Source organism: Suricata suricatta, chromosome 10 (genome assembly GCF_006229205.1).
Source record: "Suricata suricatta isolate VVHF042 chromosome 10, meerkat_22Aug2017_6uvM2_HiC, whole genome shotgun sequence".
In the NCBI taxonomy this organism is placed as follows: domain Eukaryota; kingdom Metazoa; phylum Chordata; class Mammalia; order Carnivora; family Herpestidae; genus Suricata; species Suricata suricatta.
In genome coordinates this window covers 92702630-92773482 of record NC_043709.1, presented here as the reverse complement: position 1 = coordinate 92773482, position 70853 = coordinate 92702630, and the positions used below count along the sequence as shown (strand labels likewise).

Below are 70853 nucleotides of genomic sequence, written 5' to 3'. Positions count from 1 at the left end.
TCCAGTGTTTAATATTTCTACCCAGTTTCAAGGTTAAAGAGAGAAGATGTGAACATATTTTCTCAGTAAGAAAACTCAGTCATAGATATTTAAGGCTGAGAAGAAAAGGAAATCTGTACTTTTAATAATGGGTTGGCATTATGTGAAATGCCTGTTGTCAGAAATCTACCTGACTTAAAGACTCTATTACTGAAGGAGAATGTTTTATGTAAAAAGATAAAAATAAGGGATTTTCACAGGGATGAGAAAGTAGCTTTGTGTACAGTCTCCTGAATAAAAGAATCAAATCTCAGCTCCCAGGGGAGAGGTTAGAATGAAAATATTGTTGGAGATAATAAGAAAATAGCTTCATGTAAATTTCTCTAAGAATCCTACTTGATCATTTGTAAAGCGATGACAAGGCAAACAACAACAAAAAGATCCAAGATCGTTAACTCCAAGGTAAAGGATAGAATGAAGAATAAATAAACTTAATTTCATGCAAGAGTAGTCCAATGCACTATTATCTCTCTAATAAATCCTAATTGGTTTTATTTTTAGGCTCTTCCAAAATTGGAGCAAGTGCCCTATCTCAGCTAGACTGTACTTGGATGCTTTTGATCTCGAGAGAGAAATTTCAGACACCTATGGCCAGAGGCCACCAGAGGATTGCCCACCACCTTTATGACCTTCCTGGCTGTTATCATCTGCCTCAGGGGGTCTTCCTTAAAGCTCTCAGTGGTCCTTGACCCAGATTTCTGTGTCTTTGTCTATCAGGATGTGGAAGAGAGAGGGCAGTTGAACGTCCTACAGACATGACTTGGTGACTTTTTCAGTGAGTAGGATTGTTTTTCACTCCATATATTACTTTGCTCAGAGAAGTTACTATGGGATCATGGAGATAACCCATCATTTCCTCTACTTCCTTTGGGTCAAGTTTATTCCTGTCCTCTTAAAAATATGAAAAGACACAAGCATGGTGTCTCCATAAGGAGTGGCTTTACATGGTGAAGGTGTAAAAAAAGAAATCTACCTTCTTTTCCTTTGTGTCTGATGTACAGTCTGGCTTCTGGGAAGAGGCTTACGAATCTTGTGGTACCTTGATTAAGAACAATAGTCAGGAATAGTGTGCTAATTTCCTGTGCTCCTCATTAGAAAAAGGAATCACTCCGTGGCTGGATCAGGGTTTGGAAATACCATGTCAAGGCATCTGGAGCTCCTGTAATAGGTGTTAAAAGCGGGGCTAGAGAAGAAAGTAGCCTGAGAGAGATTCTCTAGGGTAAGAAGTAGAGGGAATAATATCATTTGGAAAACCTAGTATGAGAGAACAGACACCTATCAGGCAAAGGTATACAAAAGGAATATTTACAATTGTTGAAGCCTTGTGGGCAATAAATTAATACCTATCTTGCCTGCACAGCTCTGACTGACCTGAGGATAGTTCAAAGGGATGGGGAGATGGAGATAAAAATAGACAGCTTCACTATTAAAAGAAAGCTATACTGAATAACATGGCTTAGATCTGGGACCAGAAAGGGCCTGCAGATTCTTTCTTTTAATTAGAGGACCTACCCCACAGGACAACTGCACAGAGTAGACCAAAATAAATGCTCTGGAAATAGGCAGATCACTCCTCCTCTACTCTCCCTTGGTCTCTTCGCTGCATATCAAATGAGTGATTACACCCCCATTGCCAAATACTTTTTCTCTTGGCTTCCGGAACACCAAATTCTCCTGGTTATTCTATGATCTTACTGGCAACTCCTGCTGGCTTCCTCTGCTGGTTCTTGCCCTTCTCCAATCAGAACCAGGAATGTTGAAATGCCACAGGGCTCACTCTACTACCCCTCCCCTGCTTTGCTCTCCTCTACCACACTCAGCTCTTGAAGCTGATCCCCTTCTAATATGGGCTCTATGCTAACAACCCCCCGGTTCACATCTCCACCTCGTACTTCTTCCTGTCTCCATGTTCTGATATCCAACTGCCTAATTGCCTTTCTACTTGCATGTCCAATTGGATGTCCAATTTGGCACACCCCAAGCCAAACCTTGATCTTCTCATTCCATCCTGGTCCTCTCTGTCTCCCTTTCATTTTTTTCCCAGTTGCTTAGGCCAAAAGCCTCAAACTCTTCTTACTTCTTTCTTTCACAGCTCACATTCAATTCACCAGCAAATCCTGTGGGCTCTATCTTCAAAATAAATGAAGAGACTTACCACTTCTCACTCTCTTCTCTGCCACCATTCTTGTCTAAGCCATCATCAATTCTTACTGGGATTATTGCAGTAGCCAAACGTATTCATCACCCCTAGCGTCCCCAGAGTCTGTTCTCAGAACAGCAAAGTGATCCAAAGGAATCTTTTGAAATTAAGTCAGATCAACACTTCCGTGCCCCCAAACTTTCAAAGTCCTACTTAACATAGACTAAATGCCAAAAAGTCTTTACTTGGGTCTACTATAAACCCTGCATAATCTGTTTCTGCTCTGGCCATATCTCATCTCATCTCTTACTAATCTTTCCTTAGAACCATCCCTTCCAGCCACATTTTTGCTCGTCCTTAAATAGACCAGGCTTCTGCCTCCAAGACCTTTCATTTGCTATTCATGCTGCTTCCATAAATCTTTGTTCAAAAGTCACCTTCTTACTGAGATCATCTTTAACCCTCCCCTTTAAAATTGGGCACTCTGCCCCCCTCACTGCCTGCAACTTCCATCCTTTATTTCTCTATCCCTGTTCTCTCTTTTCTACATAACATAGATCACCATATGACAAAGGATATATTTTATTTATCTACCTTTCTCCCTCCCTAGGTCCTCTGCTTCCACAAACACATACACCAGAGGGCAAGGAGTGTTGACTGTTTTGTTTGATCTTATTATATTTCCAGCATCTAGAATAGGGCCTGGAAAGTAGTGGTAACTCGAATATTGGTTGAATGAATAATTTTTTAAAATGAATGAATGTATGAATCCCAAAGAGGAAACAGCTATGCTAAGCATGCCCTCCTTCCTTCTTCTGAACTCACCAATCAGAAAACTCACTTCTGCCATGATGCTGTAGCAGAACTCTGTCTGTAAGGAAATCTGAGCATTGGGGAGTAAGTGTCCCCCCAAAAAGTGATGGAGAAAAATATAACAACGTATTAGAAAAATATCTCCTCAAATAAGACCAGCACTAGTATTTAAGACCAGGGAAGTGGTGAAAAGATTGTTTTTATGCGAAACCTTCCAGGTGAAGAACAAAACTCAAGTTCTAAAGATTCACCCGGAAAAAGAAATAAATGAGACAATCTGTGTTAGGAAGAAGGACACAACTTTATATAAAAACTGCATCTCTAAGCAACCCACCTTTGGTCTTTAAGGCTGGGGTAAGAAATAAAAAGTCATACTCAGATGAAAGAATAAAGTTCCCAGGTCTGGAAGATTAAGATATAAAAGAATAATATTTATGATAAGAAAGAAGAAACATAAATGAATGTGATTTTATGAATTGGGTAAGTAAAAAAGCAGCTTTGTAGAGTTTTGGGATAATTGTCTCAGAGCCTTTAGTTCTTTAAGGATGGATTTGGTTTTTAAATATACTTTTAAAGTTTATTTATTTGTTTATTGAGAGAAAGAGAGAGAAAGAGAGAGAGAGAGAGAGAGAGAGAGAGAATCCCAAGCAAACTCTGCACTGTCAATGCAAAGCCCAATGTGGGGCTTGATCTCACGAACTGTGAGATCATGACCTGAGCTGAAACTAAGAGGCAGAAGCTTAACTAACTGAGCCACTCAGGCGCTCCAAGGATGAACTCTTGAAAAGAAGGCAAAATAAAAAAACAAAAAAGGATGAATGAAAATAACTGTGGTGAAAAAGGTAGGGTGGATGTATTTGTTTCCCAGCCTTCGGATGGTTTGCGGTGACATACGTCCTGTCAACTCCGCCACTGTGATTAGTCCTCTTGAAACCTCAAAGAACATTCTAGAGACAAATGAAGCATCATATCAAGTCCTGTGTTATATTAAACTTCAGGGTGACCAGACAAGTTCTCTGCCAAATGCAGAAAGCCAGCCGGAAGTAAACAGTAATCAGGCTTTTAAAAAATTTTTTTTAAAATTTTTTAAAAACTTTTTTTTAATGTTTTATTTATTTTTGATACAGAGAGACACACAGCATGAGGGGGGAGGGGCAGAGAGAGAAGGAGACACAGGAAGGGAAGCAGGCTCCAGGCTCTGAGCTAGCTGCCAGCACAGAGCCTGATGCGGGGCTCGAACCCACAAACGTGAGATCTGACCTGAGCCGAAGTTGGAGGCTTAACTGACTGAGCCACTCAGGTGCCCCAACAGTAATCAGGTTTCATTATATTATCTTAAAGCAAGATCCTAATGAAAACTAAGAAATAAGTTTTTGATCATAAGATTATAATGAACAATATTTAAGGCATAATTTTTAAGACAAAGATTTCAGCAATAATTTTTAGGTTTAACAATTCACAATGTGCTTCAAATAAGGAAAGCTGAAAGTGTTAGTTGTATAGGAATGAAAATAATGGATAGTATTTTTAAAAATTCTCTTAAATGTTTATTTATTTTTGAGAAAGAGAGGAAGACACAGAATCTAAAGCAGGCCCCAGGTTCTAAGCTGTCAGCACAGAGCCTGATGCAGGGCTTGAACCCATGAACTGCGAGATCATGACCTGAGCTGAAGTCGGACGCTTAACAGACTAACCACCCAAGTGCCTCTATTTTATTACTATTATATTTTTTAGAGAGAGTGGGCATGTGCTTGCAAATGAGGGAGGTGCAAAGACAGAGAGAGAGAGACTCTTCAGCAGGCTCCATGCTCAACTTGGAGCCCAATGCAGGACTTGATCCTTGAGCCAAAATCAAGAGTCAGACACTCAAGTGACTGAGCCACCAAGATGCCTTAAGTAGTATTTAACATAATTGTGTGTCAGAGAAAACATAGTTTTATATGGTATATTTCATATGATGGCCATTTATATTCCCCTCATGGCACATTAATATAGAGGGAAAGAGTTTTATTTCCATGCTTTGCCTGTTGGGCTGTGACCTAAGGCATTGGTTCCACACAGCCCAGTGGCATCACTCAGGGCGTGAGAGAGCCAGGGAGCCTACGCCTGTGTGCCATTTGGTCCAGGACTCCTATGGACACAAGCTGCCTGTGGCTACAGAAAGGCCGGCTGCCGATGGCAGGCATGTGTCAGCCTGGGTGTGGGCAACTGTCCCCTCTATAGTCAGCCTCCCAGGAGAAAACATTTGAGTTCTGTGAGCTTTAACCATTTGTATAATATGAGGAAAGTGGATAAGCTCCATATTTCCTTTCTTTCCAGAACAGGAAAGCAGGTGAGAGATCAGAATCTCTGTGTATACTGCCTGAAAGACAAAGCATGAGAAATCTCATCCACCATCACATCTTTCTTATAACTTCTTCCTCTGTGTCCATTCTTGTCTTCCTCCAATTTGTTCTCCACATAGGAGCCAACTAGATCAGATCACTTTTTGACTGAAGTCCTTCATGTCGCAGCCTTCCAGGCATCTGCCTGATGGGCCTGGCTGCCACCACCTCTCGCTCTCACCACCAGCCCTTTGTAACTGTCCTCCAGGCACAGGAGGACAGTTCTTCCTTCTTACAACCAAATTCCTGTCTGACTCGGGCCTTTGCATGCACCATTCTTCAGCCTTTACTCAGCTAAACTTTACCTGTTATTCAGGTCTCTGTTTCCCAAAAAGCCATCTCCTGCCCCCCTGCTCCCACTCAGTCCCTACATATTGGATGTTCTCTCTGTAATTCTCTCTCAAGGCACTAGGTTCTTTTCTTTCATGGTGTTTAGCACCATTTTTAATGATACATGTTTTATTACTCGCTTAATGTCCATCCCTTCCCATAGACTGCAGGGCCTTGCTGCTTCTGTTCACTATTTTATTTTGTTTATTTTTAAAAGTTTATTTATTTTGAGACCAGGGTGGGTGGTGAGCAGAGAGAGAGAGAGGGAGAGAAAGAATCCCAAGTAGACTCCATGCTGTCAGCTGCAGAGTCCGATTTGGGGTTCAAACTCACACACCATGAGATCATGACCTGAGCTGAGATCAAGAGTTGGAGGCTTAACTGACTGAACCACTCAGGGGCCCCATGTTCACTGTTTTACATTCAGCTCTGCTGAAAGGACTGGCTCCTTGGGAAGGACATAGCCTGTGGATTCCAGGAGCAGGGCACTTGATCTTAGGGCCAACGCTTCTAATTCTGTAGTGTGATGCCTTATGGAGATGCAGAGATGAGAATACTGGAGGTAATTATCAGACAGGCTGACTCCACTTAACCAGAGGGATGGGGTGTGGGGAAGTGACAGCATGAGGCATATGCGGTGTGTGTAAGCACTACTGAGGTGCAGACATGTGAAGGGACGGGGTTTCCCGAAGTCAGGCAGGCTGGGTGCTTGGACCACGGCACTGGTAGCAAGAACTTAAGAACATGAATTAAGGAATGTGAACTTAGGGGGGAAAAGATGTCTTTAATTATAAAAAGTCTCTCATTTTTAAAGAACTTTTTCCTAAATTAATTTCATTCTACTCACACATGAGTCATTTATTTATGAATTCACATTTATCCAATAAACATCTGAGAGCAATGTCTCTGCGTTGTATAGGGCTAAAAAAGATACGAGAATCTCACATCTATTCCTTAAGAACTCAGCATTTAGTATGGCAGTTCTAATGTGGTAGACATATATTCAAATCATTACAATACACAGTTGCCTGTGATAAATACTCTAAGAAGGGCAGAAAAGAGAAGTCAGTTAGACAACAAACCTAGTTTATTTTATTATTGTTTATAGCATTTATTATTTATTATTATTATTTAGAGCATTACTTAGGACTTAACCAATGAGCTAGAAGTGCAGAACTGAAAAGACTCAACCAGAAGTATAGTTTAGATGTTAATAAACCAGTACTGCATAGGTCCTGACCAATCAGAACATTTCTCACTAATCATCTAGGACTCCTGACCAATTAGAGCAATTGTTGGCCAACTATCAGCTACATTTAACACTGAACACCTATCATGAATCAGGTACCATCTTTATAGGGGTTTTTAGTGTGGTTACTATGCCATAAGTGAAGCAAGGGTTACAAACGGTTTTCAGTTTTTAGGCCAGATCAAACTGATAGGTTGTGACTTTCCAGATAGCTAAGTTAACAATTTGGAAGCTGTGTGTTGGCTCAGTGTGAAAGAACATGGTGGTGACTGATGTGTGCCAGGGATAAAGAAAGGCAAACTTCAGTTCACATGCCATGTATCTGATGTCCTTGCCTGTGATTAAAAAAACAGACAGACCTGCATTCAAATCCTCCTTTTGGTGTGAAGGAGCTGCAAGACTTCAGGCCAGTGTCTCTATTCATCTAGCTTATACATCCTCATTGTAAGACTGAGGTAAGACCTCAGGAAGATGACCCTTGTGAGAATTAAGGAGGACAACATGGCACTCATTGTGTCAGAATTCCACTGTATGAAGTGATGCTTCCATGAAAAGATTGTGCCCACTGTAGGATGGAGGTGAGATCCAGCCTATGTCAAGGCTAATGGCAGCAGGAGGCAGAAAAGGGAGGAGAAGAAAGGGCTTCCTGGTGGAGGAAGACACAGTGATGGATCCAGGAGCAAGAACTGGGAGAGCAGAGATTTTTGGTGAGATGCTATGTGTACCCTGTGACTCCACCCCCTGGCTTCCGTAAGTCTTCAGAAAAACTACACAATACACAATATATTTGGTCCACTGAAAGCTGGTGAAGGGTGGAGTTTTGGGTCAAGGTTGGCAGGGGTCCAGAACAATGTCTTCTCCTGTAGGAGGTCAGCACTCAGTACATGGTAACTATCGCATGCCCATTGCTACCACAAGTGCTTTGGTAGACATAGGAACAAGCTATGATGAAGGCCTAGATGAAGGAGAGCCAAGTTGCCCTGGGCAGGCCTGTCCTTAATTATACTGTCATTCTTAAACATATGTTCCAGCTGGAGACTTAAGAAGAAGCGTTTGTTTAAATCTCAGGGCCCAGAAAGCAATTTACAGTCTAGACTCTAGAAAGTTCTAGATGTATGAATCTAACCTGGATGAGCCCTTGTGTTTTATTAAAGGCAGTCTGAGAACATAAACCTACAAAAAGCCACACAACTTCCGGTCATAGAATCAAGTCGCCTGTGATGAGAAGCAAATATGCCGCTTGTGCGGGCCCTTTTAGAACTTCCTGATCCAAATGCAGGGTTGATTTCATAGGATCCTTGACACTGGCATCTAACCCCAAAGTAATCTTTGCTGTGCACCTCTTTGGCTCTTCTCAATTTCCCTGCTCTCATTGTGATTTGCTTTTTGTTTGCTTTTCTAATCTTACTGTTGCTTCCCGATTCTGTGTGTTGGGCACCAGTGAAGCAGAGGGTAGGACTCTGAGCCTGAGATGGGTCTCCCAAAGGGTTCTGTGCCTGGTGAGAGATGTAGAAATGCCCCCTAGAAATCTATCTGTAGTGGGAAATGGGAACCTCCTGGGAAAGCCTTCCTTACCTTACACACATTGGGAAGTCTTAGCTCAGGACAACAAGCTGAGCTCAGGAGCAAGCTTTAGTCTCTAGTGAAGAAGGGTAATTCTAAGTAGAGCCATGCTGAACCCTCTCCCCACTACCAACAACTCAGATCTATATCCTATAAAAATGTAGGGTGTCTCCTATAGCACAGACTGGATAGATGCTCACTGAACTGTTCCTTTCCTTGTTGGGCCCTACCTTCCTGGCATGCATACTCTGCGTGAGTCCTGGCCAAATAAATGTGGGCAGAAGTCACATGTACCACCTTCAGGCCTGGCACAGAAAACTTCCTGCATGATTGGGGATGCAGATAATCCAGTGGAGGAATCCAAGACCCTGAGAATGATGAGCGAAGCCTCAGATGGAATCCCTGAATAAATGAAAGGAATAGAATCCCATTGCTGCCTATCCCCATTCTCACCTTGACAGGGACATGGGCCCGAATGAACTCTTATCCTTGAAAACCACACAAATTGTGAGGTTGTTCATTAACAGCAACAACTTTGTCCTGATTGACTTGCTAAGTAAAAGTGGAAATCTCTGTTCAAAGAAAATACTGCATCTGACCTTGAAGAATAGGCAGCATAGCATGCGTATTTTTCTAATAAAGAGAAAAATAAAAAGAGAAGAGAGACAGTCTTCACTAGTTGCCATTGCATCGGACAGCTTTGCCATGTTAACAGTGTTAAAGCATGAAGTGGCGTTGACTGATGGGAGCCAGAGGACGAAGGAGCAGTTTTAAAAGGAAGTGGAAATGGCCAGGAGGCCTGGAGGTCTCAGTAGTATCAAGAGGGAGGGGTTGTAGCTGCTGGCGGACACAGCAGTACTGCTGCCAAGGGGAAGTTGTGAATGCTGATGGGAGGGTCACAGCCAGCACAAGTAGTGACAGCATCCAGGGAATGTTAAGGATTAGATAACCAGATGTGATCATGAGCCCATGTAGGACCCTTAGAGATTCTGAGCAATCCTCGGGATATCACACTGGTAATAAGAAGCAGGAAGTATGGGTTTCTTCTACCAAGTATTAGAACCTTGGAAAGTTGGGAAGGAACACTCCCAGTGCAGATCAATGTAGGAAGAAGAGAAGGGCTCTTCTGGCTTCATTTATGAATTCCAGAAATTGGATTTCTTCTCCTCATAGCAGGCACAGCACTCAGGCAGGTTAGGCTGTCCACGGCATCCCTCCCTGGCCACCCCTTGTTTCACTTCCTGGGGAGGTAAGCCAAACTAGGAAGTCAGGAAGCCCAGTGTGTTTCCATTTCCCACAGCGACCTCAGTGGGTGTCTGGACAGTGAAGGCACATTCCTGCAGGTAATAAGAGAGGAACTTGCAGGTTTTCTCTATGTAAAAGGCAAGGATCTTGATTCTTCTGGTGGTTGCTCTGAGTTTTTTTCCTTTAATTGGAAGAAAAGTATATTAAAATTGAGAAACAGTGTTCTAATGCGTTAAGATGCGAAAAAAAAAAAAAGTCAAGGATGGAAGAGATTTCTGGAAGGGCCAAGGAAAACAAAGAGGGGGGCTGCTCAGGGAGCTGAGAGGGAGTTTTCAGCCTCTGCCTCCCCCTGAAAAGCATTTGGGCAAAGCTGGGATGATTATTGGGAGAGTGTAAATGCCACACAGATTAGACATGGAAAGCTGAGGGGCTGGGGAGGATACAGCTATGGGATATGTGTGCACTCACACACGTCTATGTGCTCACACATAATTGTGTATGCACATCGGTGCTTTTGGTGACTATGCCATTTGAAGCAAAATTTTAATCAAGCTTTAAACTGTTCAATTTTATTTTACTTCCATCACATAAGAAGCATACACCCTTTCACTATGAAAAGGCGATCGGTGGTATCTTTCCTTTCTGTGTAACCCGGCGGCCCACCTGCTTTCTCCTAGAAACTCAACTTCCTGTTCTTCTGCAGCTAAAACTGACATATCCTGCATCCTGCTCACTAAAAAGTTATTTTCCTCAGTCTCTGTATCTCAAGAATGTGTTCCAATGAGCTAATTGGTATCAGGCACGCCTCTACTGGCTTACTATGACCTGTAGTGCTGCTGGTCCAGGATGACCTACATAGATGTAAAATGTGGTTTTTAATCAGACCTCCAGAAAGATGGCAAAGAGTAAAAATTTGGGGTATTGTTGAATGCTGAAAGAATAAGTGAATAAATTACCAGTCTGTTAAATTGTTATGAAATGTATCGTCTGTTATTAAATTATTAAATTGTCAAAAATTAATCACTTATTAATAAAAAGAAGAGCTAACGCTTATACGACCAGGTATTAGGGGCCAGGCACTCTTCTAAGCACTTTGCATGCATTCATTTAATTCTCAGGACAACTCTGTGGGATTGAAACTATTTCAACCCCATTTTGCAGATGAGGAAATTGAGGCAGAGAGAGATTAAGCAAGAAGCCTTAGATCTGGCAGCTAGGAAATGGTAGAGTCAGGATTTGAAATCAGTGGCCTGTCTCCAGACTCTGTGCCCTGTCAGAGTCCATGTTTTTGTGTGGAAAAGGGTGATGGGATGTGAATTACACCCACAGGATATTCCTACCGACGGTTTCTCATGGGAATGGGGCAGAGTCCAAGAGAGAGGTACCTTAGAGCTATTGTTTGACACTAAGAAGTCCTATCATCTTTCTAGATTTTAGTTTTCTCTTCAGAGAAACAAGGAGGGTTGACTAGGTGACCTCTAAGACCCATCCCAACTGTAAGATAAATAATATCTTCAGCATACCTGAGCTAAAATGCTGATCTCTTGGTGCCCGTGGGTAAGAAGCAGGTCCGTTTCTGCTTCCTAGACCCTTCAAGCTAGAAGCCTCAAGGTAGAGTGTTCACTAGATAACCTGGGAAGAACTGGAAACACGAGACGAGGGTTAGAGCTCAGGAAACCTCACCCTTTATCTAAGAAAGAGAAAGAAACACACTTACCGAGTTCCTACTGTGTGCCCTGTGTCTTAAAACAGATTATCTAATTCTCACAGTAAGCCTGTAAATCAGGTAGTGTCTCCATTTTAGAAATTAAGTTGAAGCTTAGTCATGCCAAGTGACGTGCCCAAGATGGCCCAGCTAGCAAGGTACGCAGGTACGATTCAAATCCTGTCTAACTCCAAAGCCCACGCTCATTTCACCAGTGCCTCCTTGAATACCTGCTATCTCATTCCATTCTCACTGCAAGCCTCCGGGGTAGTTATTATTTCCCCATTTCACTGAGCAGGAAAGTGAGACTCAGCAGTGAAGTGACTTGCCAGGAGAGGGGTCTGGTTCCGAGTGGGCGGGAGGAGAGCCCGCAGAAGCGTGCCCGTGGACTCGGGTGCCGCAGCCCCGCGCCTACTCCCGCCCGGCTCTGCGTCGTGGCTCCCACCTTCCCCGGACTCAGGCCCGCGCACGGCCCACTGCGAACTACACTTCCCGGCAGGAGGCGGGCGCGCGCACGCGCACGCGCACCGGGCCTCCGCCATGGCGACTGTGCTGTCCAGGGCGCTCAAGCTCCCGGGTAAGTAGTCGCAGTCTCGCGACCACCTTACTCCCGCGGGCCCTGGGGAGACTGGGAGGCGAGGCGCTGGGGGCGAAGCCGGTCGGGGCCTGGCCCCAGCCCCAGCCCCAGCGTAGATGCGGGAGCGCGGAGGCGAGCCGGTGCAGCCCCCACGGGCTGGGGGTCCGTCGCCACCAGGGGGCGAGAGGGACGCAAGGCTGGTCGGGGGTCGCGGGCGCGGGGCAAGCTTGGGAGACTCAGGGGAGGGACCGTTGGAGATGCGCGGGGCTGGTGGCCGGGAGCTGGCGGGCGCTGCTTCGAGGGCGGCTGTCAGAGCGTGCGTCGCCGCCATCCCAAAGGGAGGGCTGGTGAGGGGAGCATCCTTTCCTGAGCGCCGCGGACGACATACCGCAAAGTCCCCAGCTCCTTCTGTTTGGCCTGGCCCTGGGGGCAAGGGAGGACAGGGGCGGCCGGACAGCGGGCCACCCTCTGGAGCAGCGTCTCTACTTAATGTCATCACTGACGCAGCCATAAGGTAAGTGAGACAGGTGCTTACCCCTTCTGGTTTACAGAAGACGAAAATGAGAGTTAGTTGGCTAATTGCCTTGTCCAAGGTCGCAAAAACAATATTGGAAAAGCCTGGACTAGAACGTCGGGGGGTCTTTTGATTCTAGATCCTGCACTTTTGCTTCCTTTTTATCAGCCTCTGGCTGTCGAGGGGAAGTATTGAGGAGGGAAATGATTTGGCACCCGAAAGTTGCAGATAAATTGTGGAATGTTCTTTAAGGAGGCACTGGTAGTGATGACAACTTCTAGAGCTAATTCAGTACTTTGGGCAGCAGCTTCAAGTTTTGAAAAATTTTCTTTTAAACCTCCATGATGGGACTGTGCTGCTACAAACTTGCTATTTTAATAAAAGTATTTTTATCCTGCCCATAAAATTTAAACATTAAGCTGTAAATATGTATTTGGTGATATGGTGATAGTGGGAAAAGCAGGGTTAGTAGGAAAAACAATTGCTTTCCCTGGTATCATAAGAAAGGGCTAGTTTGGTGCCTGGTGGGTAATCCAGCATACGACGTCACAGGGTGTATCACGGGGACTTTAAGGTGCTTCCAGCTTGCTACATTGTGTGCCGATGACACTGGCTTGGGTATGAATTTGCATTTTTTGTCCCCAGACTTCATGACCTCAGACATTCCCCCCCCCCCCCCCCATGGGCTCATTAGAACATTGGAAGGAAAACTGATAATATCTGTCTTGGAATGAGGTAGGGGATGGATGTGTACCTTTACCTGCAGGATTAATTTTTGTTTTTTTTTTAAGAGAATGCAGAGTAGGAGCCAGGGAGAGGGGCAGAGAGAGAATCTTAAGCCAACTCCACACCGAGCTGGTTATGGGGCTCCATCCCACCACCCTGGGATCGTGACCTGAGCCAAAATCAAGAGTTAGGCACTCAACTGACTGAGCCACCAGGTGCCCCAGGATTAATTAACTTTAAAGAGAGTACTTTCGTATATCCTTAGTGTAGGATGGTATCCTCCCCAAGGATAATGAGATATTAGACATATTTAGATTCATTTCTTTTAAATTCCTTTTTTTTCCCAGCATAGGTAATGCTAGAAAATGCTTTTGAAACTCTTGAGCTCTTTTGCATTCTCACATTCTAAAGCTTTGGCATTATCACTCCCCAGAGTATTCAGTTGCAGTAACGCGGTCACCTGACAGGGTAGAGAAAGTACAGTCTGGTCCTCGGGCCTGTGTTTGGACAGCACCTTGGGCCTGAACAGACAGGTATGTTTGATACATTTTAAGACCCAGGTGCAATAGCCATGTGTTTTCTTTGGTGATGTGGGTTGTAGAGTTTTTTTGTTTATTTTTGTCTGTTTCTCCCAACTGCCCCAAATGCAATTTTTGGCTTTTTTATTAGGTAGAAGTTGCTTTCTTAATAGTTTCTTTTTGGATTTCCTGTGATTGGGACTGGAAGCTGCTATCCTATTTGGGTAACTGTGTTCTGTTACCTTGGTTAACGTCTCTCTTTTTTCTTTTTTAAGTTGAAGTCTAATTGACATATCCTTTTAGTTTTCGGTGTACAATGTAATGATTCGCTATTTGTATGTATGGCAAAATGATCACCACATGACATCCTCACTATTTCTATGTGTAAGGAAGCAGACTAGAAAAGTAACTAAGAGCATGAGACAGCCTTGGGTTCAAGTCCAGTGTTTACCAGATTAGTTATTTAATCTCTTTAAGCTTTAGTTTGTTCCTGTGTTGTAATACTATTATTAGGGAACATTCACCATGTACTGCCCACTCTATTACATATTTACCTCATGGGGTTTTTTGGCTTTAAAAAATTTTTTTTTTTCAAACTTTATTTTTGAGAGAGAGAGAGAGTGAGAGCAGGGGAAGGCCAGAGAGAGAGGGAGACACAGAATCTGAAGCAGGCTCTAGGCTCTGAGCGCTCAGCACAGAGCCCTATATGGGGGCCGAACCCACAAACTGTGAGATCATGACCTGAGCTGAAGTCGCACACTTAACAGACTGAGTCACGTACTAAGAGATTTGTTAACCTTTGACACATGTTAATTATTCGGTGTTAGTTCTTACTATCATCTTCCGTAGCACCAGGCTCATTTACAAATGTGCTACCTGAAGGAAGGCCGAATGTAATAGTGAGTTAATGACAGATGTCATCAACCTTGTGAAGAAGGAGCAGTTGCTTGGACTCGATTTCAGTCTCATGCCCTTCCAAAAGCCCAAGATGGAAAGCTGTTTGGCTCACATGCATATGATATAGGGTTAATTAGTAACAGAAGGACAGTGTGACTGACATTCATAAAGCAGCCTGTGGAACAACTTATCTTAAGTATATATTTTTTTAGTCCATTTTACAGTTTGAAGGTCAAACCCTAAGGGTACATCAGAGTGCAGTGTTACTTTAATGATTTGTTTTATTATGTGTAATTTAGAATCATGATGTGCCCTTGGATAATCTAATTCATGATGTGATTTACCTTTAGTTGCACTAGAGCGTATAGTATAGTCTATGTAAAGTATAGTACATGTCATAGAATGGCGTGTATTACAGCATATTTTCCTGAACATATCTGGGTAAGATACAGTTGCATCTCCTTCCTGTTTTCCCCTGTACCATCTTGGGAATGCTTTTTAACTGGCATCCTCAGTCTTCCTAAGAGGAAAAGTGAAAGCTGGGGAAAGCTCATTTATATTGATGTATTATGAAATCAGTATCCTCTCCTTTATCCTTTGAAAACCTTTCATTGATTAAAAATGTGGGTGGTGGCTGTAATCAGTAGAGAAAAGAGTGCTAAAGTATTCTGCCTTTTGAAGTGTGGATTGGATCATGATTATAACGTTAGGCAAGCTGGTGTACTTTATTGCTTCACAGTCCCTTGTCTTTCTGTAAATAGATAGCAGGAATGTTTACGTAGGAGTTCTCTGATCAAGCTTATAGTCTGTAATAATTAAACTGAGGTTTGTCTGTGTAATGTCTGGAAAAATATATTGTCTTTTAATAAGATAGGTTACTGCAGAGAAGTTAGCCTGATTTTTGTTCCCATCTTTGGTGACAGGATTCTCTTTCCCTTGGCTTGGCTGCTCATATATGATTCTTTTTTTGTCCTTGAAGTTTAGCACCTTTATTGTGATACATTTTAGTATTGATTATTCTGTATCAGTTTTCCTTGGGACTCAGTGTACCCTTTACCATTTGGGGTCTTGCTATATTACGGGAGCTTGTTTGGTAAATTTTTAATTATTGTGTTTGGTTCCATTTTCTTTTCTGGTTCTCGAATTCAGTTATGCTTCTATTGGGTCACCTTTGCTGTCTATATCCATGCCTGTTTAGTCTTCTTAAAAGCCTTGATGTTTTCCATGGGAGACCTCAAAGCCAGACTGCCTGGATTCGAATCCTTGCGTTATTGCTTGCTTGCTGTTTAACTGTGGGCCCAGTTACTTAAACTAGCAACCCTCAGTTTCCTCATCTTGAAAATGGAGATAATCCTGTGTCTGCCTCCAAGAGTGCATATGAAGATTTGCAGAGATAAGGCAGTAAAAAGGTGTGGAGGAGTGCGTACTCCTGTGCTCAGCACTATCAGCCATTCTTGTTGTTTCCATTTCTTTTTGCTTGATTTTCCACCAGTCTGCCCTTTATATCTTGGACTCTCTTCAGCCATGTCTACTTCTTTTGCTCATTCCAATAAAGGTATCTTTTCTAAACTTGTTTTATTATTTTCTTCCATAGTTTCTCTGAGCCCTGCTTGTTTACCTCTCATCTTCTCTATTGAGTTGTCATTTATTCTTAGAAATACTATGTGTTTTCTGTGAACTCCTATTTCAGAGAAGACTGTTTTCTTTCATTTCTTGGATTCCCTGGGGAACTATATGTTCATTATTTCTTCCATTTTGTGGCATAATTTGGCCAGCATTGGTTCTTTAGCAGATTTTGTTTGCTGTGTTTTGTTGTAACTTCTTTCTTGAATATTTGTAGAACTTTGAAGTGTCTCATAGACCAAGTACTAATGATGGCTCCTTTCTGATTATAAATCATATTTAATGGTCATTTGTTTTATAGCTAGCTCTTGGCTGACATGTAGTCAGAGGCTGGGGGAGTGAGCTAGGGCAGTTAGAAGCTAGCATTTAATCTAATTGGGCCCAGCTTGTAAAAAAGAAAAAGAAAAAAATCCCCTTCTTCAGGATATTTGTCTACAGCTACTTTTCTTAGCTGCCAGGCTGAGAGCCTGCTTCTTGTAAACATAGAAGGCTTTTTCATTTAATTTTACCTCGCTTTGACTCTGTGGTGTTGAATGGGGCCCATTGATGCCTTTGGGAAGCAAGACTTGGTCTTTCTAAATAAGAGATACCTAGTTTGGCTATATATCTGAGGAGCAAGGGAGGCAGTGTAATTGATTGGTTAGGGTTGTGGACTTTGTAGTCAAATTGCCTGAATTTGAATCCTGGCTCCCTTTCTTTCTCGTCTTGTGATCTTATGCAACTTACGTCTCTATATTTTCATTTCTTGTTGGTGAAATGGGGATATTAACAACAACAACAACAACAACAGTAGCAATAACAATAATGATACCTGCCTTCCAGGGTTGTCATGAAGAACAAAGGAATTAGCATGTACGTGCTTGGACCAGTGCCCAGAATAGTAGGCACTTCGTACTTTCCAGTTATCATCATTGCCATCATCTTTATCGTTGTTGTCATTAGAACTCTGTGAACCCTGCTCATTGTTGGGGACCTGAGACACATGTGTTTACTCTTACTGTGCTTCCTCAATTGGATACAAGTTTCAGCAACAAGTTTTCATAAATTATAGTTTGGGAATGTGACTGTTTTCTTTTCTCCTATTTTTATTACACCACCACCTGCTTCCCCCTCTCCCCCCAGTTTTTCAGAAGGCTACTGACAGAAATGCTTTCCTTTGCCATCATCAACTGGAAGTATATAGTCTTTTACAGGGACCAATTCAACAGCAGCTGTTTTTCAAAGAATGCTTGCAAATCATTTTTATAGGTTTAGTAAAGATTTTACTAGTTTCTGTAGCATATGCGGCCAAGTTTTCTTCCTGCCTGTGATAGTGTGTGATATCATAAAATGTATTTCTTTTAAACTGTTTTGTTAGCCAGTATTTTAGAAATGGTTTTACTTTAACTCCTTTAGGCTGGTATATTTGTTGCAAGGTGGCAACTGAGTAGCAAGGTTGAATTTTTAGTAAGTATCAATGCTAAATTTTTCACTTGCTGTTAAAAATCCAGTTGTACCATTATATAAGATGGCTTGAGTGTACGTAGAAAGTACCTGGGAGTTTGAGCTGAATCAGTTGTGTAATGTGACTGCCAAGAAAGCTGGCAAGATCTTAGGTTACAGTAATCGAATTGTAGAGTGCTCTCCGGACGAGGGAGGACACGGCTCTGCCCTCCCTGGCCTGGCCAGACTGCACCCGGGGGAGTGTATCCAGTTCCGATAACCTTACTTTAAGAAGCACTGACATACCACACTGTGTCCAGAGCAGAGTGGCCAGGATGTCGAGGACACGTGAAACAGTGCTTCTTCAAGTAATGAGTTCAAAGAGGTAGAGACATTTAACCTGGAGAAGACAAGATTGGGCAGTTGGGAGAAATGATGCCAACAATTATAATAGAAGCTGAAATTTGTTGAGTGGAACTCTAAGCCAGACACTAAGGACTGTGCATATGTTATCTGTTTAATCCTCAAAAATAGTTACGCGAGGAAGGAAAAAAACAATACCCCATTTCAGAAATGGGAAGAATCAGGCTTACTTGAGCTAGGAAATTTAATTGAGGTCACATGATTAATAAGCGATGGAGCCAGGATTTGACTCTGCTTGTAAAGACGTAAACTCCTAAATACTATGTCATACTTTTCTTATGATTGGTATTTTCAGGTTTGAAGGACCTGCATGTGGAAGAGGGGTCCCGGAAATTAGAACTAGGGCCGATAATTGGCAAATCCCCAGAAACAGATTCTTGAATCAGCATATGGAACTGCTTTCTGGATCGGAGGGCAGTGAGTTTCCCTCATATTGCTTATGTTTAGGTGTGTGGTGGGTGTTTGAGTATGTGATCTTCAAAGTCTCCTCCTACCCTGAGATTGGGGGCTGCCCCATGTTTTCCTCTTTGTCAGATATATTCTTTTTATTTTTTAATTAAAAAAATTGAAAATTGCAGTAAAATACACATAAAAATTACCATCTTAGCCATCTTTAAATGTGCCATTTTAAAATGTAACCCACTTTAAATGTAGTATTTAAAAAAAATTTTTTTTAATGTTCTTTATTTGTTTTTGAGAGAGAGAGAGAGAGAGAGACAGTGTGAGCAGGGGAGGGTCAGAGAGAGAGGGAGATACAGAATGTGAAGCAGGCTCCAGGCTCTGAGCTAGCTGTCAACACAGAGCCCAACGCAGGGCTCAAACCCACAAACCGTGAGATCATGACCTGAGCTGAAGTCGGATGCTTAACCAACTGAGTCACCCAGGCGCCCCTAAATGGAGTATTGTTAGGTATATTCACACTGTTGTGCAACCAGTGTCTAAAATTTCCTCTTGCAAAGACGAAACTCTATCAGGCATCCCCCGATTTTTGATAGTTTGCCTTATGTCACTTTGCTTTTATCAAAGACCTACGTCAGTGCCTGTTTTCACTCACCTACAGAAATCTCAAGAGGATTTTTGCTTTTATGAAAAAAGGCAAAAAATGGAAATAGCATTCAGCACTTGTTTTGCAGCAAGTCATTATAGAGGCAGCGCTCACCCCGGCTGCGAGAGGGGCCCCGCCAAGCTCGTTGCCTGGGACCCCCACTCAGCCTCTCAGCCCCAAGCCGCCAGGGCTCCGAACTGTGTCTGTGGGCATCTGTGCTTTATCCCGGTTTATTCTGGGCCACCATTAGCAACATGTGTCCTGAGGTATCAGAGAAGCCTGGAAGAGGATATTGCTTGGGTCTGGGAAAGCTCAAAAATGTTTCCCATATAAATTCATGGTAATTGCTTCTTTGTTTTATGCTATTGTAGCTTATAAGGAGTTTGATAGGAACAGTGCTTTTGGACAGCAAGGGAAACCTGTACGCATTAAATAACAACTCCCCATTTACCCACACTCTCAGGCCCTGGAAACTACATTCTAATTTGTTTCTATAAATTTAATTAATCTAGATAACTACTTCATGTAAGAATCATACAGTCTCTTTGGGATTGGTTTATTTCACTTAGCATAATGTCTTCAAGGTTCATCTGTATGATAGCATATGTTAGAGTTTCTTTACTTTTTAAGGCTGGATAATAATCCACTGGATGTATATATCACATTTTTAGTCCCATCAGGTATATCCTTTTAGTTAAAAAATTTTTTTAAGTTTTCAAGTTAATATTACAACAGCCTATGGTTCTGTTTGCAAATTATTATAACTAAAATTATATGGGACAGTTAGGGAATTCTGTACCCTAATTAATAAAATAATTTAGTTCACAGAGGAGATATATAAATTGTAGAAGATTAGTTTAAATCTGTACTGACTTTATGGGATAATTTGGAAGTACTATTTTGAATTAAATTCCTAATAATTGGTCTATTTTCTTACAACTTGTGCCTTTACAAGTCAAATCCAACTTGTTGATAAAATGAATAGCTTTGAAAGTGAAATACATCGAAGTTTCTAGTTAATAGAATGTCAGTTTGCTCAGTAACTTCCATGCTTTTTTTGTAAAATAGTTAATGTTATTAAGTATTTCTGTGTAATGTTTACATTTTAATCAAATATTTATTCATTTTCTGTGTACCAGGCACTAAGCTTTACATTAAAAATTTTACTTCCCTTATTGGTTTCTTTATAGTGTTTTATTGCTTCATATTATGTCTTGAGTAAATGAGACATAATATATGAAGTGACATCACCAAGATCCCAGTGATGAGAGGCAGAGATCAACATCAAGAATTCTTCTTTCCTTTTAAATTAGCTGGGTTGTATTTTCTTTTTTATATTTCTTTTTTAAACTTTATTTGCTTATTTACTTACTTACTTATAGATGGAGGGGGAAGTTGGGGAGAGGGGCAGAAGGAGAGAGAAAATCTTAAGCAGGCTCCATACTCAGCATGGAGTCTGGCGGGGGCCTGATGTGGGGCTTGATCCCATGACCCTGGGATCATGACCTGAGCCGAAATCAAGAGTCAGGTGCTCACCTGACTGAGCCACCAAGGTGCCCCTTTGTATTTCTTCTTAATAAAAGATTTAACAATGGAGTTTATGTTAGTACAGCTTACCATGTAATTTTCAAAACCAGAAACTTTTTCTTGGTTTTTGCATGGTTATAGCATGAACTAAAAGGGATAAAATAATTTAGTCATTGGCAGTGAAGGTCGAGTGGCTTGGGAGGAAGTATTGCTCAAGCTCTCCTATAATTTTCACCTGTAGGCCACCCCAAATAAATGTAGAGTCTAGGTAAAAATAGGGTGCTTGTTGAGTAAGCCAGCTTTGAGACAAATCCTTTACCTCTGCATTCCTGCTTGATCCCACCCCTCCTACAATACTTGCTCAGAATAGCATTTTTAAAAGTAAACACTGTTTATGAAAACATGTACTGACAGGGCATTAGAATCATAAGCAGTTTATCAGAAGTGAATTTTTAGCAGAACGTCTTCAGGTGACCATGTTCTACTTTCTAAGCTGTTTCCGTGGAGACCATGAGGAAGCCACAAATATCCAACTGTGAGAAGCAGTGCCCAGAGACCAATTCTTCTGAAGTTTAGGCAAGTTCCGGGAAAAATTACAACATCACAGATTTAAGAAAATGAAAGGAAATCTGCACATAAGGCATATGGAAGGTTGATATAAGAGCCATGCCTTTTTCTTTAGTGAGATTCACATAAATTAAGAGTTTTTTTTAAACTGAAAAGGTATTTGAAAATTTTCACTTTCTTTGTTTCTTTTCTAATTTTTTAAACTCATAAAAGCAGTAATTCTAGAACTCTGATTTTTTATCCCCCTCCCCCCCATTCTTTCCTCATTTTGCTGGCATCTGTTTTACAGATAGCCACCAAGATCTAAGTTTGTAAACTTCAGTTTTGTTTTCTGTGTTTTCTTAGGTGTTCACAGTTGCCATGTAGTTGTTGAGGGTTTCTCCTTCCTAGTTCTTCCTGACACTCTGTCTTTCTGTGTTTCAGGGAAGAAAAGTCCAGATCTAGGGGAGTATGACCCCCTCACACAGGCCGACAGTGACGAGAGTGAGGATGACCTGGTGCTCAACTTGCAGCAGAAGAATGGGGGCGTCAAAAACGGGAAGAGCCCTCTGGGAGAAGTGCCAGAGCCTGACTCAGATGCCGAGGCTGTGGGGGCTGCGAAGCCACATCTTTCAGAGGTCACCACAGAGGGGTATCCCTCAGAACCTCTTGGGGGCCTGGAGCAGAAGGCAACCTCTTCCATTGTGTCCTATGTGCGCACATCTGTCTTCCTGCTAACTTTGGTCATCTCCATGATCCTGGTGCTCGTATGTGCTTTCCTGATTCCCTGTCCCCCCAGAGATCTGCACAGCACTTGGAGCCGCCACCTGGGTTCCCAGCGAGGTGAGTTGCAGGATTCCCAGCCCCAGTTCTGTGACACTTCAAGTTTACATGGAATTCTGTATAACTTCTGATGATGCTGAAAAGTCCCTCCCCAGGTCTTTACAAATAAGTGTGTTCTGTATAGCATTCCCTTCCCTGTGTGTGGAGGTGGCTAGGAGGTTAAAATTGGAAATAAAACAGAAAAGACTGATGCAGCTCCAGAAGCTTGCTTTCTATTGGTGTTGGTCTTAATTAGATGCAGATAGGACAGAGCATTGGTTTGCTGGGTCCTTGCAGTGCAGCCAACACTGCCAGAGGCGAGCGGTGCTGAGAGACCGGCTGTTTACAGAGAAAAGTAAGGCTCCAGGCCTGGCCAGACATGAGGCCAGGGCTTTGCAGGACCCTCAGGCATTTGTTATTAGTAGGAGCCTGACCCAATTTGAATTTTAAAATCATTTCAAGTAAAGTAGACTTGCTTTCTTGCAGTAAGTTTTCTTTCTTGTTCCTAACGGTTAGGTGGGTGCCACCCAAGTAACTCTAGCTATTTTGTCTCCTTCTGGAGCAGGTTTCTTTAAAACAGCCTGCTCTGGGTCAAGAATGGGGATTTTCCATATGAGCTGTCAGTGCCGCAGCAGTCCTATCTTTTGTAAACTGCATTGGGGTGCAGGGGTTCAGATTACACCACCCCAAAATATGTCACCGTAAATAAAAGACTGTTTATTTTGAGTTGAAGGCACACGAATAACAGCAGATGTAAGAACGACACACTGATCTTGACCTTGAATTCTTCCCTTGAAGCAGGAGATGAAACTCCTATGTGAAAGATGCTCTCCCAGTACCAGGAGGAAAGAAACATTCTAATCAACAGAGACAGGGGGTCAAGGGAAATCTGTGCAAACAGACCTTGTTAAAGTAACTCGTTTCGGGGAGCCTGGGTGGCTCAGTCGGTTAAGCGTCCAGCTTCAGCTCAGGTCATGATCCCATGGTTCGTGGGTTCGAGCCCCGCATCAGGCTCTGTGCTGACAGCTAGCTCATCTCAAAAAAAAAAAAAAAAAAAAAAAGAATTCTTCTCTTCCTTTAATCACTTCAGAATTGTTAGTTCCCTTCCTGTGGCTACCACTCTTTGTTCAACCCAGTACGTAAGCACTTCTCCAGGTCTTTATTTTCCTGTGGAGGCTCCCATGTTCATGTGAAGTTTCATTCAATGAACTTTGAGTCTTTTTCTCATGTTAGTCTGTCGTCTTAATCAGTTATCTCGTTATGTCTTGTTCCTCAGTCCCAGCTAGAAACCCTAAGAGGGTAGAGGAGAAATTTTCCATCCTCTACAATACTCTCAGATCCCTACATCATTTTTATTTAGAAATATTTTACCTCTGATGCTTCACTAATCCTAGTTGATTTTAGTTTCTGATGAGTTGTGTTCTCACCTTTACTTTCTCTTAAGGCAAGACTAAGTAGATGTGACGTCTGCCATGTTCCCACCACACAGGGTATCTCTATGTGTCTTCCTTCCTTTTTACAAAAATTTTAATTTATTTTAATTTTTTTTAATTTTAGAGAGAGATCGAGCTCAAGTGGGGGTGAGGGCCTGGGCAGGGGGAGTAAGAGAGAAAGAGAACCAGGGGGGGCGGAGAGAGAGAGAGAATCTTAAGCAGGGTCCATCCACACTCATTGCGGAGCCTGGCGCCCGACACAGGGCTCAGTCCCGTGACCCTGGGATCGTGACCTGAGCCATAAATCAAGAGTCGGATGCTCAGCTGCGTGAGCCATCCAGGCGCCCCTCTTCCTTCCTTTTTTCCTAGGAACAAATCAGTGATGTATCCACCACCAACTTTAAGGAATAGGGCATTCATTAGAAAGACATTTGAAATCTCCACATGCTCCTCCTCACCAAAGCTGCCTCTCCCTGCCAGAGTGTTCTACTGCCCTGGATTTTGTGTCATTATTTCTTTACTCTTCTTTAAAGTTTTACCACAGGGTAAAGTAAATTTGCCTGCGTTGAATTATAAATGTAATTAAGCAGTCTTCTGTGACTTGCTTTTTTGTTGTTGTTTAGCATGTTCATAAAACGCTTTTTGAGCTTCACCAATATTGATATACTGTAACTGGGCCTTACTCATTTTCACCACTGATTTCCCATGATGTATTGATCCATTTTACTGTTGATGAATATTTAGGTGGCCTCTATGTTTTTAAAGATAAATAATGCTGTTAAGAAGATTCTTGTGCATGTTCCCTGATGCAGTGTGGGACCATTTCTCTGGGGCATTAACCTATGAGTGATACTGCTGGGTCCTAGAGTGTGCACGTATTCAATTTAGGTTACATTATTTTCCATCGTGGTTGTGCCAATTTACACTTCCACCAGCTGTGCATGAGTTCTCTCCAAATTTGGCAGGAGTCCACTGACCACACTGTTGAAGGGTGGGGTGGCACTATCCACTTGTCACCGCTCAGTGGGAAGCCCAGGCTCCCTGCTAGGCGTCTGCTGACACCATCCTGGCAGGGGTGGCGTGGGCCGCCTCCTCAATGCCGAGTAGGGGTAGAACTGTAGGCTTCCCTTGTGTGTGCAGGGCACTAGGCAGGGTGAAGGTCCTGGCTCCCTGCCTACCTTCTCCGATGTAAGCTTGGTTGGGGCAGGGGAAGGGTACCTTATTGTAGCTGGGCAAAGTGGAACTCCAGGCTCTCACTTGGCCTTTGCTGTGGGGATGCGGGTGGGGGCACAGTTCTGTCTGTGTGGTGTTTGGTTGGAGTAGAACAGTTGTCATCTCAAACGTTCCTGTCTTGCTGTGCTGCTCCTTTCCTGGTCCTCTGGCTAGGGGAGCCAGCCTTTCTTGGCTCTTTTGTGTCTGTACCTGCTGGCGTTTCTGGATTGCCAGCTTCTGCACCACCTTGTCTAGGATGTACCAGGCCGAGGAAAACCCAGGGGAGCCAGCACCTTGTCATTACTTGGGTTTTGCAACCTCTAGCCAGAGTCTTCTTAACATTTGTTTTGTCAGTTATGCCCCAGGATTTTAGCTGTACTTAGAAGAATAGGCAGTACTGTGTGTACTCTGTTATCTAGGAACCCCGAGTCTGCCTATTCTTTAGGGAGGTGCTGGCAGTGCTCTATGTCTGTTCCCGTTGTAACCTGGACTTAACTTGGGATTTTTTGTTTTCATGTGTTTATCAGGTGGGGACCTATCTCCATTGGAATTGGCCGATGTGAATGGAGATGGCCTGCGTGATGTACTTCTCTCCTTTGTAACTTCAAGGAATGGGAGTGCCATTGGTAAGAGACCTGTCTTACAGAGGCGGCTACAGGAGAATCTCGCTCATGGGTTGGAGGGGCTGTGAACTAAGAGGAAACATCAGGGTTGTTTAGGGCAGTATGGAAAAGGATCTGGAGTGAATAGAAAGTCATTATGGGTCTGTCATACGTCACAAACCTTATCGGGAAGCTCCTGTGTGTAAGCAGAACTCATTTTAAGAAATCATGGGGAGTTGTAGCTGGAAGAACTTTTAGTGGGTCACCCAGTCTGGTACAGAAACTGAGATCCAGAGAGGAAGGGACGTGTCTGCACACCAATGAACAGCACTAGTTCTTAGGGTTCTTGAGTTTTCTCCCAGCCAATTTTCCATTGCTTCTTAGATTATAGTAAATGTTAACCCAATCCTACCTTCCTTCCCATCCCCAGCAGAAAGCTTCTGTTCATGTTCTAACATATTTTTACGAACATATATCTTGGCTGGGTGCTTTCTTTATACTCCCTCTGTTTACTCCTCTCTCTCTCTGGTCTCCACCCTGCTCTCTGCATTGGAAGACTGACCAGTAGGCATATGTCAACAGGCTCCCTTGCCTGCCAACTTCCAGTTGGGTTTGGTGAGTAGGGAGCACAGGCAAGAAGTTGGAGGAGAGGAAGAGAGGGTATTTATTCCCTTGACTTCCTCTCTGCCATAGTGACCTCAGGCTGGCTACATCCGCGATCATGGTCACATCTTCTCTTAAGGTGGTCTTCTCATAGCACTTTATTTTTCAAGACTTCAGGAATCACTTCCTCTCCTGTTTCTTTGGGCCTGGGAGTGGTAACAGTTCTGAGGGGTTGTATTATCCCTTGTGGTTTCTCTACACCCTGACCACATCTTTGTAAACAGTCTCTTTAGTAAACCTTATACAACTTAACTTAATCGAGTTTGCTGATACATGTCAACTGCGAAAAAAAAAGTTGCATTTTGAACTTAGGTATATGGGGGCTTCTGGTTTGTCCTACAGCCTCCATTAAAGTGGATTCAAACTGCAGTCTGTAAACTGACACAGGAACTCTGGTTTGAGGCTGAGGATGCCCTAGTAGCTACTTTTTAATCATCCAGGCGCTGGAATAAACATCTAGGTATGTTTTAGGGAATTCTAAGCTGCCCACTTCTCTGATAATATTAGAAAAACCTTTCTGAGTCTTATGTAATATGTAGAAGCAATTTAGGAATAGATCTGTTTACAGAGAGAAACTTCAGCCTATAGGGTTGACTTTTGATTTTAATTGGCTTTTATATGATTGAACTTTAACTACTTTTTTTTTGGTCTGTGACTCATTAGCCTTTGCAGTAAAAATTTTCCCTATCCCCTTTTAGATTTGGAGAATTTTTTAAGTTATTGTTTTACACAGATCGCTCTATATCAGGACTCCTGTGGCAAAGTTTGGACACAACACAGACTAGCCTCATTTGGTTACAGATTATAAAAACACTGGTGCTGACATATGGTACTTCCTGTGTACTATGCACTGGTGTATAACATGTTATGAACAGATTTATCTCTCAACATAATCCTATGGGGCAGACTAATATTATTATCCCACATTTGCATATGGGGAAACTGAGGTATAGGGAATTTAAGGAACTTGCCAAAGTCCCACAGCTGATAAATGGTAGAACTGGGATTTAAACAGTATAGCTGAGAGACTGTCTCTGGAGTTCCCGTCCTTGACCCTTATGTCAAACTGTTGTGCCCATAACCCCAGCCAGTGGGCTCAAGGATCTGTGCCACTGAGCACAAGAAGGATTATGTTATTTATTTCTTTATTCATTTGTGGCTTCATTTATTCAACACCTATGTATTGAATACCTGCTGTGCACCTTCCATAGAGCTGTGCTGGTCATATTAAGTTGAACAAAATGAGTGTGGTCTTGGCCTCAAGGAACCGCAGTCTAGTGGGGAAGGGATAGCCCATTACCACCTGGAAGAAAATAACTCAGAGAATTGATCTGGAGTCTCCGTAGGGTCCTCAAGGAGGAAGGACAGCACAGTACATTAATCACAGCAGCCCTGGGAAGTCCGGAAGCTAACATATGTTACCGCAATTAGTCATGTGTATCAATGCTTCTGGCAACAGGGTCTGGAACAGTGAGCCACAGCTTGTCACTTGTGTTTTTGGTTGTATTATTTAATTAGCAGTGCTGAGGAATAGGTACAGTGAAGCTCTAAAACTTAATTGCTTTGTCCATATTGGTTGCTGCTGGAAGTGGAGAGTGTTGAGATGAGTCAGCTTCCCTATCCTGAAAGTGAATGTAAAACTGGCAAAAGAGAAAGTTGTTATTCTGATTGTTAATTAAGTGACATAAAGGATTATTTACTAAAGAGATGAGCTACTCTAATCCCTTTCCAGCTGTCCTTGGACCTAGGCATTAAGTTTTCCCAAGTATTCTTTCCTGACGGCCTATATCAGCTGATTCCATGGGACTCTAGACCAGGAAGACCTACTGATCATTGCTAAATGTAATCTTCAGATTTATTTTTAAAATGTTTTATTTTTTCTGCTCTCAGCACTTGCTAGTGATGATGAGAACTCAGGTATTTCTTTTTTTTTTCAAGTTTATTTATTTTTGTTTAGAGAGAAAGAGAGAGTGAGCAGAGAGGGGCAGAGAGAGAGGGAGAGAGAGAATCCCAAGCAGGCTCCACACTGTCAGCCTAGAACCTACCATGGGGTTCGATCTCACAAACCATGAGATCATTACCTGAGCTGAAATCAAGAGTCAGAGGCTTTACTGACGGAGCCACCCAGGCATCTCAGAACTCAGGTATTTCTTTGCCCCTTGCTCTGTACATGTTCTAAATCAGTATGACTTTTCTGAGCATGCCTTTCCCTCTTGATTGCTTTTGTTCTCAACAATGATTTCCCATAGTCTGGATTTTGCTCCTGTCTTTTATTTAGCAAACATTTGGTTGTTCTATGTGCTAGGTGCTTTGTGTGGCAGTAAGGACACAGAGATTAATGTGACAGCCTTCATCCTTACGAGTATTGCTATTTAGTGGGGGCCGAGGTAGGTGACAGACATGTAGACAAGCGTGTTGGGAGAGGTGCAGGATGCACACAGGGTGGCCTGGAAGAGGTCCTACAACCTCTTGTCTTACATGAGAAGCGGGTTGAGCAGATAGGAGAAGAACTCTGTTGTTCAGACTTGGAGCCAGAACTATGGGAGGGCGCAGGATACACAGGTGTGAGGTGTTGCCTTAGCCCCTGTGGCTTGTGCTTTTCTGGCCTCCTGCTCACTTGTATTGTTTATCTTCTCCGTCTCTTTTCTTGTGTCTCCTGAGTGCTTTTAGGTGTCTCAAGGCCAGCTGCTATCCTTGTGTGCCTTTCAGGGATGAATGGCAGCACACTCTGGTTGAGTCCCCTCCCTGAGGAGGCCCGAGATATTACATGTTTGGATCTGATGCCAGGAAGCGTGGCTGAAACCATCTGCCTTGTGTCAGGGACACATAAGATGTTAAGTGCATTCAATGCGACGTCAGGTAAAGATCATTTTCCACAGAAGTCTCTGTTCCAGTGAGTCACAATCTCTGATCAGAACAGTCTCATATGGAAGGGGCCTTGTCACTGTTGCATGATGGAAAATCTGATTTTACTACTTGGGAAGGTGTGTATTAAGGTAAATAGAGAAAGGGTTTGAAGAGATTGAATAATAGATCTGCGGTTAAACCTGTTTGGTGTTAGGTTGGGGCTTAACTGAGTTACCCAAACAGAAACTACCCTGAGGCTTTTGGTTTCTAAATCGTCTTCAGAGTACAAAAGAGAGTCAAGCTCTAGCTCTTGTCTGATATATACAGGGTCCCTGTTTAAACTTGGCCATTAACCACTTTAAAAAAGGTCAGGGAAGAAACTAGCGTTTGTTGATGCATGTCGATTTGGCCTTTCGACTTCGTATTATACTCAGACATCCATAACACAAGGAATGAAAAAGAATCAAGTATAACAAAGGCCCCCGACATAAGTGTATATAACCCATAAGTGTGCCGCTTGGTGTGCTTGGACCTGAGCCAGGCTGAATGAAGGCATTGCAACCTTCCCAGTTTTAGAGGTTGGAGCTGGGTAGTGGGGTAATTTTGAGAGAAAAAAATTTAAGTGTGAGCTCTTGAACTGAAGTCATTTTGAAACCCTCCTACAATTTCCCCGCTCATACGAACATGTGGTAGCAGGAGGGAGACTTGGTCGGGTTGGCAGCCCCTGGATGATTCCTTAATAGTTGTAATAATCTCCTGCAGATCAGTCCCTCTGCCCCAGACAAGTGGGCTCCTCTTTCTTGGAGAGACTTCAGTACTTCCATTTTATCCAAAAAATCTAGGCATGAAGTTATGACACAGGTTTATGAGTCAGATACTTGAGGATTTCAGCTTACACTCCCTCCTCCCTTTGTCCCCAGTAAGATAAAAGCTAAAAAAGTAAGGAAGAGCTGCTGTGTGTCATTTGCCCATTGGGTTTCTCTTTTCTGATCTGGGAGCATGGCATCTGCCTTTTCCAGAGTCCCAGAGTTGTAATTGTGATCAGCCTATTTGTCCTCCCCTAGGGAAAGCTATTTGGACATTAAACCCAGGCTACTTATCCAATGGTACCCTGGCTGCCCCAGGGGTGGTGCTGCCAGACTTGGATGAAGATGGCGTTAGAGATCTTGTGGTCCTGGCCATTGGGGGATTGCAGGTATGCCTTACATTAAATGATCTGTATTTCTCATAGGTAATGCTCCAGCTTTAGTCAGCTCCTAGTGTTATTATAAATGCTCCTCAAAACCTTTTTACGAGGACATGTATTTAAGTAAATTCTCTTTGTGAGACTGAGTGAATTACCACCATGAACTCATTTTCCCGGCAGCCTCTTTATGTTGCCGTTAACTGACATGGTGGAACTCTGGAACCAGATGGGTCTGTGTTTCAGTTCTTGCTCTGCGGTAGCTCTGTGGTCTGGGGCAAGCCATGGAACCCAACTGAGCCTTGGCCATGGGAATGTTATGTCTACTCACAGGATTGTTGTGAAAGTTGGAGCTACCGTATTTGAAATACCTAATGTAGTGCCTATTTTGGACCCTGTGTATGTATTGTTAGTTATATACACTTAGTTTTTATTTTACATAAAACAGTAAGAGAGACTGATAGTTCGTACACATAGAGAACATTGTGAATTGAATAAGTAGTAACAACAGTGACCTAAGAAAGGATACTTGTAACACAGTCTGTGATAATACAGACTTGGAGTCTAGTACATTAGTTCTTAAATTATGCTCCTCAGTTATGTTGTACTGGAGCTGCGGGGTACTGGAGCTAGTTATTCTGTGCACAGATAAAATAATAGTAGTTTTCCCTCCTGATTCACAGGAAAGAATGCATTAATGAACAGATTTATCTCAACTTTAAGTTTTTACTCCTAAAGCTTTTCTTCAAGCTTGTGTCGAAGTTCCTCAAAGACTTTTTCTCAGACTTCCTCTGTGAGTTTGCCAGGAACAATTGGCAGCTACTATCTGTGGAAGACTGTGGATGTAGATACTTTTGCTTTATTTGATAGCTTATTTTAATTTTTAGTAGGCCTTGTGTTTGCTGTTGTGATTTTTGTAATGCATATATATGGCATATAAAATCTGCAAGTAAAATTACTTAGAACAGAATGGAATCTGTCCGTGTTTTATGGTTTGCTGCCAGGAGCTCCGGAGACTAACTGAAAGTGCTTCACCAATCACAGGTTTTGAGGAGCACTGCTCTACGACACCTGGTGATACTTTGTAAGATAAGAACAAAGAAGTTAGGTAAATTTCTGAAGGCTCGTCTGTTTGAAGGGTACTTTCTGTTAGTTTTTCTTCAGCTAGTCAGTTGGTCTCAAATAGATTGAACCAAGAACTCAGCTACTGTTTACATAATCTTTTTTATTACCATCATTGTGAATAAAGAGACCAGGGTCTAGGGGGAAATTTCGAAGACTGTGCCCATCAGGGAGTGATTATCTGAAGGTGCCAAAGTGGAAAGTATGGGGAATTTCTTTTCAAGGGAAGTATGGTTAACAGAGGCATAGCAAGAAATCGAAAAAGTTTAAAAATCTCAGTGGTTGTTGATAGGCTAGAGGTTCTGGCTTTTAAGAACCCTCCATAGGGAGGTGGCCTCTATTAGAGGACTTAGCTTCTTGTCTATTCCTACTTTGTGGGGTTTTTTTTTTTTTTTGTCTTAACCAAACAGCAAAAACAGTATATTGCCCAACTTGTGTCACAGAATTTACTTATTTACATAGAGTGTAGAGATGAATAGTCTCCATTCTGCCTGAAAAGTTGATAGATGGTACTAGAAAAATCTTAGTGAAGCGATGGGTTTAGAGCAATAGCCTCATCTTTCGACCGACCTGTCTTGACCATAGTGCCAGGAACAACGAACCTGGGGAACTTAACCTCTGGTTTATTCTGAGCTACAGTAATGGAAGGCTCTCTCTTCTTGAGGGAAGGAACATATTAGGTCTATGACTTAGAGTGATTCCATTCTTAGATCTGGGTTTAGAATAAGGTGGGCTTGGGACAGAGGGACCTGGTTTGGGGCTAGAGGAACTGATCTGGTCTCGAACAGTTTGTGTCTTCTAGGTGGGAAGGGACCTTAAAAGCCATGTGGTTACCCCTCTTCCACTGTGCTATAATCTGATACAGTATTCCAGACACATTGGCCTCCATACGCTTCTTGAGTACTCAAGCTAATGGGGATATCACTGATTTGTAAGGTAGCTCATTTCATTTTTGGTCAGGTCTAGAAAATTCTGTCATATTGGTGAGAATTCTGTTTTCTCATTCTCATAGCTTCCACTCACTGTGGTTCTAGCTTCAGCCCCATAGAGACACTCTGAATGAATCTAATCCTCTTTCTACATGAAAGCCCATTAGCCCTTAGCCTCATCTCACTAAGCATGCCACTCTCAAGGTTAAATACCTCCGATCTCTTATACTGTCCTCCGTGCAACATGAAGTCTAGACCTCTCTCTTCCTTGCTTTCTCTCCCTTTGCACTCCATTTGATATCCATATCTCTTTTAAAATGTGGCACCCATAGCTGAACACAGTATTCTATTTGTGATATAACCAGTTATTCTTGCATAAGGAAATTGTTACTCCTTTAGATATAGGCTTTATATTTCACTGATGCAGCTGTAGATTGTGATAGCCTTTCTAAGATTTAGTTTTTGTTTATAATCAGTTAAAACACCCACACCTTTTAATTAATCAGCTTATTAGTGGCCCCATTTCTTCTTTCAGATTTTTTACCCATCTTCCAAGACTAAGACTATTTTAAATTTTGAGTTTGTCATATAGCTATTGGCTCTCCCTTTCAGCTCTGTGATGAGCTTGAGATAAGCTATTCATTCAAGTCTTTAATGAGAATGATGAGTAGGAATGGGATAATGGCAGAGTGCTGTAAGTCCCGCCAGAAGCCTCCCTTGGGATTGGCATTGACTTTTACTCTAGGTACACTGAAAACAGTACCTTTTTGTCTTGTCCAGAAGAATCCATGCTAAACTTCGTCAAAAGCTTTACTGAAGTCAGGATAGCACTAGTGACTGGTGACTCTATTACTGAAGAAAACCCTTTAGGGCAGGGTTGGCAAACTGTGACCTGCAGGCCAAATTTGGCCCACTGCCCGTTTATATAAAGTTTTATTAGAGCACCGTCATGCCTCTTCATTTATTATTATCCATGGCTCCTCTCACACTAGTTGCTACAGAAGTCATCTGAGTTGCAAAACCTAAAATATCCACCTTTTGATTTTTCACAGGACAGGTTTGCTGACCTCAGCTTGAGGGTTGATAGTGGCAGGCTAGACATGTACTGTTACGGTGGGAGAGACGGCCTGTGTTGATTTTAGTTGGGACCAAATATTCCTGGGGATTTCTGGGTGTGAGAATAGAGACCCAGGAGTGAGCTGTCGTGTAGTTAGCTCTCAGCTAGAATTCTGTGCCTCAGAAGACTTCATCAGTGACAGCCGTGCTTCAGAGGAATTGCCTGAGCTGGCAGGAAGGTGCTTTTTGCATGTATCCAACAAGGAATGGGGACATTGGCTTCATTGTCTTGCTTCCAGGGGATAAACAAAGAAACAGGTTTGGCTTTCTGCTGTGCGAGTTTGGGAAGTGTTTCTGAACCCTCAGCTCATCAGAGTGCGGCAACTTCTGTAGATACTACCTGACTAGGACACGATGTGGCATCGATTAACTCCCTTTTTTCCGCTCCTTCAGGCAGATCTGTGCTTTCTGCTGGTGTCTGGCCGGACAGGGAGTCCGTTGGGCCGACCCGTGAAGTACAACGTCATGGGTGTGGGGGATCTGATTGGTCCTCAAGTTTACGTCACCACAAACGGGGCTGTCTATATCCTCTTTGGCTTTGGTAAGAAGCAAGGCTAGTTTTGCTGCTGTTTCCCATCTGTGTGTGTGTGTTGGGACTCCCTTTTGAGATAGTGAAAGCTCAGGAATTGCTGACACCAGCCATTTTGCCACCTCCTGTCCCATGGGCCTCTCACTCTCCCCCACCCATGGCCCGTTATTAACGCTGCTTTTCCCGGCTGCCTTCTCCAAAGACACTTGGTGTGGCATCTGCTTAATCGCTTCTCCAGTCACTCTATGTTGGATACGTCTGGGTGGGCTATATTAGACCCATCTGATTAGGCTCAGTGTCTCTCGCTCAGATCCTCACCCTGGGAGAGTGCTAGTAAATTCAACTTCTCAGTGTTGGTTCTTCCTGTGGTGCTAGGAAATATCCAAGCTGTCGCCCTGCGAGACATTTTTGTTCAGGCCCAAAATCGAGACAGCTTACCACCTTCTCTGCAGATAGAAGAGCCAGAATGGGAGAAGCGAAGATCCATCAACCTGTCTGAGTTCATTGACATTTACAGGTAGGGCAGATGTCTGACCTTGTCACGGTGAGGTCTGAGACCTCATGTGTAATGGAGTCTCCAAGTTTGGTTGGGCTGGTGAATAAGTGGGCTGAGGTTTGGGGGGAAACAGTGGGGTAGAGTGCTGGCCTTAATATACTGTCTTCCAGTCTAGTGAGATAGAAACTTCCTTTCTTGGTAATGTAATGTGTTGATAGCTATGTGTTGGCGATCATGATTTCTGATCACTCTGCACATAGGTTGCAAAGAAGGATATTTGTTTTGCATTCTGAGAGTGGGACCAGGTGAGACTGGGAACCTCCAGGTCAGGAGACAGATTTATTTAAAATACCAGCTTGTAAAACTGTGCTGAAGCATCTGCCCTACTCTTTTTCTGTGTTTTTCCTCTTAGTCGAAGGATCATTTTGGCGGAAGCAAGGCTAGCATCCATGAAATCTGATTTTTTATTCTTATTTATTTCTTAATCAAAAGCATGTCATTTGCCGCAGGCAGTGGATTTTACCCATCTTAACCCCAGGCCTGCATAGTAATTGGCTTCATTCTTTTCTATCAGAAGTTTCAAATCATTTTCTAGCACTTTCTCAGGCAGTATCACATTGTTTCAGTCAATTTGGCAGTTGTTAAATAGAATGGTCCCAGTTGTCCAGATAAAGAAATAATTTGATACAGTGCTGAGTGAGTTGGTGTCCAAGCTTAGTGACAGTTTCAGGCGTCCTTTCCAGGTTTCCATCCGCCTTCCCTGCCGTTATCCTTGGCTCTGTTATCTTTCCCAGAGCATCTAACTTGAGAGATACGGCTCTGCAGCAGTTCTCCTGGGACTTGCATGAGTTCTCTGGGGATGTTTGGTTTCTAAACTGAGATTACCTGGAATGACAGAGTGCCCCACCTGAAAAGATAACTTCGGAGATGAATACAAGAGCACAGACAAGCACGTGCACCGAGATCAAAAGCCCAAACTGGTGGGTCTGGGAATCTCATCCTGGCCAGAGGCTAACTCTTGGGGTCTTGTCTAATTCAGTGATGGTGTCCAGCTCCTGCAGATGGTGAAGGCACCTGATTCCAACTGCAGCAACCTCCTGATTACAGCCAGACAAGGCCTTATCCTGCTGCATGGGCAGAATCTGACACCTTCCTGGACACTGAGCTTGCAAGGCCTGAACAGGTTTGCAGTGTGTTCCTCCAAGTGTTTGCCATTTCAGTCAACTTTCCCATGTGTCCAAATTCCTCAGAACAATTGCTTTATATCTGGGCAGTGAGGGAGAAGAGAAAGAATTCCTTGTTTTTTTCTTATTATTATTAAAAAAAATTTTCTTCAATGTTTATTTTTGAGAGAGAGAGACGAGCACAAGTGGGGGAGAGGGAGAGAAAGAGGGAGACACAGAATCTGAAGCAAGCTCCAGGCTCTGAGCTGCCAACACAGAGCCCAACATGGGGCTCAAACTCACGAACCGCAAGATCATGGCTCGAGCTGAAGTCAGTTGCTTAACCGACTGAGCCACCCAGGCGCCCCTCCTCTTCTTATTCACCACTGATCCCTTTGTTCCCATTTGCAGCCAGCCTACTCCTGGGTATTTCACCGATGATCAGACGTTAGACTTCCTTCTACAGATACAGGACGGAGTTGGGATGAAAAAGGTAAAACTTTGGAACTCATATCAGTTGAAACATATATAAAGTATATATGTTGTGTCCAGCATATATAAAAAGAACCTAAAATCCAGTCCCTTCCTTCAGAGAACTTGAAGCCTGACTGATGAATAAAATAAAAACTTGCAATTTGGTGCTAAAATCTATAGCTGTGGAAGTCTTTCTAGGTAACTTCCTTCCTGTACATTAGTTCCCACTTCTGGATTCTTAACTCACAGTCAGGCAATAGGTACCTTCTGAAGTCTCTTTGTGGGGAAAGGCAGGCATAAATAAACTTAGTACGTCAGTACAAACTTCCCAAAATTTAAGAGAAGGCAGGATATCTGGGGGTGGCTGGGTTGTTATGGAAGACTTGACAAAGGAGGGAAAGATGAAGAGCCAGGACCCAGAAAGTTGAATCGCATTTATAAGAGGAAGGTGGTGGGGAAGGAATGTCAGGTTAGAAACACTGACACCGGTAGCCCAGAGACAGAATGATCTGGCATGTTCCAAGGACACTGAATAGGTCTTTCTGATTTTATGTGAGGTTGCATATTATGAGGATATAATGATTGGATAGACAGTTTTCATTCTAATTACAGGAAGAATTCAAGTTTAAAAAATTTTTTTTCTAATTGACCTAACTTTTCATTTTATCTTTACTGTAACATATGTGTTTATATATTACACACTGTTTCCTATGAGCAAACCCAGCACTTAATCATCCCCTCTAATATCTGCCAAGTTCCGTGCCAGATGCACAGATGATGTCTGTGGAGGCACAGCAGTAATGAAGACTGGGCCCCGGTCTTGTGTCATTCATTGTCATCGGGGTGCCTGTATGCACACTGATCTACCACATCATGGCGAGGGCTGTGAAGGAGGTCCCCACAATGCCAGGGGGATGTGGAGGGCAGATAGTGTGCGGGGAGTCAAGAGGTGCTTCATGTTGATTACAGGTTCAACGTTCAAATCATGAAAGCAGAGAAATGGTATGCTGCGTCAATACATAAGGGTAGGCCAAGGGCATTTCCTCCAGAGAGATCACAGTGAACTCAGCTGTTGAGGGAGGGCCCTGAAAAGCAAGGGTGCAGAATGTAGGTGATGTATTGGAGGCAGTAGGGTTATTCGGTCGTGAGCGGAGGACGGATCCGACGATAGAAGCCTCACTTCAGGGAGCACTTCCAGCAGTGCCGTACAGGAAGGAAGCAATGTCTGAATGTGTTTCAAAAGGATTTCAGGTAGAGATTGGAATTTTCATTGACATTGCAGCAGGACTAAGGGAGAAGGGTATATATAGCTTGATTCAGAGCTGAGATGCTGCAGGTTTGGACCTGGAATTTAATCCTGGCCCCTCAGCTTATTAGTGACCTTGGGCAAATTACATAATCTCACTCACCCAACTGCAGATTCTACATCGATTTATGAAGTGGAGGTATCACCTATCTTCATAAGGTCATTATGACAGCTAAATAACATGTGTGACTGGATAAAGTTTTTTAGTGTGGTGTCTCAAGACTTTTCTCCTCAGACCACCGGAGGGAGTCTTGAACTGCTGGCTCAGGGGAGTCTGTCTCTTCACGCAGTTCCAGGACCTTCTATGGGGTAGAGCCCGAGCACGGACATAGAAGGGGAGGACCCAGGGGCTGAAGAATAGGGGAGTGATTGTTGACAGAGCTGCAGTCCTTCCATTTATCGAAGAACAGACACTGAGGAGAGGGACCGAGAAGGCAGGGACTAAAGGTGGATGAGAGTGTCTTGTGGATTTTGGCTGAGAAGAGGCTCTAAAACTGTGAGGTATGAGGTACTTGGGGTGAAAAGGAGAGAGAAGTGTGTCAGGGATTATGAGTTCAGGCCCCTTAATTGTCCTTTGAGAGATGCAGCTGAGGAGTGAATTTCTACCATGCTGGGGCTGAGCTACATGTGACACCAAGGAGTCACACCCAGAAAGCTTTTAGCACCACACACAGGACTTGCGTCCACTGAGTCACTATCCCCTAAAGTGGTGGCTGCAGTGGTGGGAGGAGATGCTTTCCTCCCAAAGGCCGCCCTCTGTGGGAGCACTGGCACAGACCTTGAACAGTTGGAGTCCCTTCCTGTCCCTGAGCCTCCACCCTCTCACCTGGAGAATGAGAGGTAGCTCTGATGATTAATGTCTCCTTCCCACTGGAGAATTCTACAGTTTTTTAAACTCTATGAAACAGGCACAATGGCCGCAGAAAACTCGGGCTTGATCCCTAGGGCTTACTTAATATTCTCCGAACACCCAGTTTGTTCACATGTAGTAAGCTCAACCTGTTAATACACGTGTAATTTGGATCTCTGCGGGTTTTCATTGCTCTGTGTGTTTTCTTGGGCTGCTGCCTTCCTGAGGACGGGCTGTACTCACAGGCTCCTCTTCTGCAGATGATGGTGGTGGACGGGGACTCAGGCTCCGTTACCTGGAGCTACCACGCTCCCTGCCTCATGAAGGAAACGCCAACCACTTCAGCCGTTACTTCGGACCAGAAGTCTGTCTTCCTCTTCTGGGCCGAGGGGCTGTCAGCTGTGTCTCCAAGTTCCGTGAGTGAGCCTGGGGGATGGGGAGCCTTTTGTCACTTGGTGAGGCGACAGCTGCTCTGCTGGGCTGATTGGGCCTGTAGAGCCCTGGGCCTGCAGCCATGCTTCTGGCGGGGGGCACGATGGGGGATGGGGCAAACAAGCAGCCCTTGGGCAGGCAGGGCAGAACCCTGCTTCCTCCCGAACCCCTTGCCCCGGCCTTGCTCTTGGCCGGGCGGCGTGAAAGCTGACAGCAGCCCCTGGCTGTGGCTGCCGACAGCGGGAGGCTAGATAAAGCACAGGTCTTCTCAGATTTCCAGCTGATCCATCTGTGCCACAGTTGACGAGAACTGACTGTGACTGGTCTGGATTGGGCAGAGGAGGTCTTATGGCGGGTGAGGCTGGGCTTTGAGGTGAATAAACAGAGTCTGCAGAGATGGTGTGGGGCTGGGATGCAAGCAGTTGGAGAGGATGACAAGGCCGAGGTGGAGAGTTCACCTCGGGGAAGTACGGCAGAGAAGGTCCTGTGCCCAGAAGGCAGTTTGTGGAACAGCAGCATTTCGATGGGGCTGATGAGTGAGGCAGGGCGCCAGTGGTCTTAGGTACCTGGGAGTGTTTGGTGAGACCCACCCTGAGTTAGTTCAATGGAACACATGTTGACCAGCACCTACTCTGTGCCAGATGCCGTGTTCTCTGTAGGGGCCTAAGGATGGACTGGACAGAGTGCTACACCTCTAGAGGAGAAGACAGATGGTCCCCGGATGAGGGGGTACTCGGAAGGACAAGAGTCCTGAGTTCATCAACCGGGCACTCTTGGACAAGCCGCCTCACTTTTCTGAGCCTGGTGTCCTTTATCTGTCAGTGAGGAGGCTAATATATTCCCTCATTCTGAGGATCAGATTTACTCAGAAATCTAGGCTCTTGTCCAAACTCTGTTCTGCCCTAACATGTGCCCAAGGGTGGTTTGCCTAACATTTTAACTTCCTGGTTTATTCATTTAATAAAACCAGGGGATTGGAGCAGGTGACTCTCAGGTGTAAGTGTCTGTAAATAACCACAGAGCAGAGGCATGTCACAAATGCTGTGATCGTAGCACAAAAGGAGAGGATATTAATTTTGTCTGGGGCAGTCAGAGAGCTGTTTGGGAAAGAGATGGCATTTCGGTGTGGGAGCTAAGGCTGAGAATTGTATGAATGCATGGCAAGGGGCTGCAGGGCTTGTTAGTCTGAGGGGGAAATGGGTTGACCGAGGTGAGGCAGGGCACAGGTAATAGAGGTTCCGGAAGCCTGAGTGGGCAGGGACATAACTGTAGGAAGAGGCTGGAAACGGCAGATTTGGATTAAATGGTGTGAGACCTTGGTTTTCAGGCTAGGAACCTGGGCTCCATTCCAGAGGCAGAGAGGAGGGAGTTTGGCTCTTTGTCACGTGGACAGAGCCAGAGGCCTGTTCTGTCAGGCCTGGGCTCCTGAGAGTGGGTGGAAAACGCCCTCTTCCGTGCAGTGGTGGGAGCGCGGCTGCAGGCCTCCTGCCTGTGGTTCTCCTCATTTATGGACTTCTGCTAAGAAGATGGGGTTCCTCCTCCCCAACTCGCAGGGCCCCAGGATGCTCCCAGGGGAGGGGAAGTACTTGGGGAGCTCAGTGGAGCAGTCATTTACTAAGCTGTCCACGGTGTTCTCATGCAGTAACGACCGTGTGGCTGCACACGTGTGCAAGAGCCGGCGGCCATCCCTGCGCTGAAGTCACACCGGTAAAGGAAGGTCCCCTGTGCGTTTCTTCTGCTGTAGGGACTTTGGAGACTGACACTTGGGCCTTGGAATATTTTTTGTTATAATGAATGAGTTGCTTCTTTGTGGTCAATGCTCCGTTTATGTCAGGAACTGAGAAGATTTTTGTGGATTTTAGCTCGACACTTGTAATTGGCTTTAATATCCTGTGGGAGGAGATGTCTTTTCAAACATACATTTTGTCTCCACAAAGCCCCGCCTACTGCCAGAGATGAGGGGGTGTTGTAATATTCCCACGGGCAGAAGACCGGGGCCGCCCCATCAGATTTCTCTCCTGGGGCGTGCATGCTTCCGTTCTTTTTTTCTCATAAGGGAGCGAGCATTTTCCAGCTCTAGCGGTTTGAAGAAATTAGCGGTTAGACTGTTTTGAGCCCTTTGAAATATGTGGAGTTTTGGTATGGGAGCTTTTCTCAAACACATGCTTGTAGTTGGGGTCAGGTCATAGCATCTAGGAGGAATGAGTAGTCACCACTGTCCCCTCTGCCCTTTTCATCTGAGGACCTCACATGTGGGAACATAGAGTGACCTGTGTTCGTTCTTCTTGCTTCTCACTGTTAGGACGCCGTCCCCGGGAGCGAGCCACTGGGCCTTCACCACCTCTACCTCCTGCACCCCGCATTTCCCTCTATTCTCCTCGATCTGGCCAACGCCACGGGCACAGTGACGGCCTCAGAGGGTAAGTCCCAGTGACGGCGGGCACTGCGTGCACAGCGAGGGGAGAAGATGTGCTGGTTGTGTGTGTGAGGGCACCACTGTCCAACCGTGGAGGGATGTGTGCTTTCAAATGACAGCTGAGCCACTCCCATGTTTTCCCTGGCGTCCCTGGTGCCCAGGGCCATGGCCGCTCACAGGCTGAGGACCCAATTCTCTGAATTGGCTGAAAGCCGAGGGCAGGTGCAGCCCCATGTCCCAGAGGTTCTCGGGGGTGTGGTTCCCGCAGCCACGCCTTCAGCAAACATTTACTAAGCATCACCTGTACGTCAGGCACTGTGTCAGGTGCTAGGAATACAAATAAGACTGGTTTCTTGACCCTCCAAGAGCTGAGGATTTAGAATCAGCTGTGAAGGATATGATGGGGGTAGCTGTTGCCTCCAGGACATTGGTTTAGGATCAGTGGGAGGCTTTCTTTTGACTAGGACAAGTAAACACGCCCATTGTGTAGAAATGGCTGTCAAGAAAGAAATCAAAGGAGGAAGAAAAAAAATTGTTCAGAATCTGACCACTCATTATTGCTATTAACATTTTAGAAGTATTCCTCAACTTTATATATGTATGTAAATAATACCATACAGCAAAATTTGGATTCTATATTAGAGTCCCGTAATTCAGGCGGTCAGAACTCTGGAAACTCGGCCACTGCTACCTCCTGGTCTGGAAGGGTCCGACGGTCTCCTCCACAGAGATCCTTTGCCTCACTCTGGCCTAAGAGAGTCTGCAGTCCTTGCTGCGGTTTTTGTGTGGAGGGAGACCGGATTGGCCCCTTTTACTTTACTTATTTCTGTGTTCTCTTCCCATTCACAGACTGGCTCACTATTTGCCACGAATTAAAGCCAGTGCTTGTGACTTTCAGTTTGTTAAGATACATAGGGAAGAATGCCTGATCTGGAACTTGCAGGCATTCCGGCCTGCTGGCTTTGTGTGTGCTGGGGGCCGGGTGGGGGAGAATCCTGTGGTTGGACCTAAATGAGCTGTTTCTCAATATTAGCATCAGATATTCAGTGAGCACTAAATGATGGTAATTAAGAATCCAGAACCCATTTTAAGGATGAGGCTAAGTGAACACTGAGGGGGCACATAGCTTCTGTGACTGCGTACTGAAAATCTGGGAATTCTCAGAAGTTCTCTTTTGTTGTGCTCACTTTTCTACCCAGTTGTCATCAGAGTTGTCATATCCTCATTTCCTGATTTGAGACATTCTTGGAAACAGTTTCAGAGAAGCAAAGGTCCAGAGACTGGGAGGAATGCGCTAATTTGCCAGTCACCGTCCATCCCCACTGTGCACCCACCGCCCAGCTCAGGGCCCTGCATTTATGAGGCGCTTGATAAACTTTGCATATGAATTAATGAGGGAGCAAATGAATGAATGAATCTAACTGCTGAGCCAAGCCACTCTCCTGTTAGCAGAAGTTTTTGGTCATTATGTTAATTGCTCTTGTTTTTGTCCTTCCTCAGTTGGAATTAACGACCTCTGGAAAGATGCCTTTTATGTTACCAGGACAACAGGGCCCAGCTGGGAAGGCCACCCAGCACCCCTGGTGGTCAGCAAGCTCAGTCTGCGGTGGGCACTGATGGAAGGCCAGGTGGTCCAAGTTGAGGATACCGCCCCCAAAATTGGCCGTGGGGAGCTGCGAAGATTCCTCTCTAGGATAAAGTTTGTTGATCTTTCCCACCAGGTGAATCGCCTCTGAAAGAAATATTTGGGTACCGCTGAGGGATTGGGGCAAATACTGCCAACTCCAGCTTTGTTCTCTAGAAGGTAGTGGGAGCCTTCTCGGGTATCAAGAACCAGTTGTTTTAGAGTAGTGCCATTTTCTTAGGGTGCTCTGTGACCATTCAGAAAGAGTCAATTATTTTTTGCTGGGAATGGGACCATGTCCCTTAGGGGACATTTGGAAATGTGGGGTCCTGGTTTTCATCATCTCAGTAACTGAGGTGGGTGGATACTACTTGAATTTTCTGGGCTGGGGCTAGTGATGCTGACATGACGCAGTGATTGTGGCAGTTATCGACTCCAAAGAACGCTAATCCCCACCCCTCAAATACTGTGGTCTAGTTCAGTGTTCAGGAGTTTATCATGGCAAAAGGTAAAGTCTCTGGACCTTTCTGCAAAGACTTGTGAACTACTGGGGCTAGACAAAAAAAGACAGAAAAGTAGAGGAATAGCCTGACCTTTAGGTTTCCTCTAGTTCTCTACCATGAAAAAAATTAAAGTCTCTGATGCTTGCACTCTTTCCCCTAGATCTAGTCTGATGGAATCTTCAGTTTCAGAAGAAGTGAGCAGGGTGGTACTGTCTCTCTCCTGTCAGCGCCGAGTCAGTTCTTTGGAGAGAAGGAAGACTTCAGCCTCATCTTGCCACGTCTGCGTGAGGCAAAGCACTTAGGGAGGTGCATCAGAGTTCTTTGATGATGGCGCCATCCATCCGGCTGGGGTATCTGACCTCCGTTTTCAGTCCCTGCATTATTTCCCTCTGGGCACTCTGTGGATAGTTTGGAAATGTGAATCTTCCGTGTTGTGTTTTGTATGTCTAATTTATGAAGTCTTACTGGGAGATTCCAGTGACGTTCCTCCCCAGAACATTTTGTTTTGCATTATGCCACGAGTGTGTATGTATTAGTATTGTGAGGAAATATTTTTTTTAAGTCTGTTTTAAGCTCCAGGGACCCCGTTTCTTGTCCTTCTGAAATACATCTCGTTTGGTCATCTTGAGACGTCCGGTGCCCTGCCTCTGATGTTCAGGGCCACTTGTCATTTCCCTCTGTGTTCTCTCACCACCTGTACCTTGGCTTCTTCCCTACCTTAACAGCAGGGAGAAGACTGGCAGTGGGAGGCTGAGGCAGCCAGCCAGCACTTATCGTATGTAGCCTCCTTCCTCACACTTTCCACCTCTATACACTTAGTTACCGTAACCACCAGCACATTCCTGTCGGAAGGAGAGCCAGAGTAGTACAGGTGGGGACCCACCTCTAACCATGGTATCATGTGGCCTTGATTGTTCTGCCCTGCCCGTCATGACCTTTCCATGGCAGTAGCCGCGGGAGCGCTCGTGCGTGTGGGCCTTCCGTGCGTGGAGTCAGGAACGACGGAGGCAGGTAGCCTTACCCCTGCCTCGTCTCCACTCTGCTTTCTCGGCATCTCCTCCCGGGCGTCCTCCTTAGCGCCTCTCACTTGCCCTCTTCTATTCAGAGATATTTTTGCTTTGCTTGCATGAGAGCAAAGCCATTTCTGGGTTTTATTCTTGCTTGAGTCCAGTATGCAACCATTTTGCCTGCACATCTTCTTCCTTATAGAGCCCTTTGAAGCACTGTATTTTGGGAAATTCCCTTGTAAATATTATATACTTAAGTTCTTTGGAATTATTTCCAGTGCTTATTTCTTCCTTCTTCTATAAATATGTTACTTCTATTAAATTCTCTCCTAAACTTCTAGGTCATTGTTTATATAGGAGAAAACCCCACGTTAACTGGCGGGGAACTGCTTTTCTTCTTCAATAATTTTGATAGGTCATGCCCGAGTGCAACTCAGGTTCTGTCTTTGCTTGAGCCTGTGTCTTTTTAGCTTGTATTACTAAAGGGAGTCCAGAAACTTTAGAGATTACAGAAATCTAGGGATCCCAGACTTAAAGGGATGTGTATTGCTTGCCCACTGGTTGGCATTATGACAGAACACAGGTTTGATAGCACTAGCAGATAGACCTCCCAGGTCTTTGGACACCCCCTAACCATAGCCTCTGAAAGCAAATCTGGTTTCAGTACTTTGGGAAGCATGTGTGGGACCAGCTGATTATAAACTTGGGGGAACAATTAGAGGATAACCCAAGAGGATGGGGATGATTCTAGATTCACTTCTAGGGTTTGAATCTACTTGGGTAGAATAGCCTAGGATCTTCTTTGGCTTAATAGAGAATTCTAAGGACTAATTTATAGTCAACCAAATACCTAAAACTTGGGGTGTGGTTCTGTGGCCTATGCTGTACCATCTATGCCTAAAGCTTGTTCTCTTCCACGCTGAGGCTCTCTGGGAAGCCAGCCACTTTAGGGAGAGGAATAAAATGCAAGGCCATTTACTGGGGACCTGCTCTGGGGGGGATCCTTTTTGGTAGAAGATTGTGCTTAATGCATGTGCTTGAACTATGTCAGAGGAAGCTAGGAGGAAAGAATATTTCCCTAAATTCTTCATGTTGTGTTTACAGACCAACTTAACATAGGTTGTTTTGACTATAAGTTTGGCTCTCTTTTTGCTAGACACAGGACAAGCTCGCCTCCCTCCTGTAGCCAGTGTAGAGGGTAGAAATGGTGGCTGAGGAATGAAGAAGCTCCCTCTGACCAGCGTGGTGCTGGTCTGTCAGATATGTGCCTACACTTCCTTCTTCTTATAGGCATCCACCCAACCTGACATCTAAGATAGGAAGAGCTCCTCCCTTCCCCGACTCCCAACACGGAACGCCAGCAAGGCCAGTGTGACTGCCGCTTATGGATCTGCAAATGCAAGGGCCTTCCTTCTCCCAAGCTTTCCTCCTTGCTATCCTTACAGCCCCTTACGTCCTTGACAGCATCCATCCATCCTCTAGATGGTCTGTATTCCCCCGTGGCAGTGTGGTTTGCTGATACCAGCCCCCATGAATGTGAATTGCTACTTTTATTGCCCATACTACAGAAGAGCCAGCTGGTATATTGTCAGGAAGTACTATTTAAAATGTGAATTGTTGCAGAACAAATAAATACTATGTCTAGGAAACATGCTTGTGTGTTATCCTTATTCTTCTTAGCCATTGGAATGGTTTGTTTTCCCTTACAGAAAAGAGAAAGGGCAAGTGGGTGGATGAGTTGGGGATCCAGAGAGGAGTAAATGCCTTTGGATGTGTCCCTTACCATAAATCCCATGATGAATAACCTCAGTGGACCAGTTTTGAAGGTGGACCTGTCCCTGCATGCTGTGGGAGCCTTCTTGTGTATACTAGTCTCCTGGTGGCTTCTAGGTTAATACTTAAACTGTCATTGGATACCCTCCTATGTGGATGCAGGACACTGCAGCAGGCAGCATGGAGGACATCTGCCCTACATGTCCAAGCTCCCAGAAGGGCCTTCGTCTTCCATTCTGAGACTTCCAGGAAAATTTAAGTGCACCATGGCAAGTTGAGCCACAATCAACAACTGTTGAGTTGCCCACCTCCATTTCTCCACATCTCAGATAGATGACCAAACTGATAGACCCGTAAAGGGCAGGGACCGTATTGCTTAGCCCAGAACCTGGCACATAACAAGCAATCAGAAAAGGAGAGGAGGTGATTCTGAACCTGGGAGGTAGGAAGATGGTGAAACGAGACATGAGATGGAGCTGGAAAGGAAAAGGGAGCGATGGCATCCCGGCACGCACCTCTTTGGACTTGTACTTTGGGAGACTCCTATTCTTAACCTAAGAAAACCATGCTTAAGAGACAGACTTTGGCTTAAGTACATGTTGATAACGAACATGTAAGGTTGGGTTCAGCCTGCCCTCTAAACTCCACTACTCCTAGCACTGTTCTTCCTCTACAAATGACCCGGCCACCTCTTCCTTAAGCCCCTGGCTGGGTCCTTGCTGAAATCCCTTGTTGCGTAGCTCTGAGTAGAAGTCCACTCCTTCAGAGACCGAGCGGATAGGCTGATTGTGGTACTGCTGGTAGCTGGTCAAAGGACCCCCTGTGTGGGCTGCACACGGCTGCCGAAGGAAACATTGGTGGTGATGTGGCAGGCAGGTCAGGTTTCCTTTGAAGCTCTTACTGTGCTTACACTTGAACTCCAGCACCAGCTTGGTATATGTGTTGAAGGTGGTGACCGCCGATGCCATGCAGCAGGTGAAGGAAACCCAGGCTGTGCTAGGAGTGAACAAAAAAATTGGACAGTAAGACCCTGACCTCCTTACAGGTTTCAGAGAAAATAGCATGATCCCTTCCTATTAGTAAACTAGGCCAATGTCCCTTAGGGTTTAGGGAACCGAGTGTGCTCCCTTCCACCATGTTGTAGGTCAAGAACCATGGGCAAGAGGCCTTAATTTGGTCTTAGTAGGATACGTTCTGAACGTTTTGAAGTCCAAGAGAATGACTCTTGTAGTCAGTAGTGTTAAAAGTCAGAGTAGGAGTTTAAGAGATTTGTTCTCACTGGATTGATTAGTTGTCAGCGCTGAGCTCCTTATTCCCAGTGTGCCTGTTTCATATACATATGTAAACACCCAAGGCACGTGTGTGCACACACAATTTTTCTGGACTACTGCTTCCCAAGCTGCAGATACTCTTGTAATTTCCCAAGATTCCAGAAACTTGTAGCTCAGCTGAATAGAGTGGACATTGCCCAATGAACAACTCCTCCAACCCCACCCTTACAACCTGCCAAAGATTTTCCTTTGTTCAGATCAGATGCTGAGAGTGATCATTCCTCTTCCATCTTCCTTTGTTTTGAGGTTAGCATTCTTAAGGTTCACAAATCGAGCTTCTGAGAGTCCTTCAGGACATACTCACTACAAATCTGGAGGTATAGGTTGTACTAGTGGAATTTGCCTATTATGAAAACCATGTGGTTCTTGGCTTAAGAGAGTTTATAATGAATGGAAGAGAAGCCAGAGATTTAAGAGAAGCTGGTTGGATTTAATATGTTAAAAAAAAAAAAAAACCCACCAGGGAACTGTATCAAACACATTCCTAAAAACTTGGAAAGTCAACCCCTAAATCTCCCCCACGATTCTGGGAAGCCCAGGAAACAGGAAGTTGTGTGAGGTTAGTGAGGAATTTTCATGAGGTCAAGTGATGGTTAAAGCCAGGCCACACGTTGGCACAGCGTGTTCCTATCTGCTGCCTCTGACAGACTCAGTGGACTCAGGCTGGCGATGCTTCTGATGGGAATTTTATAGTGTGAGCTCTGCAGCTGTTAAATGCCAAGAATGGCTTAAAGATGGACACAAGGTGCAAAACCGCATGTCTGGAAAATAAGCTCTGGTGGCTGGTGGATTAGCCCAAAGATGCCTGAAACAAACGGCACACTTTCTATCATGAGAAAAGGGGATAGGGCCTTCTAACAGACACGGACAGGCTTCCATATTGCCTCCTTGAGCCCAGCACAGTGTCTTTTCAGCACTGTGCGAGTTCTTCACACTTGTCCCAGACAGGAGTGCAACTCCAAGCTGGCACCCATGTCCTGGAGAGAGCACATTCCTCAAGGGAGAAAGTGAAGAACTCTGAAAGGGGATATTTACTTTGAATGTGTGTATTTTGTCATGGTAGCTGCCTTTCTTCAAGAGAAATCAAAAACAACTGGCCCCTTAATTCTTTACAGGTTAGGGAATGATCGGCAGGGGAGGTAGGAGGTAGGAGGAAGTAGGAGGAAGTTACTCATGACTTCATTATGGGAGAAGAATCAACCATTCACAGGCGATGGGATTCCAACCAAACCTCAAGGCTAACTCTTCATTGCTCTGTCCTCTAATACCTTGAGTCACAAAATACATAAAACATAGTGCATAACTTCCATGAGCCACACAAAACCAGCCTCACTTCCCAAGGCAACATGTATATCAGGCGAAGAAGCAACAGCTACTACTGTGTGTCATCAGACAAACTGGACAAAACAAGTCAGAAAGAATCCTTTCCGTAGCTCCCCAGGAGGTGGGGAAAGAGTAGGTGGGACCTCATGGGCCAGCCTGCTGGTCCACAGACCCCTGGGATGAGGGATTGATGAAGAGGAGACAGGACGACACCAAGCAAGCATCTAGTTGAGGGCAGAACATCTAATGCAAGTTAGCTGTGGAGGGGCTAAAAAGGCTCAGGAGACCAGTAAGAACTTACTAGAAGGCCCAGCCATAATTCCAAGAGTGTGGCCTCCAGTCTTCTGGACCCACGTTGGCAGTTGCCTGGAAGACTTGTGAATACATCATATGGGCCACCATCCCCAGAAGGCCTACAGAGGGAACAGGAAGGCAGCACCTTTAGAGAGACACTGGCATCACCATCTACAGGGAATAGGAGTTTGGAGCAACCGCCTCATTTTGCATCAGATGCAGCCTTAGTTGAGAAGTTCCATTACCCAGTTGCCTTCATATTTCCGGGGAGACTCCTCTGCAATGGGCGCTTCTCCTCAAATGCATAGCTTTGAAATAGGCTGCCCTAGGCTGAAGGTGTAGGGCTATGGGGAAAGTTTCTGAGTCAATGGTGCACTTGGGGCTTTTACTTCTTCCTGCCCCGGCCCTGTACATGAGCTCTGCATCTCTTTCTCTTACTTGATCCAACAGAGTCTTGAAAAGCTGTGTATGTGTACAACTTAAAAGTAAACCAAACCATATTTCACACACTGAGAAAGCTTGCAAGTAAAAAGAACCTAGAGGTAAATCATTTTGTAAAGTATGTAATTTAATACAAAATTTCATTCCAACATAAACACACCTGTAATGTTTCTCCTATGTCCATTCTTTTTCTTTTAATGTTTATTTTTGAGAGAGAGAGGGAAAGAGACAGGGTGTGAGCAGGGAAGGGGCAGAGAGGAAGACACAGAATCTGAAACAGGCTCCAGGCTCTGAGCCATCAGCCCAGAGTCCGACGCAGGGCTCGAACTCACGAAGTGCGAGATCATGACCTGAGCTGAAGTTGGAAGCTTAACCAACTGAGCCACCCAGGTGCCCCATCCTATGTCCATTCTTTTTACCACCTGTGGGCACCCCCTTCCTGCCCTCCCGACAGACACACACACCCTCCAGGGGTGCCTCAAAGGCGGCCAGGATAGGTACCCCCTCCAGCCCAGGAGGCACACACCTGACAGGACGGAGGAAATTGCGGCGAAGGCGCTCAGCTTGAGCCCGAAGCCCGGGTTCCCAGTGAACAGCAGGTCCATTAGTAGCAGGAGGAAGCTGATGAATTCAAGTCCGATGGAAGAGAACTGGGCTCCCATTGATAACCATAGGATCTCTGTCAGAAACCAGAGGAAGAGCCCTCACCCAGACAGTTAAATACCTGAACGTGGTACAAATGATTGCTGTCAGAAGGGAAAAGCCTCACAGAATCAGAGAAGGGGAGAATGAGACAGAGCTAGCACCTGCTTGGGAACTTCCTCTAATTTGGGTCCTTTGCTGTCAGCTCCTCTGCTTTCTCCCTCTCTGCTTAATATATAATCAAGAATACCTGATTGGCTGGAAACACCATTAGATTCCAGAAGAAATCATCTAATTGTCACCAAATCTTCCAGGGACATGACTGATATGGATCATTTTTGTCTGTTTTCCTTATTGAATTTGGAACCATCAATTTCAATTCTTTCTCCCCCCTTCCCTTTTACACTCCATTCTATTAAAAATATACATAGAGAAAAATATATGTATGTATTGGAGGGAAAAAACCCCTCTAAGCTTTTCAACATGGTTACTAGGCAACAAGAGGAAGTTAGAGCTATTAGTTGGAAGTGGTTTTTCTATTTGTGAACTTTATTTGTTCCTGTGGTTCCTTTTTAGCATTCCTGCATACGACTGAGTGACTGAGCAAGCGTCAGCTCTGGAAGGAATGTGTGTCACCCTGTGGGGCTCAGAAGAAGAGAAAAGGAGATCACAGTAGTTGGGCCAGAGAGGCCCGGTCAATGGCAAACAATTGATCAAACCCACATACTTGCCACATGCCCCAGGGAAGGGTGGGGGAAGAAAGCCTTCTCCATCAACCGCTTCCCTCCAAATCGGAGAGTGGGGTGACGTGGGCCTTGCAACGTGGCAAACTCCAGTAGTCCTTTCTCACCTCTCTCGGTTGGTGGTGTGAGTTCAATGAAACTTCGGCACCTCTCCCCTGAAACACAGATGAGGTCTGACTTCAGGGAGGGAGGAAAACTTTCCCCCATCTCCTCCTCACGCAGCTCCATCCATTTGGACCAGGCCCTGCCCCATGGACAGTAGGCAGGCAATGACATGGGCTGGAATTACTTAGGATTAATTTCTCCCCACGCCTCCGCCCCGATTCCTGACGGCGAAGGAGAGAACCTTGCTGAGAGGGCTTCTGCAGGGAAATGTCCCCATTTCTCATGCCAGGAAGGGTTAACAATCCCAGTGCTGACCAGTACTGTTTGCTGCCACTGCACCACTGGATCGATTTTTTTCCAGGACTGGGGTCGGAGCAGTGCTAAGTGGCACGTTAATACTAAATTTAAATATACACATATTTATGTTTCTCTTCCATCTTCTTTCCCCCTTACACCAAATCGGGAGAAATAGCATGGGGTTAATTGGACACAATTCTGGGCTTTAGAGAAACTTCACCACTAGTGACCTCTGCATACTTTGAGCAAGGAGGAGAGGGGCGTCCTTAGGCCACATGCTCCTCATGGAGAACCCCAGGGAAGGAATGCACAGTGACAGGGCACCGCTCTGCCACTATGGGCTGAGTGGCAGGAGATCTGGGAGGGTCTAGTTACCCTCCCTGGGCTTCAGTTCCCTGACCTTGTAAATTATAACGGTAATACTTAGCAGGAGAAAACTGTTTTGGTAGGATGGGGCAGGAAAGGGCTTTACAGGGAATCTATTCTGATCTTTTACCTCACCTGTGAGAAAATCAAGGTCTGTAGATAGGAAGCTGCTCATATAAGGTCACAGCTAGGCAGAGCCAGGGCTTTTTCTAGAAGAATCATCTCTCCTCCCTTGGTCTCCAAACGGCAATCCTAACTCACCAGAGTGGGAATTCTCATGATGTCACAAGTCTAAATGAAACCCGTTAAGGGCAATGCTATTTTAAACCAGCGGGTCTACTAGACAGTCAGGAGGGGAAAAGCCAGGAAGGCCTTTCGACCCTATTAAAAGGGAGTCCTGGGGCACCTGGGTGGCTCAGTTGGTTAAGCATCAGACTCCTGGTTTCTGCTCAGGTCATGATCTCACGGTTCGTGGGTCTGGGGCTCTGTACTGACAGTGCAGAACCTGCTTGGAATTCTCTCCCTGCTTCTTTCTGTCTCCCTTCTCTCTCTGCCTCTCCCCTCCCTAGCTCACATGGGCTCTCTTTCACTCAAAAATAAATAAAAGTTAAAACAAAAAAAAAAGTTGAAGGGAGATGGGACACACTACAGAGGTGGGAGAGATGCGGGTGTTGGGGGTGGGGGTGGGTATGGCGAGTGCTGCCTCCCACTGGTTCTTCGCCCGTGTGCCGTGCCTGGGGTGAGGAGCCCACCTGGTTCGTCCATGCTTTCCTCACAGGATAGCCACATGCCACTCCAGAAGGTAAGGAAGGAGAAGCGGTCATCCCCAGCCTCCCAGCTGTACTGCACCACCTCCTGGGATGATGTGTTGGTGCTGCTCCCATCCAAGGGCACCGGCATGCCAAAGCATTTGGTTGCCAGACCTTTTCCGCACACGGGCTTGGGCACCTTCTGTGTGCCCACAAACCAGTAGTTGCTGAGCAGGGATGTTGTGGAGAGGCTGAGTGATAGCATGTTGAGGATGGCAGATAAGAATGTTCGTTGGCCATAGAAGCCCTTCGGGAGTTCCATCTGTAACAGACCAACACAAGGGGAGAACCTGATTGCAGAGCCTCCTTGGAGACCCGGACAGAGTGCCCGATCCTGAGGCTCGCTGTGCTCAAGCCACGGCCTTCCACGGTGCCGGGCACAGCCAGCCCTGGGAGCTTTCGGAAGTTCAGCCTCAGGAGTGGCCTGGAGCAGGCACCACGGCAATGCTGTTTGTTTAAGCTGGACCTTATTATACTATAATGTTTATTGAGGATGATCTGAATAAGTATCAGGTAATAACCTCAGCCAGAATGTGATTAAGCCACTGAGCTAGTATATATCAAGCTGAGTAAAAGAAGTGTGGTCACTCTAATGCGCTTGCTGATAATTATTTTTGATCTTGCCTTCATTGAAAGGTCGTAGCACTGGCGGGCTAAGGGATTTGTTATTGTAACAACTGAAGTTTTTGGTGCCCTCTTCTCTGTATTACAGATTAAAGGGGGATTTGTCCTAACAAATACTAAACTGGAAGTCGGAAGGTGAGGAGTAAGGATGAGGGTCTTCAGGATTAAAGAAGGCAGCGGACCAACTGGGATGTGGGGTTGTTGAAACCCTGGGTGAGGAGATGGGGCTATAGGTTCTGAGAGAGTGGTGATCTGGGTCCAGCTTTCACTCACGGCCAAAGAAAAGACAGAATCTCGAATGGGAGGTGTCTGTGTGGTGCCCATGGAGACTGGACACCAAGTGCCATGGCCATGGAACCCCAGGAAGGGTGCCCTTGGCCACTGGAGAGGAACTGGAGGAGCATCTCCACTGCTTGATGCAGCAGTGGTGACCGACTCACAGTGTGGCAGCAGAGAGATCTGTGGCCGCGTGGCTCTGGCTGGAGCCCCTGACCTCCTCCTCATTTTTAGCCTAAGAGGAGACCCAGTTGAAAAATGACCAGTATTAGATATTTCAACCTTGATGAGTGGTGGCTTGGAGCCAGACTGAACTTTACAAAAATAAAGAAATCTGACAGGTCTTGCACTTTGTGTTATGAAGCAGTTTATACTGTTACATTAATACATACTGAGCGGAAAAGAAGCCCATATTCAGTCACTGACAGATGCTTCTTAAAGTAAACCATCTTGAGCTTTCCGGGGGAATCTCACATATCAGAATTAATCAGACCTAAATCTTCTTAGCTTAAGCAACGTAAATAAAACCATAGCTAAATGGGACAGGCTCATAAATCTGCTTCATCATCTCCAGCTTAGCATTTTTACATTTAACAGGGAACTTTATCTTAGAAATACAACAGTTTGTTCTTCAGAATTTCCAGGGACTAAAACAGTGCATACCACAGACGAAGTACAGATGATTTATGGCAATAAGAAATATACAAGGTTCATATGCATATAAAAATCAATACATAAAATACATGATAAAACAACTTCTGGAAAGCAATCTGCTAATAAGATTTTTTTAAAAAGCACTCAACAAATTAAATCCACCAAGAATTGTCGGTCCGTGCAAGACTCTGGGTGACCTTGGTAAAGACTGAAAACCACAGCATCCGGAATCAAGGAAGATCTTGTATTACCAGATATGAGGTCACATATTGCCCCCGTCCCCCATAAGAATGTTTTCATCTTTTTAGTTCTGAAATGCTATTGGTTTAGTCATTGTTCTGTTATTATACATTATTCTTTCTAATTATTTTCACATCCGTTGCTTGAACAGGCAATGGACTTGCAGGTGAAACATCCTCATTAATCATTCTGTATAACTGCAACTAATAATTTAGGCAATTCTATATCTTCAACAACTTAATTTTCAATCTAATATGGCTTGGAAATTTGTCTACTATCACATTATATTTTTTCCCCCTCTACCCTCAACTCATTTCAAGTTACACATATTTGTAAGTTATTCCACAGATTATTGACAGATAAGAATAATGAACCTCACACTGTGGTATAACCACTTTGTGGCACCAAAGTGATAACCAATTTAAGGAAGAAGAGACATTTTAAGGAAGAGGTAACCGATTCAAGGAAGAAGAGATTTGAGAGGCAAAGGATGAAGAGGCTGGAGTAACGCTCAAAGAGGCTGCTTCTAGAAGGAGTGTCCAACCAAGGATGGACACAAGCAGCTTCATTCAAGAATTATTTTCCCTTTCCCATTGAAAGGGAATTCATTCAAGAGCCTTTTCGGGAATTATCTTCAACACTTACAGTACTGTGCCCTTCATCTTGTATTTTATTTCTCCTTCTAAACATGTTCTTTTCTCTCCAGGATTCAGATACCTCTTGCATTGGAAGACCAAGTCTAATTTTGCATTGCCCTCTTTAAGGTCATTGTGAAGAAGGAGTGGCCATAAAAAAATTTTATCTTGGCATATGCTGACAAGTCCTATGCCAAGGTGACTCTTTACTCTTAAGAAAAGGGACAGAGAGTGGCTTCCCTTGATACTCTTCTGGCTCAGTGCATAGGTGCCAAAATGTCACTAATTCTTCCATTGACAGAGGTTAACAGAAAAACTCAGAATTAACACAGACAACAAATCGATGAGACACACACCTCTCTAAATAAGGTGCAAAATAACTATGGAATATATGTTCTGAGCAATAAGAGCAGGAAGCTGGGTTACCTTGGCCATGGTCAGCGTCTTGCTGCTTGTCTGAAGGACCACGGATGCCATCTGTATCCCAAATCCCTTTGGTTTAATGTTGACAGAATCAAACTGCCTTCCCACCCTCCTGCCTCCCTACCCCACCCTTCTCTTCTATCTCCTATTTTTTTGGAGTGCCTCATGATTAAACGCTGCCTTGTAGGGAACTTGGGCATTTAATAATTGACAATGCAATCATGACCCAGCTGTTCTGGAAGATTACACAGGAGAGCTTGCCAACAGGGATCTGGGATTAAGCACAAGGAAGCAAGGACCCACATTCGCAGAGGGAAGTTTCTTTAAAAAGTAAGTGAAGATTCAGTTTCCATCTAGCTGGCATCTCCTAGGTAGCTGGTGGGACTGGACTGGGTTTGATTTTAATGGCAGACACAGAAAATATTACCGGGTTGCCATGACTACAAAAGTTCCCATCCCCCTGCATAGGGTTTTCCATCCTTTTAATAAGCTCTATTATCTGCAATGTCAGGGCCTCATAGAGCCAAGGGTATGAAAGATCTTCCCAGTGTCACAGGTGGCCCCCACCGTCCAGTTAGCACCATTAGTGAGGATTATTAACATTTCACATGGAGCTCTGAGATAGTGCTTTGGATGGGGTTGGGGGTGAAGATGCAGATGGGGAGAGATCTGGAGAGAAATGATTGCCACGGTCAGCCATGCTATGTCTATTTACCATTTCTCTCCCAACCATCAGGCAGAGGAATAAAAATATTTATATTTTTAAAGGAGTTCTAAAACATTAAAAAAGTGATTTGACAAATGATGAAGGGGTGGATTGCCTATCTTCTGGCGGCCAGTCACCTAAGAGCCAGGAATCCTTTCCGTCCTCAAAAATTGTAGCAATTAATTAGGATGACATGAGTGGAACACGTTCTGCAGCTGCTTTTGATTCTCCAAACACCCCACACCATGCACTTTCATTCTGTGTGCCCTTGGAGGTGCTCTTGCTTCTACCTGGAATGTCTTCAGTCTCCTTTTACCTGGCAATCTGCCTCTTATCAAGATCAGTGTTAAAGTCACTCATTCTTGGAACATGTTTCTTTTCTCTCAAAGAACAGTCCCCTCCTCTCTGTCCTTCCATACTGGGCACCTCTTGTGATGCTTTCTATGGTACATGATAGCTGGCTTGATTGTACAGTCCTCAAAGCAGGCTCCAGGCTCTGAGCTGTCAGCACAGAGCCAGATGTGGGGCTTGAACCCACCAATCGTGAGATCACAACCTGAGCCAAAGTCAGCCGCTTAACTGGCTGAGCCACCCAGGCTCTCAAAATCATAAAGGCCACTCCTTTATTGGAGAGCAGCAGTTCTGGGAAGGTACTCGGATTCTGGGGTCCCATCCTGAAATTTCACAGGACTGAGGACCAGGAACCTGCAATTTTAGAAATCTCTTCATATTACCCAGGGATGGGCTTCTGGTTTCTGGTTCCATATGTAAGAGCTTGGAAGTTACCACGTCAACCGTACAATGAGTAAAAGGCCGAACAGACTGGAAAATCGACAGCCAGGGAATGAATGTACCATAAAGTAATACCCATCTGATTCATTTGGGGGCTTAGGTTTAACGAACCCCTTTGCATTCTGCCCTGGTCCTCCCCCACCTCTTCTAGATTTGCCAGCAACCAAGTCGCGGTTTTCCTCTTCTATATTTGTGTAGTCAGTCTGGGGAATCAAAGGCAGGCTCCCCTCAGACTGAATTAGTCCAGATTGTAGCCAGATAAGTCTCTCTGGATCTTGCTTCGACTCTTCTAAGACTGATGTAACAGCACACTTGACACACATGCGCTTATGGCCGGGCGTGATTCCCCAGTTTCACCCAAAGGACCCTTTATTCATTGTGGCAGAACTCCCTCTCATTTGGGAGAAGGGAGGAGGAATTTTGTGGTCACTTTTCACATTTCAACTGGCTACAGCTTTTGTCCTGACGCTGGGTGGCGCTGTCTCCTCACATTTTCCCTCTTCCGGCCCGGAGGTCCTAGCCCTGGGTGCAGGTGATGGCTCCTCCCTGTGGGATGGCTCTTTTTTCTTCCTTTGGCCTCCTCTTCACTTACTAATCTATAGAATGCCAGGTGTCAGCCTTTTGGAATTCAGGGCTCAGAATGAACTCTGGGAGCACACAGCTGCTCCCTCGAGGACATCTTGCAGGATTATTTCCTGTAGCACATTTTTCTGTGACCAGTTCCAGTTTCAGTGACTCAATAGATCCTCAAATACTTCCCAGGGGAAATACAACCCCACGGTATCAGAAAATAGAGTTCGCCAGAGTTTCCTGATGAGTTTTGTACACATTCTTCTTTATTGAATCGTGTCCCCGTTCCCTTTTCCAGCCCAGAACAGTGAACAATTCTTTTCCCTGCTCTGTGCTTCCACCCTTCAAATACTTGCAGACACTTCCCATATCCCGCCTGAGTCACTGTTTGGCACCCTCTGAGGTCTTTGGTTTTTATTGCCTCTGCTCAGAAACCGCACCCCTTCTGCCTTCATAGCCTGAAATGTGCCTTCTCCAAGGAAAAGGTGGCGGGAGTGGCGCAGTCTTGAGGTTATGTGAGGAGGCCTGGAGGTAGATTGAGTGAAGCCAGTGACACTTTGGCACTGGGGGTCTCTTGCTTACTCTGGCCCTTTCCAAGACTGTTACACGCATCATTTTGTATGATTTTTCTTAAAGAGATTACATTATTTTAGGCCTCCCCAAAGCCTGAACATACCCCTTAGGAGGCTGGCTCTTTGCATGGCTGGGCTGGCTACTAGCTCTGAACCATCTCGAGGACACTCTCCCTCCCGAGGACCCTATGTCACAATGTCTAATTTCCCTTTTTGATGAAACATGAGTTTCTCTGTCTGGCAGCCCACTCACTTCCTTTCATTATAATTTAGGCATGTTAATATATTTTTCTTTTTCTCTTTCCTCTCTTAGAACAGAAAAAGTCATTGCTTGTCAATGCAACATGCCTATAATTAGGTTGGACTCAGAAGCTTATGACTCAGGACAGACACCAAGATTCCATATCCCAAAACAGTATTTAACTTCGGTATGTTGGACTGTTACCATGTCAGATCATCCCCATGGGGATGTATATGTGACTCAGCATTTATGACATCACAAAGCCAAGGGTTGAGACTAACCTATCCTTGCTAAGGTCCTCGATTCCCTACACTGTACAAAACCATATTTATTAAGTGTACATAAAGGGAAACAATGGTTTGGGGGACACCCACACAGACTCTGTAAACAGGAATCCAACTTACTGTTTTGTGAATATACTGTCCATTAGAAATGATTAAAACAATGGATAAGACCGCTCAGCCAGAGAAAATTGCACAGCATACCACTTCCCTGAGGCAAAGCCTTGTGGCAAATCCCTTTTTGTCTGTCCCCCCCTACCCCCTATTATCAATAGTGGCATCTTGGCAGTAGTATCTCTGTCCTTTGCCCAGGAGTCAGATATCTGACCCATGCCCCATTAACTACTCCCTTTCGGTTACTCAGCAGACAAAAAGCTAGAGTGGAATGTAAAGTGTTTCTGTGGCCACTGGCTCTGATCTACCTGCCCCCGTTCTTTGTTCCTGCATGTTCTACTGTGTACCTCCTCTTGGGCAGCTCATGACATGCTGGCTTGACTTTAAGTTGCTAGATACAGGAGCAGCTGTGTTTTATTCATCGTTGATCCGCAGACCCCAGTGCTTTCTAACATCCAGGAATGAATGAATTGAGGTTTGTAATGGAAGCCAGGCTCAAAATACAATTAGGAAGCCTATGCGTCAAGAAAAGCTGTGAATAAAGGAAAGTGTCCCAAATAGTCTTCTCTTGTTAAGGGGCATGCGGATCCTCCTGATTCCCATACAGAGGAACTGTGAGAAGGTAGAAGGTCCACAGGTCCACAGACACACCATGTGCCGTTCTACATGAATACACCCATAGTTTCATCCAACAGATCCTCTGCCAATATACTTCCTCCCACCTGTGGAAACATTCCCGCCTTTCGATGAGCAAAGCTCAGAAAACAGCAATGATCTCATGAACGAGTATTATCTTTAGTTCACAGATACCAGGGTACAAACAGATTGCTTAAAAGCCAGTGACGGATTGGAAATGCCATGTCCTTTCCCAAGCTCCGTGATTCCCTAGTGATTGATTGGAACCCATTTGGATGACATATCTTGCAGCATCTGAGATTTCACAGCTCCACAATTTTTGCTTCACTGTCTGTGTTTGGCTCAATCACTGATGAAACAAGGAAGGTCTTCACACAGGACATTTTGATCTACCTCCCAGCCCAGAAAGGAAGAGTAATGCCACCAGAATAAATGCCCATGCTGAGTGTCCAAAATATCAACATAGGACCCTGAGCTCTGGGATTTCTTAGCTCAGGTTAACCTAAACTGCCAAGTGTTTGATGTCCACATGGCCCCAGAACTGGGGCGTGTAGAATACAAACGACTCCTTTCTTTCTAACATGGGTCCCTAGTTGAGTTCTGGGAACACTTGGACTTATGTTCAGTGGGAAGGACCGAAGAAAAGCATTTTGGAGCCTCTCCTCTCTGTCGCCTTTCCCTTTCCGTTGTTAGTGGAATTGTTAGAGGGCTTTTGCTAATGCAGTCATTTCCAGGAGAGGAAGCGGCCTTTCTTCCATACCCAAAGCAGCTGGAGTGAATCAGAGGGGCAGCCACATCTGTACATCCTGTGGGGCAATCGCTCACGCGGGGTGACCGAGCCCTCGGGGCCCGCTGGGGCTGGGGGCTCTTGGGGACCCAGGGACCGGACGGGGAGGAGGAAGGTGGCGAAGGGGAGCGGCCTCCCCAGGGGTGCTCAGGGCCCGGAGCTGGGTCGCTGCATTTGCACTCCGCGCGCGCCCCTCTCGTCCTTCCTTCTCCGGCTCTCCCTTCCCTCCCCCCTGCAGTCGCGGTGTCCGAGCCCAGCAGAGTCCCCGCCGGGTCCCATCGCCCCCCTCCGCGGATGAGTAACACTCCCGCCCCCGGTTTACTACGGCTCCCCGGTCGCCTAGCAGCGGGCGCGCGTTGCCATGGCGACGCGCCCGGAGCGGGTTTTGAATTGTTTGGCGCGGCCCCGCCCTAGCTGCGGAGCGCAGGGGCCGGGAGCTGGAGCGGGTGGGGCCGGGGACTGGGGCTGGTCTTCCTCTCCCGGCTCCTGCGTCCACCGTGAGCGGCCTCCCGGGCCCTCCCGAGACCAGGGCCCGGCGACAGCTGGCGGGAGGGAGGCTGGGCGGCCGCCACGTGGTGCCCAGGGCGGGCCCGCTGGCTGGCGGCGACTCCTGCGCGGCCCGGGTCAGCAGATCATGCGAACAGCTCCTCACGCCCAGGCCCGCAGGCCTGAGGGTCAGGAGGTTCGGGCTGCCCCCGCCCTTCCCCTAAGGTCCCTGGCTGCTTGCTGTTCTAAAGCAGCACTGTGTCTTCGCCTCATTTCATGGGCCCAAGCGGGGAAACTTGGAGACAGAGAAGCTTCCGCAGTTCTGAGTTCTCACTACTCCACCCACCACTGGACTAACGATTTTGACCAAGTTACATAACTCAAGTTACCTGAGTGATTCACAAGTAAATTAGGAGAGAGTTGTCCTTCACAGGACGCGTGAAAGTATAGAGGGAGGTGAAGGGAACCTACCGTGTTCCAGACACCTGGCCAGACTCCTCACAAACATCTCATTTAACCCTAAGTCACAATGGGCCTGAACAGAGAGGTAGACACTCCGTTCTAGAGGGAACATTTGACTTGCTCAAGGCCGCAACGCTAGTAAATGGTTGAGTCATGGTTAAGGGGAGGCGCTCACACTTTAACCAGAAACAGGGGTCCCAGGACAGATTATGGAAACACACAGAAGGATGCGATCGATGCGTGTGTTTTATACTTCAGATACACACTGATGAACTCTCCCGTATTCCTCCTATGTCTCTCCTAAATCTAGAATCGATAAAATGTACCATGCCTGGCTTTTTCTATCGCATTCTTGCCCATTTCTGTGGGTTCTCCTATTTGTGATCTATTCACTTGGGGTTGCTCTCCTTTTGTGATCCCTAACATCCAGCCAATGAACAGCACACCACACTGCGCTGTGTGGGAGCGAGCACCTGTGGGTTTCATTTCTCTGGAGAACCTTAAGCTTCATTTTTCTGTCCCGAGAAAGGCAAGAAGCATGAGAACGAACCACATTTGCTTTTCTAGTAACTCTCTGAGCTGAGAGTTGGCAGTTCCCAGCTATCTCAGATGGGACGCAAGACATTTACAGATGTGAGTTCTCCGAAACAAGCCAAGACATCTTTTGCTGTTCGTGAGAGTCTTTCCGGATCTGGAGGGATCCCTGCAGATTCTCCCAGGTTCTCTGAGACCAGAAAGAGCCCAACTAAGGTTGTGCTCTCCTTAGTTCCAGAAGATTCCATATCAGAGCTCACTACCAGCGGGACCATGGGGATGCCTCACCCTTCTCTGGCAGAGAACTTATCTGCTCTTTCAGTTCAGCTCTGTGGTTGCCTCTGCCACGGAGCCTTTACCAGGAACCTGATTTTGGCAGCGGGAATCCTACAGATGGGAGGGGGTAAAGGAGAACTAGAGGGCTCTAAGCAGGCTTAGGAGCAGCGAGAAAAAGTAAGATGAAGAGGCAGACGCGGAGGGAAGGGAAGAGGGTAGTGGAAGAAGATGAAAAAAACCAAAGGCCCAGGTATGGACATCACCAGGTTTATCAATAAAAATGGGGCTTGCATAACACATTTCAATTCTGTTTTGTATAACCCTACAGTGTGATCTCAAGCTTTTTTACTGTGAGCATGTGAAACAAGGCAGTCAATTTTTTTTTAAGCTGTATTACAAATCCACCATGAAGGGCATGATGCAGGGGAGAGTCATGAGATTTCAAAAATCTTGTGATGAGCACTGGGGGTTGAATGGAAGTGTTGAATGACTCTATGGTATGCCTGAAACTAGTCTTACACTGTACATTAACAAACTGGTTTTAAATGAAAGTGGAGAAAAAAAAAAGCCTGGTACTTACCTTCTGGGTGAGACAAACATTTTGAGTCAGTTGAGAGAGTTTGCTCATTCACTTTGATGCTCTGAGGCAAAGGTGTTTCAGTTTCTCTTCTGCTCTGCCTTAATCAGTTGAGTGGAATGAGTTTCTGGTGTGAAGGTGAATCAGGTCCCCTCTTGCCAGCAGAGGGGTGTGGTGGTGTGAGGTGGGCTGGAGGAGATGGAAAGGATATCCTGGCCCAGGGTGGGCGGGGCCGGCTGACACAAGAGGTTTTCTCTGTGACATCACAGTGGCACGTAGGGACCTCACTGCTGCCCACCCCGCTCTTGCCACCCCCAGAAGGATGGGGGCCACTCTGGGGTACCTGCCAGAGGCCTGGATACCTTCTGAGTCATCCAAACCAGAGCTTCTGTTACTGTGCAAAAGAACTGTCCTCCACCCCCTACCCCCTTCCTGCCGGAGATCCTTGTAAACTAGCAAATTCTAAAGGTCTGGGATAGCTCCCACATGTTGCTGACCACACTGAGTCGTGAGGCTCTAGACCAGTGCTGTCAAAGGGAAATACAATATGAGCCATACGTGTAATTTAAAATTTTCTAGTAGCCACATTTAAAAAAGTAAAATGGACACACATGTGGCAATACAACAATGATATCATGGGTTGGTATCATCAGCGTAAAATGTAGTCCTCAAAACAGTAAAGTTGGGTTCGATGGAAAAATAGCTCACATTGCTTAAAATGAAATAAAATCAGACATTCAGCTCCAGGGGTGCCTGGGTGGCTCAGTCAGTTAAGCGTATGACCCTTGATTTTGACTCAGGTCATGATCTTATGGTTCGTGGGTTGGAGCCCCGCATCCAGCTCCATACTGGCAGTGGCAGAGCCTGCTTGGGATTCTGTCTGTCTCTCTGGCCCTCCCCTGCTTGCTCTCCTCTCTCTCTCTCTCAAAATAAATAAAAATAAATTTTAAAAAACCTTATAAAAAAAGAAATTCAATTCCTTACTTGCATTAGTCACCTAAGGGCTCGATAACATGTGACTAGTAGCCACTGTATTTGATCACACCACTCTAGACCATTCCCAGAAATGGTAATAATGTGCAGAAATTACCATTCTAGTATCTGGAAATCTAGTTGATGTTCACTAATATAATTTTAATAATATATAATGAGGATCTGGGAGCTATTAACACTGAGACATAACTCTGAGGCTGAAAGAGCAGGGTGGTGTCTTTCCCATTATTCCAGCTAAGAGTCTGGATGCGGTCTTTCTGTCCTGTGAGACAGGTCACCCTCGGTCCACCCCTGAGCTTTGCCTGCATGCCCTTCACTGGGATTCCCTCCTCTTCTTTGCACCCCACCCAAATCCTATATGCAACCTTCAGGACACATGATTCTTGTCTCTATTCAGCCCAAAGCCTTCTCTTGTAATTCCAGTCATCTGTCTCGCTCTTTCCTCTGAGTCTGCATAGCGTGTATGGTCTGGCTGTACAATGGGGAGCTTCGCATTAGCTAAGATACCTAAGTAAATGCCTAAGAGAAGACACCAGATCCAGATTATCCGTTGATAATTTGAACAAAAGGAATTAACATGCCTTGTTCTTGGTATGTTTCAACTTGATCAAGATGTCAGTTCTCTCTAAGTTAATTTACAAATTTAATGTGGCTCTCATACAAATACCAATGAGCATTTCTGAAGAGCAAGACAAGTTGATATTAAGGTTCATTTGGGAAACCATATGTACAAGACTAGCTAGGAAATGCAGGAAAGAAAGAGCTCTGCAGGACACCAACCCTAACAGATACTAAAGCTACAAGTCCTCTGTAATGAAAATAATGTGGTGATGGTGCGTGCATAGCAAACAGAGCAATGGAATTGAAGAGGAAGTCCAGAAATACACATAGGTACCTACAGACACCCAGTATGTGACAAAGGTGATAGCTATGATTACTGGGGCAAAGATGATCTTTTTAACAAATGACATTGGGACAAAGTGGATAGCTATTTAGAAAAATATAAATATATCCATTTTATGCCATATACAAGAATAAACTCTAAATGGACAAGAGATCTGAATGTAAAAAAATGAAATTATACAGGTACCAGAAGAAAGGGTGGGCAAATGACTTTATAATCTGGGTGGAAAAAGAGGCCTTCTGACAATGGCTATAAATGCAGATACTAGATAATAAAGGATTGATACATTTGACTACATTAAAAAACAAACAAACAACAACAACCTTCTCCCTGGCAAAAATCACCATAAACAAAGTAAAAAACAGATCATAAACTGGGAGAAAATGTGGGTAATACATGTAACAGATAAAAGGCTACTCTCCCTAATATATAAAGATGTTTTAAACATTAAGGGAGAAAAGAGATCAAAATTACTATAGAAAAACAGGCAAAATCAAGGCAATTCTAGAAAAGAGACATATAAATGGCTCTAAATATATGAAAGGATGTTCAACTTCATTTATAGTCAGAATAGTGCATATTGAAAAGAGAACAATGAAAATCTCATTTCTCATCTGGCAGACTGGCAAAATTAAAAAGCTTGACAATATCCTCTATTGATAAGGCTGTAGGGAAACTGGCATTTCTGTTCGTTGCTGGTGGGAATCCAAAATGGTACCAGCCCCATGGAGAACTGGCAACGTTGAACAAAACTATGCATACATTTATCCCTTGACCACAGAAATCCCACTTCTAGGAATTTACCCTGAAGATGTGCCTCCAACAATATGGAAATATATATGCACAAAGTAATTCATTGCAGTGCTCTTTGCAATCATGAAATATTGGAAACTACCTGAATCTCCCAGCATAGATTAGTTGAATTAACTATGGATACATACAAACAATGGAGTACTGTGCAGCTGTACAAAAATAAAAAACCACTAAAACGAGGGAGATTTCCATGAACCAATATAGTACAACTTCTAGGAAATATTAACTGAAAAGCTGGAGAGTGCAAAAGAGGGTGTGGAATATACTATCTTTTGTGTAAGAAAGAAAGGCAGATCAAACATACAAAATTTGCTTATTGTTACCCAAGAAACACAGGAAGATAAACCAAAAAACAATGAAGTTGATAACTTGGTGGGGGAGGGGATGGAAGAGATTCAGAAGGGAGTGACACTTCTCTGAGAACAAGATTTTTGGTGTAGTTTTGACTTTTGGAAGTATGTTAATGTTCTACTATTCAAAAATAAAATCAAAACGATGGCAAGGGAAAGAAAAACCTGCAACTGAAAACAAATGGGAAACAAACGAAGTTAGTTGAATCTCATATACACACTACAACCACACTGAAGGGGAAAAAGGTAAAGAAAGAGCAAATTCAAGTAACTCATGACTATTTGCCTTCTGTCTTGGGTGAAGTTCAGTGGAGGAGAATGGCAGCCAACTCTTGAGCTCCTTTAGGTAAATATACTTAATGTATCTTGTGATGGAGAGTCAAGCAATTTTGAAACATTTTAGATGTGTTGTGGCACTGGGCTAATGGAAACATGTAATGCTGTTGGGAGCTAGAACTCCCACATGGGAAAGTGACATCAAACTATGGATTGCGGGAAGGCAAGAAAAAACCTTATTGGGTGGAGTGGAATTAGAGGCATCAGTGAAAAAAAAATATATGTATCAGTGTGAATATATACACACACACACATATGTATGCATATAGATACATATGGACACATAATGTTGTATATGTGTACATATTTGTGTACATGTGTATATATATAATATGTACCTATGTATTATATTTGTATGTATATGCATAAATATATGTATATTTTTTTCTAGCTTTGTCTAACAAAAGGGCCTAGAGGTAAAGCCTCCCCAGTAACAATGAGTGCCTAGCATTCAAATCTTGGCCTCTAGAACTAAGAGGTCTTCAAAGAAATGGCCAATCCCAGAGATCGGACAACGTTGTTATGAAAGGAGCTTTGAACATTACACCAGAAAGTAATGCTCGAAAAAAACAATAGTGAGGGGCATTTCACAGGCCCAGGAACCACCTTGAAGGGATTCCTGCTGGTTAAATCTGGTACAATTTGAGCACCAAAATAATTAAGTACAGCACTGAATGGCAAACCATTGGAAAAACCAGGAATTAATGAGTCTATGCGGATACATATGGAGGCAGGTAGATAAACGAACACACAAATAAGGGTAAGGGAAGCCTCTTGCTTATGGAACGATGCAAGAAGCTGACTGGTGAGTGCGGAGAACATGCTGGAATTGAAAAAACCATCATTTTGCAACAAGACAGGTTTAGACCCAATCACCAGTGGATGCTAAATATAGGGGAAATTTTTAATTAGAAACAGGCTATTTTCATGCTCTCGAAGTGTCTCCCGACAAATTGCTCTAATTGCAAGGAAAAAAGTAACTCTACAGTAGAGAAATCTGGTAACACTTTGACCAGGTGATTACATTGACTTGACAAGCGAGGCGCAGATGGATATTGTGTGTCTCTAGATGTGAAACAGTGAGAAGAATATGGCATCACTTATGTAAGACTGTATCCGGTGAGTCTAAGCATGAGAAAACATTGAACAAATCCCAAATGAGTAACATTCTATTAAAAAAGCGGACTATATTCTTCAAAATGTCACAAAAGGCAAACAAAAGCTAGGGAGATATTCCAGATTAAGGAAATTAAAGAGACATGACAACTAAATTCAATACCTGATCCTAGACTGGATCCTTTCCTGGAGGAGGAATAAAACTAAAAATAAAGGACTTATTAAGTCCTTTATTGACATAATTCAAAATCTCATGGTTGATGAAAGTATTTTATCAAAGCAAAACTTACTAAAATTGATAACTGGATTATGTCTATGTAAGAAAATATTCCTATTCCTACAAAATGTACGATAAAGTAGGAGCAAGAGTTTGTGATGTAAGGAATTTATTATCAGAATGTTTAAAGAAATTTATTTAAGTATAAGAATGAGAGAATGCAAATGATAAAGCAAATGAGGTAAAATTATAAAAATAGGTAAATTTGAGGAAAGAATAGATGACTGCTGATTAGTCATACTCTCCTTAATTAAATTCAATATACTCAGTAATAATAATATAATGATATTACATTATTAATAACATAATATAATATAATGTGATATAATACAATATTGGGAGCTAATATTTATTGACTACTTATAATATATGGTGCTATGGGCTTTTTTGTTCATTATCTCATGTAGTCCCCATAATGCAGTCAGGTAGATTTAGTAATATTATTTTATCCGTAAGCAACCTGAGGATGTGATGACACAGATTATGCCCCTTGACTTTCTGGTAAGTTACAGCAGGACTGCAGTTCTCAGGGGGTTTCTGTGCAGGCCGAAGCACCAAGGCCTGAACACACATTTTACCCAACCTACTAGGATGACTAACAAACACGGCGGAAGTTCAGAGAAGGTGGCTCTCCACGGAAGCAAACTGAGAGTGGACAGGGCCTGCAGGGAGGGATTCCAGGGGAGTTTGAGTCTGAGTCACCAGCGATTCCAACATAACTGCTAGTTTCGAGTGGTAAGTGCTCAAGCAAGTCTGCTCAAGGTTCCAGCCATCTCTGGCACCGTGTGGCTTTGAGAGAGTCCAGAACATGAGTTTTCTCAAATGTAGGTCATTTTCAGCTTGGCTTTGAAGAGTCCAAACCACCTGCGCTCTCTACTGGGTCAAGGGTAGAATTTTAACATTTGGATGCGATGCTACTCACGTAGCAAACAATAACAATTTAAAAAATGTGTGGATTGCATTCTTGCTTCTACTTTAGTCTCAAGGCCGATTTTAATATTCTGGCTTCCCCTCTTCATGCACATAGCAGCTGGTACCATGGTAAGATGATGGGATAGATTGTTAAGTGGAATGGGGTTGCAGGATTAGTGCCAAAATTCTTAGGTCTAAGTTGTTGAAACTCTGGATAAATCCATTTTTCCATCCTTAAAATGGGGTTAATAAAACCTTTCCTACTTACTTCATAAGGGTATCATAAAGCTGAAATGGAAAACTATAAGCTTAGGAACTTTGTATTTAGACAGATTTTGGTTCAAATCTACTTTTTTCTGTATTACAAGCTGTGTGAGTTTCAGCAGGTTCATTCAAAACTCTCTAGTCCTCAGTTTCTGTATCTGAAGAGTAGAGCTAAAAATAGCTACTTCATACGGTCTTAGAAGAAATTAAATGAGAAAGTAAGTACAAAGCATTTAACAGTGCCAGGCATAGAGTAAACATGTAATTAATGGAAGCTGTTATTATTAGTAGTCCTAATTGACATAAAAAGCATTTAAAAGGTAAACGGTAGTGTGTAGTGTATTAGCTATAGTAAACGCAAGGCTGTGAAATTGAAGCCTTGCAACTATGTAAGTGCATTTTTATACTAACAACAGCGAGCAAGGGAAATATGCTTGTTCAAGCAATTAGCTTTGGGTGTAGAAGTATGATCAGACTCTAATGATGTTCCTGGAGACATCGTCCACCTATGTTTAGATTTCATGGACTCCCATTCATCCTGGCATTTCGTGAAACATTCTATACCATGTGTAACTTGATATGCATCCTCTCCTACTTCCTCTTAAGACTGTAAATTCCTTGAGAATAAAATTTTCTCTGTGGCCATAAAGCCCTGCAGGGCTCGGGGAGGACTGCGTGGGTGTTCCATACATTAGGTACTAATTGGTATCAGAGTATGGCCAGGATTAGTATTAACTTTTCCACCCAGGGTGATTCTGGGCAGTTGTGCATAGCTCGTGTGGGGAGTCAGCCTGGAGAGGCTAATGATTTGCCAGGTATTTAGAGCCTCGAATGCAGGAAAGCTCACACACTTCTCTTCCTTGGGGCTCATATCCACAGTGGTATAAATAAAATAAATTCCAAAGCAAAGCAAAGCAAAGCAAAGCAAAGCAAAGAGGAGCAGGTGGTGCCTCCTTTCTTTCTTTTTTGAAGTACTACCTTTCATTAATTGAGATGAAAGTCTGTGTACGCTCGGACACTCCCTAGCCGTGGGAGCTTGACTCTGTCATTCAGTCACTGTGAGCTTCAGTTTTCTTATTCTTAAACCAGGGGTGGTAGCTATCAGTTCTATCTACTTCATGGGGTTGTTATAGCATCCGATGAGACAGGATACATCAAAGCTAGGCACACTGGAAAGCCTGACACACAGGCTTTCGCACACACAGGTACTATTATGATGTCACTCACCTAGGGGCATGGGGCTTTATTGGTGGCTTCTTGCCAAGAGGTGACAGCTACTTTCAAAGCATCGTGAGCTGCACTGACTTTTGGGAGGGATTGGTGGACAAAGCACTTCAGTGGATATGTCCCCTCAGTGGCCCTAGTTCTCTGGTTCACAAACTGGGCTGTCAAACAACACAGACCCAAACCCCTCTCTCCAGAAGCAGCAGGAGACGTGCTCAGATACGTTCCCCTCACTCCAATGTGTGTGTCTGCACAGACTAGTGACTGTTTTGTGTGGCTGCTGGCAGGCATCTGGGCAGCAACTGGCTGGGTTTGGGATGCTGCTGAGAACCCAGAACAGAAGTTCCATGTGGGAAGGTAACTAGTTCGCAGCTGTTCTGGCATCCTACAGCTTTCAGGGTCTTCTGCAAATATTTCTGCCCTGAGACCTCTCCTCTTCTGTTCCACATTTTGCCAAATTTCTTTCCCAATTCTTTGCCTTTTATTTTTTAATTTTTTAAATGTTTATTTATTTTTTGGAGAGAGAGAAGCAGAGTGCGAGTAGGGGAGGGGCAGAGAGAGAGGGAGACACAGAATCCAAAGCAGGCTCCAGGTCCTGGGCTGTCAGTACAGAGCCTGATGGGGGGCTCGAACTCAGACCACTGTGAGATCATGACCTGAGCTGAGGTTGGACACTCAACCGACTGAGCCACCCAGGCATCCCAATGATTCTTTGCTTTAACTTGTGGTGTTAACTCATGATCCCACTTCACACCTGGTCTGTGGAAATTGAAGCCTGAGCTGGTCTCCAATAAAATCAGCCAATGACGTCACCTAGACCTCCTGTCTGTGCCTCCTTAGCCCCTCAGAAGAGCAGACACTATCAGTTATCACCATCATCTCATTTTTCAAGGATATTTCCAGAAGAGAGGGGGGCAATCTGAGGTTGTTGCTGCCCTTCTCTTTGATGATCATCAGACACGAAGTAAGAGTGCAAAAGTCTAAGGGCTTCCCTGCTTGCATTTCTCATCAGCCCAAATCCTTTATACAAGCATGTCGAGAACCCTCTTGGACAGATTCCCTTCCTGCCACAGTTAGGAGGGGCCTTGGTGGGGCGTCTGGGTGGCTCAGCTGGTTAAATGTCAGATTCTTGATTTCTGGTCAGGTCATGATCTCACGGTTTGTGAGTCCAAACCCCTCACTGGGCTCTGCAGTGACTGTAGAGCCTGCTTGGGATTCTCTCCCCCACGCCGCGCACCTCCCCTCCCCGCTCAAGTTTTCTCTCAAAATAAATACATTTAAAAAAGAAGAAGGGGCCTTGGATACATGGTGTTCTAAAGGTTTCCTGTGGACACATGTGGACCCTGAGGCTCAAAGACCCTGAGGTCAAGTGACTTAGGAAAAGCTCCCGAACTGAACTCCTGACCCCAGGCAGGAGTTCTCTCTTCTCTCACACTACATGGGACCGAAGTTCCTCTTTGCAATGATCTGCACATCATGAACTAAAAGGAACTAAAGAGAACTTTAGCTCTCAGCCTCTGATGGAGGCCACATCACCTGGTACCTAGACCACATTAGGATCTTTTTACTTCTTTTTCCTAGATGATTTTCCTTGCTGAGGCTCTCTCTCTCCCTCAATGTCTCTTTTTTCTCTTAATCC

General features: G+C 44.5%; 2 protein-coding genes across 4 annotated transcripts; one reads left to right on the top strand and one right to left on the bottom strand.

Moving 5' to 3' along the window:
• The first annotated feature begins 11990 nt into the window (after window positions 1–11990).
• On the top strand, window positions 11991–45664 carry FAM234B (family with sequence similarity 234 member B). The gene is made up of 13 exons (XM_029954053.1): window positions 11991–12045; window positions 21731–22129; window positions 25281–25379; window positions 28689–28877; window positions 29930–30060; window positions 33609–33756; window positions 34120–34261; window positions 35280–35423; window positions 35815–35896; window positions 38294–38449; window positions 40768–40885; window positions 42382–42602; window positions 43169–45664. The coding sequence occupies exons 1-13, from the start codon at window positions 12009–12011 to the stop codon at window positions 43172–43174; spliced, it is 1872 nt and encodes a 623-aa protein (XP_029809913.1). The 5' UTR covers window positions 11991–12008; the 3' UTR covers window positions 43175–45664.
• A 706-nt stretch (window positions 45665–46370) lies between these two features.
• GSG1 (germ cell associated 1) lies at window positions 46371–62230 on the bottom strand. 3 transcript variants are annotated; one of them, XM_029954054.1, is made up of 6 exons: window positions 62029–62230; window positions 52083–52401; window positions 50547–50717; window positions 49704–49856; window positions 48744–48855; window positions 46371–46784 (listed from the first exon to the last, which is right to left on the bottom strand). In XM_029954054.1, the coding sequence occupies exons 1-6, from the start codon at window positions 62074–62076 to the stop codon at window positions 46442–46444; spliced, it is 1146 nt and encodes a 381-aa protein (XP_029809914.1). In that variant the 5' UTR covers window positions 62077–62230; the 3' UTR covers window positions 46371–46441. The 3 variants fall into 3 exon arrangements, with proteins under 3 accessions (XP_029809914.1, XP_029809916.1, XP_029809915.1); XM_029954056.1 differs by having other exon boundaries at window positions 50670–50717; window positions 62029–62229; XM_029954055.1 differs by lacking the exon at window positions 48744–48855 and having other exon boundaries at window positions 46371–46779.
• Between the last annotated feature and the right edge of the window lie 8623 nt (window positions 62231–70853).

What these genes read in the sequence shown, in the direction of transcription:
- FAM234B (XM_029954053.1), top strand. Translation starts at nt 12,009, where the DNA reads ATGGCGACTGTGCTGTCCAGGGCGCTCAAGCTCCCGG. An exon ending in TGCATTCAATGCGACGTCAG is followed by an intron (nt 28,878 to 29,929) that starts GTAAAGATCATT and finishes GTCCTCCCCTAG; the next exon opens with GGAAAGCTATTTGGACATTA. An exon ending in GAGTTCATTGACATTTACAG is followed by an intron (nt 34,262 to 35,279) that starts GTAGGGCAGATG and finishes TGTCTAATTCAG; the next exon opens with TGATGGTGTCCAGCTCCTGC.
- GSG1 (XM_029954054.1), bottom strand. Translation starts at nt 62,076, where the DNA reads ATGAGCAAACTCTCTCAACTGACTCAAAATGTTTGTCTCACCCAGAAG. An exon ending in ATGTTTGTCTCACCCAGAAG is followed by an intron (nt 52,402 to 62,028) that starts GTAAGTACCAGG and finishes GGTCTGTTACAG; the next exon opens with ATGGAACTCCCGAAGGGCTT. An exon ending in AATTTCCTCCGTCCTGTCAG is followed by an intron (nt 48,856 to 49,703) that starts GTGTGTGCCTCC and finishes TTCCCTCTGTAG; the next exon opens with GCCTTCTGGGGATGGTGGCC.